Source organism: Quercus lobata, chromosome 4 (genome assembly GCF_001633185.2).
Source record: "Quercus lobata isolate SW786 chromosome 4, ValleyOak3.0 Primary Assembly, whole genome shotgun sequence".
NCBI classification, from domain to species: domain Eukaryota; kingdom Viridiplantae; phylum Streptophyta; class Magnoliopsida; order Fagales; family Fagaceae; genus Quercus; species Quercus lobata.
In genome coordinates this window covers 84,460,442-84,532,530 of record NC_044907.1, presented here as the reverse complement: position 1 = coordinate 84,532,530, position 72,089 = coordinate 84,460,442, and the positions used below count along the sequence as shown (strand labels likewise).

The following is a 72,089-nucleotide window of genomic DNA, read 5'->3' as shown; positions in this document are numbered from 1 at the left end:
TAAATATATTTGATTGAGGGAAATGGTCAAAATCAAGCTTTGGAGCTTTTGTTTTGAGGTATCAATTTTCTTTCTCTTTCTTTTTATTTTCTTCTTTTTTTGCTTTTTAATTCTTGTTTTCTTGTGTTTGTTCATGCTATATTATGTTTGTTTAGCTTAGGTTTTCCTTTGCCTTGTATTTTAAAGCATGCTAGGTTGTTAGTTTCTTTGATTTTACGCTCTGTTTGTTTCAGCATTATCGTTTTCTGGAAAATGGTTCATTTTCTAAAGAGCATTTTCTGGAAAACTATCTCATTTTCTGGTATTTAGTAACAACCTTGAAAATGGGCTTGAGAATATTTTCTGGTGTTTGGTATCCACAATTTTTATAACATTTTTTTGTATAATTTAAAACATGTATAATATGTGTATTGTGTAAACTCACCTAATGTAATCAATATGAATAAATAATAAAATAACCAAGAATGAATTTGGTTTTCAAACTAAAATTTTGACAACGGATACAATCAAAATTAGCTGTCCAATTTTTATGATCTCAAATACTCATCTTGTTCATGTATATGAACATAGAAAAAAATCAACCAAGTACACTGGAAGTGTACTATAGTGGCACAAATCAAGAGCAAAAAAAAAAATATATATATATATATATATATATATTAACCGTACTTCTCATAATTCAAAATAATCATTATACCCATAATTTCCATTTTAAATAGTTCAAAATGCCACATAGGCCAAATAGTTTGATAAATACCAAAAATTGTTATAGAACTGTTGACGGATTTGTGAGGAGGAAAAAAAAAAAAAAACCTTATTATAGAATGGTGTTATAGAGGGGAGAAGAAATAGGGAGAAAAAAGAGAAGAAAGGCAGATACAGAGAGAAATCTATGGGAAGAGAATAGGCCAGAGGGGGTGATAGTAAAAGTGTGAAAAGAGAGAAAAAAACAAAGGGAAGAGAAGAAATGAGAGAGTTTGTTGTGAAAAAGGCTGAATGAGTGAAAGAAAATATTGTTTCCTGAGTCAGAAGAAGATAATATTTATAGGAATTATGCGCTGCATGAGAGAGAAATTGTTTTCCAATATTTTTTTTTTGGAAAACAACCTATAGAAAATAAAATTTATTTTTATAAGAGTTTTTCGTTAACCAAAGATAGTTTTCCGTTGACCATTATTTTATTTATTTTATGTTACCAAGCACTGGAAAATATGGAAAACTATCTATATAGAAGGTTTTCCAACAAAACAAACAGAGCGTTAATGTTGTTTTGTTTTTCTGCATTTTTGATTTCTAAGTTAGGGTTTTGAGGGCGTGCTTATGTAGGCTTAGGGATGGCAATTTTTCCCCGCCCCTCCCCGCTTCGTCCCGCACGGGTTTTCCCCGCCCCACAAAGGCGGTGGGGCGGGGATGGGGTAAGATTTTAGCCCCGCACCACGGGGCGGGGCGGGGATGGGTTTAGGATTTTTAGACCCACCCCGCCCCGCTCCTCCCCGTCCCTACCCCGCTCCGCGTTACTAAAGGTTATAATTGTAAATTTTTCATACCCTAAAACCTTATTATTTAAACAAACATATTAATATTAGCATATTTTATTCCACCCAATGTGATTCTCTGCCTTTATTTTGTTATGTGTTATACTATGAGATTTTTATTTATTTATTTATTTTAATGATTGTCTTGTTAAACACTTGGATATATTATTCAATTTTTTCTAAAAATTGATTTGATTTGATGGGATAAATTTAGTTGTAATTTCAAGTATATTTTTATTAATGAAATAGGTTTCATTAAAAAAAATTGTACTAGTTGTAGGGTAAATTAACAAAAACTAAAGTTTTACGGGGTGGGGCGGGGCTTTGTGGGGCCTCAAGGGGTGGGGATGGGGTGAGAAAATATTCCCCGTCATGTGGGGCGGGACGGGGATGGTGCAAGACAAAATCATGTAGGACGGAGACGAAGACCTCATCCTTTGGCCCCGTCCCACCCCATTACCATCCCTATGTAGGCATGCTTTATATAGCAAAATATTTAGAGAAAAATCATCTAATCTTTTCAATAATAATTTAGTAAATGTACTTTGCTATGTGCTGCTTTTACGCTGCAGTGTTACTGTGTTAGGAAATCATCATACACGGTACACCTTATTGTCCTGTGTAATTTTTGTGCAGAAGCATTTATTAGACCTTAATAATATTTGAATCCCATTTAAAAGTGACATCTTTTTCCTCTTCCTTCTGTTAGTTAGATATTTAGCTCTTTATGTCTTTTTCGAAATTTAGTGCTTCATAGAACGTTTGTGTGTGTAATGTTGGCCAGTTTGAATGGGAATGGGTGCTACCACATGAACTACCTTGCTAAACTGAAAATTAATTCTTTTGCCCCTTGATGTACTTGAAAATTTTGCCGCCTTATAAAAAATCCAATTTGAATCAAATTCTTGACTAAAGTTGTTCTTATCTATTTCAGACAATGACCAGGGCAAAGCTGTCCATGCCCATTTGACATGACGAAATGAAACAAAGGACCAATGTCCAGATGGTACATTAAGTAGATTATACCCTGTAAAAGAGATTTTTTTTATTAAAAAAATTAAGTCTGTCAAAGAGACTCAATCTATATCTATATAATAAAAATAAAAATATAAAAGCTAAAGCATAGCATTTAAGCTCATATCGCCACCTCATCTGTCATGTTATTAATTATATAATCATTTTTTTTTATTTAATTTTTATTCCTAAATTTTGTTGACACTATTAAATATATATATATATATATAAATAGATTGACTTTACACATTTATCTTGAGTGGTTTTAACTTTATATATAATTTTGTCTTTACACATTCATCTACTTTAATTTAAATGTTATAACTAAGCAATAAAACCAATGAAGAATCTAAAATAAAAAACAATGTCTATACATATCTATCTATACTATTATATAATAATGGAAGCTTTAAAATAAATTTTACAAAAGCTCTTTTTGTGTCATGTCATTAGTAGTCTTTTTTAATTTTTTGCAATTTTTACTTTGTTTAACCTTTAATCTTTTTCAACCATTGTCTTCTTAGTTCAGTTTTTTTTTTTTATCTTTTCTCCAATCATTGACTTCTTAAATTTTTTTCATTTGAATTCCTTTATAAATTTTTAAATTTTCTCCTTTTACGATTTCACTTTTTTGAACTTTTCATCTACTTCCACCATTCCAACCCTTCATCTTCATAAATTCTACGGTTTCACTTTTTTGAACATTTCATTTGCTTTTACTCTTCCTCTTCCAACTTGATTTTCTTATAAATTTCTTTTAATTCATTTACACTTCTCTCCCCTATTCCTTCCAAGTTGTTCATTACAAAAAGGTCAATTCTCTCTCTCTCTCTCTCTCTCTCTCTCTCTCTCTCTCTCTCTCTCTCCAATTTTGTCTCTTTTGATGCTTTTTTATTTTTTTTTATATTGTTTCAACCACTTTTCCTGCACTATTTCTTTTTTTCTTTTTTTTTTAATTTAATTATCGCTTCACATTTGTTTCTCTTTTTGGCTAATTTGTATTGACTTTTATGCATATTTAGGTATTTTGGTATTCCAATTCCTGATTAAAAAAAAATTGAATGAGTGACACTTATTTAGATAAAAGCAAAGGTTAATCAAATGGAAATAATTGAATGAGTGACATATTTTAGCTTTCGCAATTGTATTTTCATAATTATTTTTGTCATTGTTATTGTTGTTATTATTTTAATTATTATAATGATGCACATCGAAACTTAATTATGAGATTTTGCTAATAATTGTTTATTCTATCATCTTTTTGAGTGAACAAATTTGTAGTTTCTGCATAGAAAATAATCTTAATAGATTATAAATAAAAAGTTAGTTTCCTAATTGATTAAATTAATCATTTTTGAGCAATGATTGATGTGATATTTTTCAAAACGTTGATTGATGAGACATTTTGTTTTTTTGCAAAGCATCTTCAATAGGTATTTTTTGATTCGATGTATTTTGATGGATGTATTGAGATAAGTAATGTATTCAAGAAAAAAGATCATGATTATACTTTGTATACTTCAAAAGAGATAGATTGGTTTGGAATTAAAAATAACATTAAAATAGGATGCTAGAAGTTGGAATTTATTAATGGTGGGAAAAAGCTATTTTTCTCATTCTTTTCTAAATGTCATTGTATGGACTCGTGGTAAACCTCAGCCCACCAAGAACAGTGGATGATAGCCTAACAAGCCCAGAACAATATATTTGTTAGAGAATGGGTTTTACAAGAAAACGTTTTGCTAGATTAAGTATGGGCCATGGCAAATAGGATTCATACCAATAAGACTAAAAACACAAATCAAGAGAAATAACGCTCCTCAATCAAGTCTGAGGATGAGATATTCTTATATTAACTCAGACTTATCTGAATACAGTGTGTTCCTCTCTTTTTCTCCCTTCTCAGATTACATGCCCCATTTTTTACGGGGGCCTTTCCCTTATATAGTCCTTCAATCCTCCATCCCAGCCTTCCACCTATTGATCTTGTAGGTAATCTCTTAGATGTTTGTCACATCAAAACCTCTTGGAAACTTTGTGAATAGCTGTAAACTAAGATAGCACTATTCAAGTGTCATTTCCCCATAAATGCAGTCAGTTGGTTTGGTGTAGAGCATTTAATGTGGTGGTGGCAACCTTCTCCTTAGTTATTTCTTCCCTTGTTCTGTTACCTTCCCTGATGCTTATCCTTAAAAGAACAATTACCTTTTGTAAAGCATACCCAGGATGGCTGGGTTCCAACCTTCCACAATGCTTGCTCGAGGAGGCTCGACTCCTCGAAAACTATCGCCAATCCGTTATTATCTTCCCTTGTCCTCGGCCTATTGACCCCAAAACTTAACAAACCTTTTGACCATCCTCATGCTTCTATATATCCTTGGGCACGACCCATGGCCCAACACACTTACTTGGCATATTTATCCTTATAATAGCCCCTTAAAACATCACATTTTTTCTCCATTGATGAAAGTGGGATTTTGATTTTTGCTTCAGAACTTCACACACCCAGGAAACATTCCCACGTGATAACGTCTTTTCATATGCTTTGAACACACTCCTGAAGCTTCGGCATTTGTGACGCCCCATATATTGCTTCACACGACACTCTGTCCTCTACGTTCTACGACGTGATAAAGATCCTACGGTGGAGATTCTCCATGGGAATTTGAGCGAGAACTTTCCCGCTCATCTTGTCTCCCTATATAAGGGATGTGGGAGGTTCATTTTCTCCATTTCCCAAATCTTCAATCTTTCAAAGAAGCGGTTCAAGGTGCTCCTTGCATATCCCTATGTAAGTACCATGTAGTTTATATATTGCCTTTAGGATCCTTTCCTTCCTCGGCCTACGACTCTTTGATAGTTTTTCTTTTGCTTCCTAGATGGGTAGATTTGCTAGTTTGGTAGATACACCCAACGGTCTAAAGCCTTTAAAACCCGATAAAATATACCACTTGGGGTTAACATATAGCATTGACTTTTAGGGGATTGGCATGCTTTTAGGCTAGAAGGGGCTGTGATAATCTCTATGATTGCCTTTATAGAGGGTGGAATGCAAATTCCTATAGGGAGAGTGACTAGGGATTTTTTAATTGCCCACAGGCTCTGCCCGACCAAGTGCTCCCCAAATTTGTTTAGGATATTAGGTAGTGTTGATGCTCTTAACCAGAAAATGGGAGTAAACCTTTCCTACCATGATGTTAACTAGGTATATAATTGTTAGTATCTTAAGGACATTGGGTATTACCTTAAAACTAGGGTTCCCTTGGTCAGATTAATTTCGTGCCTCCCCAAATCCAACAAGGACTTAGAATAAGATTTCTTGATCATCTCAGGTGAATGACACGATGGCTTACATTGTCCAATGCGGATGGGAAGCCAGGTGGGGTGTTCTAGGCTTAAGTACCTTGTTCTTTCCCCTGCCAATAATGAAAACTTTAATTTTGTAGTCCCTATTTCTTTCTAGTTTATGAATGCTTTTTCTTACTCTTTCTCTAATCATACTTTTTTTTTTTGGGTTTATGTAGATAAGAATTTTACAACTCCTAACTTCGGCCTAGTTAATGAAGCATATCTCAAAAGAATTCTTCAGTCTGAGATCTTCCTTCACACGGACAGCCAGCTGCGTGTTGCCCACATTATCCTCGGATACAAACCCATCTCTTCCAGCTTTCAGTCACCGAAGAACGTTATCAAAGCTTAAGATCCTTGGCTACATTAGATAAATGTTGCAATTCCAGGATTCCTCATCGGACCTCCCCCTGAAGGAACTTATCACGTTGAGCTGCTCGGTCAATGCGTGGTTGTAGAGGAAGTGGTTTCTTCTGACTCGGTGCAGGAAGAAGAAACGGTCGGGGTGTTTGAGCTGACAGACTTAGAAGAGGACTACGAAGCCTTTGACCAACCAAACCCAACAAAGTCTTCAAGCATTACTTCCAGGCCTCTACCCTCTACTCAAATCAATAGTAACCAAGAGCCAAGCGATATACTAGAAGCTATGGTGCTTCGGTGCAAGAAGAATACCAGCCTCCTTGAGCTATTGGAGTAGAAAGTGGGAGGATCCACGCCTGAAGTGGCTATCCAACCTTGGCCCCAACTCCAATTACTACCTGGACTTCTTCTACTACACAACCCAAGAAGAAGAGGAAGAGGAATAAGAAGGATAAGGAGGTGCTTGAAGAGGGTGATCTTGCCCCTTCCAAAGACCTCAAGCCCCAAAGGAGGGCGAAAGTTGCTAAAGGGACCCAGAGAAAGAACACGGCGGAGGGCTCGGGTTTGGAAATGGTACCTGACCACCGCCTTAGGGTCCCGAGCTAGAATCCGAAGCTCGAGCTGTGGATTCCCCCTTTTAGTTGATTCTTCAATTAGAGACTTTCAACAAGTGAAGGTAGGCTACGTGGCCAATGCCCTAGAACAACCTCTGCTCCTTCCATAGGACATAACCGACCTCAAAACCCTAAAGAAACATGAGGTCTTTCTAACCCTAAAAAAGGATTTAGCTATGGTTAGAACTTCAACTTGTGATTTATTTTACAGAAAAAAATTTTGTTGTGTTGTTGTTGTTTTTTTTTTTTTACTTATATTGCCCTCTCCTCCTAGGCCATCCAAACGACTAAAATTGCCGAGGAGTGGGTAGACCATGCCCATTCTTAGCTTAAAGATGAGGAAGCATGTTGAGTAGCTACTATTAAGACTTTGGCTGTTATTGAAAAGAAGATCGAAGACCTTGGCACGAAGCGAACCGAGGTAGACAGAGAGAGAGAGAAAGAGTGTCGAAGCCACTCTAGCCGGCACTGAGAAGCAGGCTGAGGATCAGCGTTAGCAACTTTGCAAAGTTGAGGAGTAATTACCCATTGCTTGAGGGCAGATTGGAGCTAAAAAAAAAAGTGATAGAGAAGAAAGAAGAAGCCCTTGCTCAGGTCGAGCAGTTTGGCTACGACATTGGGGTAAAGGTGACAGAAGACGCACTGAGAGCTCAAGTCATAAGAGTTTGCTGAGGTTATTGCCTTCAGGTATGGACTGATACTTTGAACCTAGTTGGGGTGGATGCTTCTTTGGACTTGAGGAAAATAAAGAACATCTTCTATACTCTAGCACTGCGAGTAGCAGCCTGACCAACCCCCCACACGACCACTACTTCTAAAGCTCCTACTGCTACTCTACCTGTTGATGCTGACACCACCAAAGTAGCCTCAGAACCTATTAAGGGTAAAGAGGTTTCCAAGGAAAAGGAGGATGCCAAGGACAAAGAGATTGAGCACTCCAAACCCCCACCAGCAGTTAAGATCAACCCTCCACCATCTACTAGCAGTTAGGATATTATTGCTTGACATCCCTTCTGCTTTTCATTTTTTTTTTTTTTTTAAAGATGTAAATATACTCCTTTTATTAATCAATGAAGAACTTTAATGAGAAGTTTCAGTTCATTTTAAGTGTGTACTACTACCACTACTACTACTATATATATATATATATATATATATATATATCTTGATCTTTATTTATGTAAGCTTTAATTTCGTTTACCTGTTAGAGTTTTAACCCTGGATGAAATTATTTACTGAAAATTTTCATTACCCATTGCGAATCATAATCAGAGAAAAACTTTTCATGCTCATTTCGTATGGTAACACAAACCAGAAGGCCTATCTCCGTATGATAACTTAGTTTGGCTACCATGTAAAAGGAACTAAACTAAAAATAGAAAAGAAGGATAACAGTAGTTAAAACTGAAAAAGTACGACAAACTTAACCATAAAGTACTAGCTGATCCTCTGGTCATATTCGTCTTTACAGTAGTCAGACTCAACCAGGCAAGCAACTGTACAAACAATGTTGAAAAACAGAGAAGGTATCCTGCTTAGTTTGGTAGCCCTGCTCAAGTTGTTAACATGGTTTTGATGTTACTTCCAGAATTTAAGTTTTGACATATTTTCCCCTTGGTTTTGTTGTTTTAGCCTGATGTATTATATTTCATAGTGCACAAATCCTACACTTTTATAAGCGTTAAGTATGTGTTTATCAATCTTTTTCAAAATTTCAGAAAATATATTTTAGGATTCCCTTAAGGAAGTGATGAGGAGCTGCATCTATAAATGGGTATTTAAAGTTATCTTTACTCTTTGACTTTTAAAAACAAGACATGGGATATACTCTCCATAAGTGGCCGCTTAAATTTTTGCTCTCCCTATGACCCGTCTCAAGGTGTGGATTTTACTGATATGCTGGTACAGCCTCATTAAAAACATAAACAAAGTGAGTTGAACTGTGTCTTATGCGATGAGGAAGAGGAAAACTTGGATCATTAATTCTTAAATTGCCTTGGGCTGTATGGTTTTTGTCAGATTAGACACTTAGAACTGAGTTTATTTATCCTTGCTCTTTGAAGGAGTGGTTGACTCAGTTGATAAAGGATTTGGATTTTGAGGATTAGGAAAATTTGCTGAGTTTGAGGATTAGGAAAATTAGCATTAAATGTTGAATGAATCCTTTATTAAGAGCAAAAATGTGTGTCGACTATATACATATATGTGTTAATTTAAAAAATAAAATAAAAAATTGGTTTTTTCATGAGTGATTAGACTTTGCACGTTGAATTCAGGCAAGACTTTATGGTTTCTCAAGTGTTCCAAGTCCAGTGGAGAGACCTTTTATGAGTCCAAGATTGGTGCAAAATGACTCTCTTGCCCTCCAATCCACATTTATAAATCACCCCTTTGTTGGGTTTCTCCTTCTCAAATTAGGGCTTGGTACACACCACACAATAAGTTAGACATGGCAAAACGGGCGGGTCGGGTCGGGTCGGGTCAATTGGGTCACGGGTCAAACGGGTCACGGGTAAAAAACGGGTCATTTTAAGCGGGTTGAAATCAGGTTCGGGTCAATCGGGTTGCGGGTCGGGTCGGGTTGACCCGTATTTTTCACATGAAATTTTTTATTTTTTATTTTTTATTTTTTTATAAAGAAAACAATATGTATTTGCCATTTGGATAGTTATGCAACATATTACTTGATGTAAAATGCATTATTTTGAATTCACTACTTATATCTAGAATAGACTCAGTTAAACTTATTAATATTTATTCAATAATTTTAAAATTATACAAATCCTAACATTGCTATCTAAAACAAAACAACACAAAGATAAGTAAAACAAATATACAAGTTTTATTTTTACACAATATCAACATTCCCAAAAAAAAATTACAAATGGCTTATTGGATAACTCATTTGATAAAGAATAAAAACATATATGAAAATTACAATTTTAAAAATTAATTTTATAATCTATTATCAATTGTGGTTGACACTCTATTTCAATTTGAGATATACATTAAAGTTTGATTGCTTACTTATTTATACCTAGTCTCTTTTATGAAGATCATATCATTGTTAAGCAACACACACTCTAGGAAATATCATAATTTATTTTGAAAAACTGTTTATTTTGAACATAAATTGTTAAAAAATAAATCTAAGCATTCATAATTTATGCTAATTTGATACTTTGGCTTTACTATTTTCACACTTGTGAATGTGTCTTACACATATCTACAATTTTAAATATGTTTTTAACTTTACTGAACCAGATTATCTTAGCATGTACTTTGCTATTTGATATCTAAAAATCTTTACTTATTACAGAATGCTCAATCATTTATTTTTCAATTAATTTGCATGCAGTTATGTAAATGTATCAATTGTTTCCTTAAAACTCATAATAAACAATTAAACTAATATTATCTTAATTTCACTATTTTTTTTACCCAAAAAAAAAGTTTTAAAAAAATGGTTCGGGTTTGGGTCGGGTCGCGGGTTGGGTCAGGTTGACCCGCACAAAACACGGGTCGGGTCACGGGTCAACCCGTTTTTGTTTCGGGTAAAAAAAATTGGATTCGGGTCGGGTATTTTTCGGGTCGGGTCAGAAAATTCTGACCCGTTTTGCCATGTCTACAATAAGTAGGGCAAAGAGTTTTGTTTGAGCATTAGTCTAGTGTCCTTTGTTGTAACAGTGGGCCTCAAGGCCCTGATCTAGCCATTTTCGCCAGCATATTCTTGTCAACTCTAAAAGCCCAAATAGTGGGTCTTTGGGTTAGACCTTGTGGGCCTGCGTTGCTGGAAAGATTGTTAAGAGGGTTCAACACGAAAATTATTCCACTACAAAATCACTCACTTAGCTGCAATCAACAAGAAACTTATGAAATTTAAGTTAGGAGGCTTGCCCTGCATGTTTTTGAGTTATAACTTAGATCTCTAAGCTTAGTGTTCTAATAGGTCTATGACTCTTAGTACCATCTAGGTTCATAGTACTTGTACTCTATGGAGGCAAAAGGTCAAGTATTTTAGGCCTCTGTTTGGAAAACCATAGAACCGATGAATTCTAAAAAGTTTGAGCTTAAAAAATAAAAGAAACACTACAGAATGAAAATATAAATATTTGGAAAGAATATATATATATATATATATATTTTGGTCTTTTATCTTTGAGTCAAGACCTACTATTGCTACTCCATGCGTAATATTTTGGTTCAGAAGAGAAGATTCTTTTGGTCCTATTTTTTTGGATTGTACTTTCAAATATTCCAAGACTACTTTCCAATTATTCCAAGATTACTTTCCAATAATGTTTGCAAGACTACTTTCAAAGTATTCCAACACTACTTTTAAGCAAGATTTGGACAAGATATGGACAAGCTTCTTACTATAGATGTTTTAAAGACAAAAGTGAAAATTTCACTATTCATTGTATTGTTCATAGTCATTGTTCACTTTTACTGTTCACGGTACTATTCACTCTGAATTTTTGCCTATTTAAGGAGGGTTGTCCCTTAAGTTTAAAACATGTTTTTCTCAAGGTTTTCTTCAGGTTTTTCTTATAACTTCCTCTTTAGAAATAGTTTGAGCAGCCAGAGTATTTGTAGAAGTACCCTCAGTTTTAACTTTTAAATCAGAAAACATTTTCTCAACAATCTCAAGGGTTTTAGCCTGAGAGGTTTTGAAATTCACATTTTCTTTTTGACTGGGTAAATCAATCAAAGGTTTTTCAGTTTTGACAGAAACAGATTTTTCAGAAACAGGTTTTTCAACAGAAACAGTTTTTTCAATAATTTTTTCTTCAATGCGGTCAAGCTATTGACCAATAATATGCAAAGATTCATTAGTAATATTGTTTTTTTCAATAAGACTAACAATGGGAGTTTGATCATTAGCAATTTTGAAAGGGGAGGCCTTCACTTCCATCTTTTGACAAGTTATCAAAACTGTCTCAAGAGGTGGATGGCTAGACCTAACAATAGTTTTATTTTCTTTAACAAAATTTGATTTCTTTATCACATTTAGATGTTGTATTGAAATTTCATCTTTTGAAACATAATGGTTTTCAAGAAAATCAAAAAACAAAATATGTTTTTGCAATTGATTCACTCTAACCATTTTCTTTTAATACGGTCTTTTTTAGACTGAGCAAAATTATTTTGGAAATATTTTCTTTTATTTCTGTTTTTAGCAAGCATAAATTCATTATACAGGGAAACCATATCAACTTCAAAACTTTCAGGGGTTTTCACTGATATATATATATATATATGTGTGTGTGTGTGTGTGTGTGTGTGTGTGTGTGTGGTATCTCTCAATTAAGCCTAATAATCCGTTTGAATTGAGGGAGAAGGAGGAGGAGTAAAGTAGAATTAGCCCAAAATTAGCTTATTTTTAGCCAATTCTAGTCTACTCTCCTCCACTCCCTTTCTCTCATCTCTCAATCCAAATAGACCCTAAAACATTAGAAGAATGTTCTACCTCTAAATTCCCAATTTTGGCCAGATTCTAGGCCAACATCTTAGCCATGTCCTTTTTTCAAGTAATAATTCTTTTTTGTTGCCCTTCTAATTGCCATTTATTTCTTAGATATGTATCTTTATTATTTCAACATAATTTAATTATAGTAGTGTAGACACCGTGTGGTCTCTCACAAGTAGATAGGTAGAATTGAGTTTAGAGTCTCTAGATTTCCATTTTGTTTTTGTTAAATAATAAATAGAAAAATATTAGTCAAGAGCCTTGTAACTCAAGTTTTCAACTGACCTTTTAGTATTTTCAACATAAATATCTAGGGTTCAAATACCCTACCCCTCATTATAACCATTGAATTATCGGGGGGAAAAAAAAGATGAATATTAAAAAATAAAAATAAAAAGATTGAATCACTTATAATCACAAATCTCACAACTATGGTAGACCCTAAATAAATGAGAGGAAAAGTGTTACTAGGCTAAAAGGTTATTGCACCGTGTGTCATCTTTAGCACAATCTAGAGATGAAGGAAGATGACAAAAGGGGTAGGGTTCAAATACCCTACCCCTTATTGCTTTATTACATTTTTTAGGTGTATTACAAATTAAAGTTGGCTTAATTTACATTGGTTTTGGATTCCAGACAAATTATAAGATGCTGTAGTTACAAATTACTAAAATTGAGAAAAGTAATTGTCATTTTTGACTTTCATTTTGTAAACCTGAAGTCATTCAGTTTCAGGGGGTTAAACTTCGGAATTTCAACACTTCGAACCAAATTACTTTCTCAATGAGGATCTGTTCAATCACAAACCAAAGAGCCATCATTCCTGGATTTGGAGGAACATAGTCAGCATTAAAACCCCTATTCTGGCATTCTTCATCAAGAGAGATGGCTGGTTGGACAGGGCTCCTCTATCCATCTAGAACACCCAGCTTGGTTTACACCAATTCATAGTAATCCCAACATAGTTGAACATCAATCTACAATAGTAGCTAAGCTTATTGATCCTATCACTCATTCTTAAAAAGCTGATCTAGTTTGAAAACTCTAATCTACTTAGGTCTGAACAAATTCTATACACCCCCTCCCTAATCCAAAGAGGCATACCTGCTCAACCCCTTTGTCCTTTTTGCCATGAGGAAGAGGAAACTATTCACCATCTCTTTCTCAAATGTCCCTTCTTAAGGGCCATATGGTTGGGATCTGATCTTAGCCTAAGGGCCACAGAAATGACAGAATTACAGCAGCAGTCATTGCACAATTGCCTGGCCAGTTGTATCTTGAATAAGTAGCCACATATAGAGGATCATATACATTATATGCAAGCACTCTTCATCACCCTTTGGACCATCCAGATACATAGAAATCAGATCATCCATGAAGGCAAAACACCAAATCCTTTTGAAAACTACTAACATCCAAAACTATGATGGTATTGTCAAACTTTGTTGGACTATCAAGACCAGAGCAACCAAAGGAAACCATCGAACCACAACAGAACACACATCTCAGATTGGTAGCTCCTAATAAAATCTAATGGAGCTTGCCACACACATGCCAGGAGAGGGGGTGTTGCCTTTGAGGCTAAATACAGGGTAGGAAACGAAATCTTTGAATGATGCTTCAACACCAAAGCAGAGACCAACCTCAAAGCTAAGCTCATTGCCCTCAAAATAGCAGAGGTGAAGGCTAAAGAGTTAGGATACCAGAAAATCAAAATTGCCATACTAATGAACAGAAAGGGCATTCAATTTCTTGAAAGAACTAATGTAGAAAACCAATTAAAAATAAAAACATTCCTGACCAGGATAAATGAAAGAAAACTAGATCGCATAATTGCTAATAATTCAACAGTGCCAATGAGCCATTAAAACTTGCCAGTTTGACAGAAATTATTACAAAGAGATGAAAAGGAACATAAGACAAGAAATACAAAATGGAACCAGTCTACCAGATATCAGATGACTTTGTGCCAGTAACGAAGTCTACCATTTTATTTGGATATAATACAATATTCATAGAACACCTATTAACCAAGAAACAAATAGATAAGCAACACCTGAAAAGAAAAAACAAGCAATCCCAAGCCCAAGATGAGCGCAATAGAATTTCAAGATGTCATCTATAAGAAACTTGTCAGATTTTCTTCCAACACCACTCAGTTATCTGGTACGGGCAAGTGATAGAACCAGGCACCTGTTACAAGGTGCAGCTCCAAGTTCTCACAATTTATTTTTTAAAAATGCAAAAATATGAGAAGGAACGGAGAAGGGGAAGGAAGACCAACCATACACGTGAATAAGTTTTGAGTTTCATTCACCATGGCCGCCTAATAAGTAAGGCAAGATTGGCCCATGTTCGAACTTTGGTTTCCTCAATTGTTGCTATGAATTTTTTTGACATATCAGTTAACTTCAATTGTTGGAGAGTCTTTAAATTCTCTAACCCAGTGAGGACCTTTAAACTACGACTGTCTACAATCTCTAAAACTCCACAAGCTTTTGCAAGACTTGTTCTTCCAGAATCAGTTCTTCCAAATTGAACAGAAACGACATTTTCAAAACTTGAAGCTGGGGAAAGCCTCCCTTGGAGCAAACCATGCTACTCCCCATGTAAGATCTATCATTGAGATACAGTGATCTGAGGTTGTGAAGCTTCTGTAATACTGGCATTGGATCATCTCTAAGTGCAGAGTCAACCAATGTAAGTATAGTCAAATTTTGTGGGAGTCCATTTGTGTTTACAATAATGGATGGATTATCTATATCTCCTGACAACTTTAGTCGAGAAAGATTTTCAAGGCCTGACAAAGGCTCCAACTTTAGATGCCCCCATGATTCCTTTATAGGATATGATGTCAACTGCAAAGATTGAAGGTGATTCAGTTTCATAACATGCTTTACCATGTTTACTTGCTCTGACAGGAAAAGCTGACGTTCAAGTTTCAATTCTCTAAGGTTGATTAACTCGCCTAAGCCCTGATCCAGAACCAGGTCTTTGCTTTTTTAAAAAGTACCAAGAACTTGGCCCAGGCCCTTGCTCTTTCTTTGAATCCCAGGAACTTGGCTGTCCAGGCCATTGACTAGATACGGGTAATTATCTATAAATACCCCCGTCAACGTTTGGAGATTCTTCAAACTTTGGAGATACTGCAAGGGAATGTCAATAGTTAAGGCCGAATTGTACTTCCAGTTATGTATAGGTGCTTAAGTTTCTGCAGTCTCTGTATTGAATTAGGAAGAAACTTCATATTAGTATGCTTCAGATCCAGAGTTTGGAGGTTCAGTAATTTGCCAATTGAACTTCCCATCTCCTCCAATGTCTTACCTTTCTCATCTTCCTTTACAAAACCCTCAACTATCCACTGTTTAATAAATCTTGAACATCTTATAGAATTGTCTTCAGGATACACGCCAAAGTATTAAGAAACATGATTTAAGGTGATATGGTAGATCGTGATAACCGAAGGACAAATTTTTTTTGATAATTGCAAGTCGTGGATTAATTTCTTGCTCGTTAATGAGATTATCATAAAAACTTTTACATTCAGAGGCAATAATTTCTTTGGTTGACAGTAGACCACCTATAGCCACAATAACAAGAAGTAATCCTTGGCATCTTGCAACAACATCAACAGACAGTTGCTCTAACCCCGGGGGACAATGCCCCTCAAAGATGAACTACTTGAATGCCTTTTTGCAAAAGAGTTCCATGGCCTTTTCAGGAGGTAAAGGTTGCATTTTGTGAATAATTAAAATTGAGAACTCTCTGCACATCATAATCACATGTTGTGTCTATCATCTGGAAATAAATGCATTATAGTTCCCCAAAACTCTTTATGGTATACATCATCAAAAAAATAACGCACCTCTTATTTTGTAGACATTCCCTCAATTTGGCAATGAGTGATATCACATTGAAGGTGTTGATCTCCTTGGGTGCTGTCTGCCCCCATTGCTTTATAGTATTGTGTTATCATCTCTTTCAGAAGCCATTCCATGTTGTATGATTGAGATACTGTGATCCAAATATGACAATTAAAATGTTCTTTCACTCTATGGTTGTCAAAAGCTTTCTTAGCAAGAGTGGTCTTGCCAAGACTGCCATGCCTACAATTGAAATTGTGGAGAGTTTAGATGAGCCCTCCACCAACCAAGCTGTCATTTTATCTCTAGAGTCATCAATCCCCACAACTTCAGCTTCCCCAATGAAATGGGCTGCCAGTCGAGGGTCATGCCATGTAACGTCCTTTGTGTTGCTGCTTGATCCTTGCTCTTTGAATTCGTATCTATAATTTTTCTCCTTGATTTGGCAGAGTAATGCTTTGATATTTTGAATCTCTTTGGTAATCTCTTGCCGATGTTTGAGACTTTTGACCTGGTGAGGAACCTTTTGGAGTAAACCTTTGAATCTAATTGGTTGATCATCTTGTAGCTGTGCCACACAGAATTTGTACTCCTCTAGGACATCTTCCATGCTCTCAGCTACTTCCAGCACTTGTTTCACCCAAAGTTTTACAACGTTGCTTCTGTCTTCTTTCTCTGCCATTGCATCTCCATCCTTAATAAAAGCCTGAATATACTCAGTTCATATTTGATTTCTGCAACCTCTTTATGTACACCCAGCAACAGGTTGGCCTCTTCGGATAGCAAGGGCATTAACTTGCTGATGACCAAGTTTACTGCAATCTCCGCCATTTAATTTGCTTCCCTTCTTACCCATATGAATTGGGCATTGATTTTCTCTTTGATCACATATTTTTGGTGCCTGAGCTCTGACAATGCTGATGCTGACCAAATCAGTTTTTAGCTCTATCCAGGGAGAAGCTCATCTGGACATCCTGTCTCTTCCATTTTTTAGTCTTTTTCGCTGGGTTGCCATTGACTTTCAATCAGTTGACCCAGAAATTTTTATCGAAGCTTATTAGAATTAGTGCTTTGCTATTTGCATACCTCCATAGTGCCTGGACAGCCTGGACAGCCTGAGACTTCCATTCTCTATTCTTCTTGGTTGTGCTGCCATTGACTTCTGACCAGCTATCCTGAAAATTTAAATATATCGTCTTAGAATCAATGCATATTGCTTATATATACCTTGATTCTACCTCTTCAAATTGTGCTCTATATACAGGTAATAATTGAACTTGAATTTTAAATTACATTCCATTTTTTCCATTTAGGCTGGAAAAATGCTTCAATTGTGTTCCATGATGTCATGTTATTTGATTTAGTCTTAATTCTCAAGTGATTTAAAGTATTGATGAGAAGAAGAAGCAGCTGAAGTAGAAGAGAAGGATACAGTACCAATGGCCAAAAAATAAAACCTCACCTACTAATCCTGTGTAAAATATTCTTCAGTGTAAAAGCTTTTTTGGAAAATGTTTTTTATATGTTTGTGTTTTAGGCATATTTGTCTGAATGTTTTTTTTTTTTTAGGGAAATATTTGTCTGAATATTGGCCAAACAAAAAATGTTTTTCCGTTGACAATGAGAAATAATTTTCCCTGGCCGTAAAACGTTTTCGAGAATTGAGAGTCCCTCCCCCTGATTTGCATTTCGCAGACCCCTTGTCGTCTTTGCCCTGAAACTTTTTCCTCATTGCTTATTTGATTTTGATTAAAATGGTGCTGCCTCTTTCTATTTTTCAGACTTCTCAGTCAATTTTTACTCCTGGTTTCTTCCGATTATGTTTCCTATTTGTTTTTGTTGTTCTTTGTATTTGATTAATGAGAAAAAATGTTGAAAATGTTTCTTTGGAAAATATTAAAAAAAGAGTGAATCACCCTTATAGTCACTGCCTCACCTCTGTTAGATATATTTCAATAATTTATATTTGTGATTAAGCAAAATGAACAAAATACAAATCTAATTATAAGTAATAATACAAAATAGATCTGATACACTGATTGTGTGTTTAAACTAAAAAAATATCATAAAAAATTGTCATGGGTACACCTGCACGGCAACACAAAAAAAGGGTCTATTCACCTTTTATCAAATAAGGTCTATTTGGGACACAAAAAATGTCATACCATTTGACCAAAATATGATCATTGTTGATTTGGAATTGAGATTGATTTGGATTTGGATTTGGATTTGAGTTTAGGATTCCCCAAATTAAAGATAATATTCAATCTTGCACATGAGAAATTCTAAGGGAGTTCTGTACCAATTACTCAATCAAATTTTAAAGGAGTTCTTGACTCCACCGTCACTTGCCTCTACCAATTTAAATATTAGAGTCCTTGATTCTACCAAATTTTAGTGTTAGTCCTTTGACTCTGAAAAATGAAATACATCCAGTGAGTTCTTGACTCTAACAATTAAATAAACTAGTTAAAAGTTAAAACCACCGATTAAAGTTGATAGCCCTTGATAAACCATTAAAGGGAAATTTTGTACTGCAATTTTTCCCTGAATACAGTAAAGACAATTAATTTTATTAATCCTTAAATTTAAATAAATAAAAAAAGAGATAAGCAAAAATATATAACAAGAAAGAGAGATGGGTCATCAGATAGGAGCGAAAGACTATGCAAAGTGTTAATCACAGATTATCATCTGAACTATGCGTATTAAATCATCACATGACCCACATAAGATAGATAAACAAAAAAAAAAAAAAAAAAACCGCATACCTCAGAAGGAAGGCAGTAGGTAAATGTAATCACAAACTGTCATACTTTGCGCAAATACCATTTGTTCTCATCACTGGCAGTTTGAACTTTGAAAAGCACAAAAGTTAAAACAAACAAATTGATAAGAAAAAAATGCTTAATTCATTGCAAACCCACACAAAAATAAAAAAACCCAGAAGAAAAGGCCTCATAGAGAAGATTAGGTTGATCCACACAGAGTGATTCAGACATATGCTTGTCTTTAAAAATATATATAATCATCGGCCAATTCAAACACCCAAAAAATTGAAGAACACAAATTTAGTTATAAAAAAGGGGGACTCAGAATATGGGTGGTGATATATCAGGATGGTCGGCAAGGCCTAATTGGGCCAATTACGACGAACGAGACCTTAAATCACAAATCGTCACAGTCCCCTCTGAGTACGCATAAATCTAAACGCAGATAGACATAGATAACAGAAAACGACGAATCATAAAAATCAAGCGAAAGAGAAAGAGAAAAAAGAAAAAGAAAAAGAGGAGAGTCTAGCATATATGAGATGAGAAACGCTCACAGAGATGGCTGTGGCTTTTGAGGTTTGAGTTTCCTGTGTTGGTTGCTGCTATTTATAAAGAGGCGTGTGTGTGGCCAAGTTCTAGGGTTTGCGCTGATGCTACTAGGGTTTTATTTCGGATCTGCTACAATGCGCTAAGAAACGGTGCGTTTTATGATCCAAATCTAGAAGGCTGTTAGCTCTTATCCATTTTACTATTTAAAGAGTTTTTCCGCCTTTATCATATTTGTGGTTCAAAAATATTCTTACACCTAAACAAAATTAGAGGACAATTCAGTAAAATTACGTTTCTAACTTCCATAGTCTCTTTTATTTTATTCTTTTGGGTAAAGTTTAATAATTTGCTTCCATAACAATTTAGAGTTACCACTTCTTCTAATTACAAAAATGCATAGGGAAGTGATGAGAGTTATGTGTTTACGGGTAAAATAATTTTTTTGTATATAAATCTCATCACACTCCTAGAAATTTTTGTGATTAGAAAATATAATAATTCCAAATTATTAAGGATTAAATTATTAAGTTTTATCCCAAAAAATAGAAGAGACTCTAAGCACGCGTGAGCACATGCACATAAGCTAATAGATAATTAAATGAAGGTAAAATAAAATCATGCTCACTAAAATGGACTTCAAAATAAGGCAAAATAAGAGTTAAATGTGATGAGTAGTATACAAAATGTAACAATAGTAGCAATGGTTGAAGTAAATAATTAAAAATAAAAACAATATGAAGAGTGAAGATTTTATTTATGAAAAAAAAAAAAAAAAAAAAAAAAAAAACCTGAAAAAATTATTGTGGCATAACCTTGTTCTTCAAAATACTTCAAGGAGAAATTAAGAGAGGAAGAAAGGTGGAGATATGTATTTTGTGGCATAACCTTGATTTTTTGAATCAAAAGTTCGGATTAAAGATATGTATTTTGTGGTTTAACCTTGATTTTTTGAATCAAAATTAGGACTAGAAACAAAAGATAATTGAAAAAGTGTGGCGGTCATTATTTTAAGTTGTAACTACATGGGATGTTTAGGCCAAATAAAAAAATAAAAACTGCTCAAAATAAGAATTTCATTTTTACTGAACGTGACAAAGTTGGGACAAACTTTCTAACTTTTTTTAAAGAAATAATGAGAAATAAACTTGGGTCTATTTTTGATAGAATTGTACAAGCATAAAAAAAAAATTAAAAATTAAAAATTAAAAAAAATATATTTTATAAGTAATCTAAAATTTAAGATTTTAAAACTTAATAATTTATGTAGATAAGTGAAAAAGAGTGGTGGATAAATGGATATTATTTTAACAACATTAGATGTGATAATCTCATTAAAAAAAAAAAAAAACTACATGGGATGATGGGATAAGGATAAAGAGTTTTTTATTTTGAAAAATAACTTAACATGGTCAAATTTTTTTTTAGCTATAGAATAACATTATTTTTTTTTTTTTTTTTGTTAGAAGGTTAGGGGGGAAAAAAACAAAGAGAAAGGGAGTAACTGTGATTTTTTTTTTTTTTTTTTTAATTGAAAAAGTATTAGCAAATTTGAATTTTTGTAACTGGTAGTGGTTTAGTGGAGTAAGAAGTTATTTAACCAAAAAGGGAAGAAGAAAAAAAAGTGTGGGAAGTTATCCGAAGCGAATGCCAAAGGTTGAAACTCTAAAAAAAAAAAAAATTTAAATACCAAGTATTTGACATAAATGTCCATCATTTAAAATGAACAAAGTCATATTTAAGAATTTTAAATTTTAAACCTCAAATTTAAGAACTATGAATTGGCTTGATCCCCGCCAAGGGTACATAGGCAACCTAAATAAAATATTAAGTGCAGTCACAAATGAATAAAACACATGTCCCTTCAAACATAAAAATAAATAAACTTATGTACAAAGGCAACAGGTTGAAATCAAAGGGTCTTCCATTTAAATAAGGGATTGAAATTAGGAGATACATTATCTTGAATGGACATTACTCACATTAGTAAAATCCATATGCCCTATAGGTGTAATTATGTTTGACAAACTTCAGAGCATAACAATTTTTGTTAAACACGATTTAACATATTTGTTAAACATAATATAACAATTTTTTTAAACATAATTTTACATTTTTTTTCCAACATAATTTTTGGCATGCCCTGTGGGATACATTCTCCTTTTCATCTCCAACTATGTTTCCTACACATTAATTTTTGTGTTGTATATAGGTTTACCAATGACTCCACAAGTGACTATTTACTTCCACAAACTTCCTGCATCTATCCTTCTCAAAAAAAAAAAAAAAAAAAAAAAAAAAAAACTTGTTAGGGACATATATTATGTAATTGGCTAATCCTTTAACAAAATGCACTTTACTTATAATTGGATAGATCTAGGATGGGTTTAAGACTTCAAGAAACGTGTTGTTCAAGTCAAGTGTTAAAGCCATAAAGATCTGATCGAGAAACAAGTGAAGATGATTTGTTCATTAAAGCTCGACAGCAATCTCGACAAAAAGACTTCTATTGAGATTTAATGTTGAAGCTCGACACAAGCTGTTTCTGTTGAGACTTATGAAATAAAAAATTCCAGATTTGATTTTCAGCCCATGCTTGTATATTTGTCTAGGGTTTCTTTTCTCACAACCTTAGATATATATAAAGATTATTTTAAAGGTCGTCGAGCATATAGAAAGTTCCCTAGTTCATTATTCTCTCTGAAAAAGCTACTGCTTCTTTACGCCAAAGGTTTTGTTATTACGGAGCTTCATAATTTTCATTGTTGATGAACTGAAGAACTTTGCATCCAATTATCTTCTTCAAGTTGGTGAGTTAGTCACGTACTAGGATGAATGCATTATTGGTTAGTTACGTTCTGGGATTCGTGCATTGAACAGAAAGATTGCTACTACAATACAAGTCCAATTAGGTATTAGGGTAAGGGTTCAACTGTAGGTTGGTATTTTGGGATAGGACAAAGGGTTTGGTAAGATTGCTTATACTTATAACCGCTTGTGATTGATAATAGAGGATTCTTAGGAGTGGTGATCTTAAAATCACCTGGTGGGGTTTTGCCTCGATGGTTTTCTCCGTTCGTAAACAAATCACCCATGTCAAATTTATTTTTTGCTGCGCTTAATATAATTGGTAATTTGTTTTTGCTACCATGCCATTACATGAAATTTGATCTAATTAATTAACTTGGGTACTTAATTAATTAATTTGCAAGGGGTCAATTTATTTTAACCCAACAAGTGGTATCAGAGCAGGCACACTCTGATTAGGTTTTAATCTTTATTGTGTGATCCATTAACCCCTGTTTGTCATAAATAGAGGACAGTCTCTTATTATACCTTCTTTATTTGATGGCATTAACTATGCACATTGGAAAGTATGCATGAAAGCTTTCTTGCAGTCTTTAGATGAGAATGTCTGGCAAACTGTGGAAATTGGCTAGGTGAAGCCAAAGGAAGTGTCGGCTGATTGGGCTGAGGCCAAGATCAAAATGGCAAACTTCAATAGCAAAGCATTGAATGCCCTATTCAGTGCGGTGACCAATGAGGAGTTTAGACTAAAACTGTAAAGGGAGCATGGACCATCCTCCAAACAACCTATGAAAGGACTAAGACTGTCAAGAATTCAAAGTTCCAAAGGCTCACGACTAGCTTTGAGGAGATAAAGATGGAAGAGGGTGAGACATTCGATGAGTTCTATGCCAAGTTGAAGGACATAGTGAACTCAACATTCAATCTTGGTGATCATATTCCTAAGCCCAAGATTGTGAGAAAGGTACTCAAATCTCTCCTTGAGAGATTTCATGCCAAGATAACGGCGATTGAAGAATCAAAGGACATTGACACCATTCCTTTGACGGAGCTGATTGGCAACTTGTAAACCTATGAATTGGGCTTGACCAGACTTAGAAAAGGAACCAAAAGTAAGAATATGACATTGAAGGCCAAAAGTAATGAGACTAATGAGTTTTCAGATGATGAAAATTCCAAGATGAAGTCCTATATCACTAGGCAGTTCAAGAAGTTTATGAAGAATGCCAATGTGAAAGGTTTTGACAAGGACCGTAAGTAATCCAGTTCTTCTCAATTTAAAATTCAAGACAGAGGGAAGAAGGATGCTAAGGATGACGGTCAGTATATTATTCCCTTCGGAACAAAGTGCTTCGGATGTCAAGGTTTTAGACACATGAAACAAGAATGTCCAACATATCTCAAGTCAATTGGGAAAAGTAAGACTTTTGCTACTACCTTGAGTGATACCGAGCTTGAGACTTGGTCAGATGATAGTGATGACGAGGGAATCTTGAGTGCTTTCACTGCCACAGTGGATCTTACTGAGGGGATCGTAGAAGTAATGGATGAAGAAGAGGACTTGATGGAATCCAAGTTCGAGAAGATGGATGAACATGATGACATCCATATAGCCTATGCAAAGTTATACAAGGTATCTGAAAAGCATAAGAGGTTGTATAGGCTATCTACTAAGAAGCTTAGTGAAGTGGAGCTGGAACGAGAGGAGCTATCCACAAAGGTTGATAAAGCCAATCAAACCATTAGAGCATTGAGGTCCGAGAACAACTTCTTGGCTGAAAGAACCAAGAAGCTTGAAGCAGAATTATTCCAAGTTCGAGCTCAGTTGGAGAGGACTTCTAGTGCAAAACTGGATGAAATGCTGAACCTTCAGAAATCAGCTTCTGACATAACCGGCTTGGGTTATGAACTCTCTAACTCTTCTTATATTGCCTCCTCTAGTAAAACTATTTTTATCTTACTTGCTAATAATGAAAATATTGAGAAAAATGAAACTAAAAATAAGATAGCTAGTGAGAACAATCTAGACAAAGGCAAATCTATTCTAGGAGCACCCTTTAAGATAGAGAAGATAGAGACTCGAGACCCTAAGAGCAATAAGGCTAAAAATAAGAAGTCTCAACCAAAAAAGCCGCATTTCTGTCATCACTATGGAGCTTCGGGACACACTTGTCCAACCTGCTATAAGTGGTTAGCCACTCAACAAAGCAATAGTGTGTTATCATCTGGTGGTCAAGGTTAAATTCCACCATCTTTGGGTCCTCTTGGAGATCTTCTTAAGACTCTTATGTTTCTTTCGTACTTGAACAGTTTCAATTCTTCCCTTTCATCTCCGAAACAAAGGTTCAACTCTAAGAAAGGATCTTCCTCCAAAACCAAAGTGTGGGAGGAAAAAGGGTCCAAGTGATTTATTCACTTTATCTCTCCCCTTGCTTGCATATCTTGCTTGTTAGTTTTGCTTTCTTGTTTTTGAGTCAGTCTAGTTTTATGCTTTGTATGTTTATATGTTTTTTTTTTTTGTTTTTTTTGTTTTAGTTTTGTTTTATTTTGTTTCACATAAAAATAAAAAAAAATGAAAAAAAAAATACAAAAACAATGTGAGTTTGTATATATTGGTACTTGTGTACCCTGGATGGCAGTTGAAACAAAGTTTTCTAAACTTTGTATCACTTCTAATTTAGATGAGTATCTCAATGAACAACTAAGCAAGTGAGCTTTGTGACTCGAGTTTGTGAAGAGTACGATTAAGATTGTCTCTTATATCTCATACTCGTATCACTCTTTTTGATAGGAAGGACTAGAAAATCCTAAGAGAAATGCATAAATAACCATCTCACCACTAAAACCCGCCAATCATGAATAACATCTGTGTGCTTCGGCACAATAAAATTGGGATGTTTTAACTTACATAAATGGGTTTTTCTTCTCTCTCTTATATGCCCATGCATGTTATGCTCAAAAAGAAAAATATGCAAAGAATAAAAGCAAAAAGATCAAAATGCTTTCAATATGACTGCAAACGTGTTTTTAGGAGATGTGAGAGTTATAGGATGTACCTCGAAGGTGATAGTCCCCGTCAAACAGTTATGATTGTGTGTGAGTATATTTGATTTTCTCATATCTCAAATTTTCATAATATGAGATACTTATGCACTCTTGCTATATGTTTCACACACAACAGGCAAATCTTTACTACTTTTGATACATGTGCAGATACAATATGATTTGGCCATCACAAGGAATACATGTGTTGATATATGCTCACTAAACTATTCTAACTTGTTTTTGAAATATAAAATTGGTTAGACTTGTTTAGTGTGTGTGTGTTTTTGGATTCATGTATGCTTTGCATATATGTTGAGAGATGTTTTGAGATCTTAATATGTCGCTTGGATGTTTGGTTGATAGCTTGCTTGTTACATTCATCTTTATGTGTTTTTTCTCCCTGGAAAAACTCCTTTTCTTCAAGCTTGACAGCTTCTCGACAGATCCTCAACAGATTATCTTTCTATCGAGCCTTCTTTCTTTTTTCTCGATAGATCCTCAACAGATTCTCGATCCATTGAGGAATTTTCCTGTGCTCTTTGCCTTCTCGATAGCATCTCGACAAATTCTTGATCCATCGAGTTTTCTGGGCTTCTTATTGATAGAATCTCGACAGCTTCTTGATCCATCGAGATTTCTGGGTTCCTGCTGGACACATTCTCAACAGCTTCTTTAATCCATCGAGCCAAATTTCTTTGCTCTCTGTCTGATTGATAGATTCTCGACAGATCCTTGATCCATCGAAACCATCCTTTAGCTGTCAACAGATTCTTGACAGATCCTCAATAGATTCACTTCTGTCGAGATTTAAAGCTCGACAGATTCTCAATAGAAATCTCGATCTATCGAGCTATGTTTTCTATATATAGCTCAGGCGCGATTCAGATTTCATTTCTCTCATTTTCTCTCGATATATCTCTCTTCTCTCTTGACTTAAACCCTCTTTTCTCACTAAAATCCTTTCACCCAAGTGTTTGTCGGCCTAATCCAAGCTAAATCCACTTGGTAAGTGTTCTAAACCCTCTCTCTCTCTCTCTCTCTCTCTCTCTCTCATGCATTTCACGCATTAGACCTAGGTTTTAGGGTTTTTGTTATTTTTTTTGGGTTTTTAAGTATTTTGTGAATGTTATGGGTTGGGTTTTGTGAATCTAACATCACATGCTCATGCATTGCATTCGATTAGCATTATAACAATGTTTCATGCATTTGTTGGATACATGCTTGATTATTGTTGTTGAATGCTGTTAGGTTTGAATTGGGTGACCCCTATGATGCTCTCAAATTCTCATGTCACATGTTCATGCATACATTCTTTTCATCTTTCTTATTCTGAACTTGTGTCTTCTCTCTCTGTCTCTGTATGTCTCAGATAGACTGCGTTATGGCACCCAAATAGTGCAAATCTACTTTGGCTTGGAACCCACTTCAAGGTTCCGGGTCATCCTCTTCTAATCCTTCTGTACCCTTTCATATTCGGTTCTATGATGAGAAGGCCAAGATGGACTTCTTTGAGAACTTCTAGAAATGTGGCGTTCATTCGGAACGCGAGGTTATTCTGTCGAACTTTGCTGACACTCCTCTCCCCGAAGTCATTTGGACTTAGGATTGGGCTTCTCTACTTGAGGAACCCTCAAGATGTCTCTTCGTGTTTATACAGGAGTTTTACTCCAACATACACGGTAATGATACCTCTGTGCCTTAGTTTGTTACCACATTCCGAGGTACACGTATAGTAGTTACTTCGAATCTTATATATGAGGTACTACACGTTCCTAGGGTAGTGAATCTTGACTACCCTGGTTGTGATCGTCTCCGGACCATGTCTAGAGACAAACTTATCTTCCATTTTTGTGGGTCTCCTTCCATATGGGGTGGTAAGCTAAACACTCTATGCTTAGGTTTTGCAAAAGGCCCGAGATTCCTTAACATGGTGGTGACATTCACTCTTACACCATTGTCTCACTATAACTCCATTACTGAGCCTCGTGCTCGATTTCTTTTGTCTCTTTTGGAGGATCTTTCCATTGACTTTCTCTCTCACCTCATCTCATCTATCATTGATGTGTACTAGGACACTACTACCCATGATAAGCTTATCTTTCCTTCAGCTGTCACGGGGATTCTTCAGTACTTCTCCATTCCTATTCCTCTCTCTCCTCTTTTCACCATCGTGGGTGCCATATGCATTGGTTTTGTTTGGCGGAGCGAGGCCCAGCTTTGACCGAAGTGGCCACGAGTGGAGACGATCAATCCTGTAGCTTCTTTTGTTCCACCCTCTTCCTCGGCTCCTTCTACCTTCGCTCCTTCCTCCTTTGCAACTGGTGTCACTCTTGATGCCATCATAGAGCAGCTATAGTGGATGCATGTTGATTTTGGTGGTTGTCTTGACTATCTCACTGACGAGATATGTTAGATGAACACCAGGATTGGACGCATTGCATGCCGACAAGCTTGCATCGGCGTCTATGGACCCTCTCCTTCTCCTTCTCTAGAGGCCTCGCTTGATGATGAGGTTGATGATGATAAGGATGATGTTGACTCTTCCGGTGATGACGAGATGACGACCTCTCAGTGACTTGCCATTTGTCATTCATGACAAAAATGGTGAGTAGTTTTGGGTTTGAGAGTAGTCCTGTACTTAAGGGGAGAGTTAGTATAGGACATTTTTTTGATAGAGGGAGTGTATATAGCATTGAGGGATGTAGTGAGGACTTTATGTATTTTCTTTTCTTCTTTTCTTATATTAGCCCCTTGTATATCGGTCTTGTGACCAATTTATTACATACATTGTACTTTATTTTCATATATGATGATGATGTTTGTTTTTCTACATCTAACTCTACATGTGTTGTTTCTTTTCTATCTTTATACACGTTTCTTTATGTACACAATCCTTATTTCTATTTCACACATGATGCATTGATGAATTTTATTTAAGTGTTTCAGAAAGACAGGTTGTGAAAGTGTATCATGCCATGAACTCTTTTCTTGCAAAGTTTTTTAAGAGTTTGGAGTAGAGATAGATTAATTTGTAATACAACAAGTGGTTATGAATTTAGTGATTTATGACTTCTCTCATGATTATTTGTTTTGTTGTGGTTTTGTCATGGATTGTCAAAGGGGGAGATTGTTAGGGACGTATTTTATGTAATTAGCTAATCCTTTGACAAAATACACTTTACTTGTAATTGGGTAGATCTAGGATGAGTTTAAAACGTCAAGAAATATGTTGTTCAAGTCAAGTGTTAAAGCTATGAAGATTTGACCAAGAAAAAAGTGAAGAAGAGCTATTCATTAAAACTCGACAACAATCTCGACAGCAATCTCGACAGAAAGACTTCTATCGAGATTTAATGTTGAAGCTCGACACAGCTATTTCTGTCGAGACTTATGAAATCAGAAATTCCAAATATGATTTTCGGCCCATGCTTGTATATTTGTATAGGGTTTCTTTTCTCACAACCCTAGATATATATAAGGATTATCTTAAAGGCCGTTGGGCATGCAAAAAGTGCCCTAGTTCATTATTCTCTCAGAAGAAGCTACTGCACCTTTACGCCAAGGGTTTTGTGACCAAAGAGCTTTTTGATGTTAAAATCACCCAGTGGGGTTTTGCTTCAGTGGTTTTTCCTATTCATAAATAAATCATTTGTGTCAAATTTATTTTCTGCTGCAATTAGTATAATTGGTAATTTGTTTGTGCTACCATGTCATTGTATGAAATTTGATCTAATTAATTAACTTGGGTACTTAATTAATTAATTTGCAAGGCATCAATTCATTTTAACCTAACAAAACTTCCTGCATCTGCACAAGGAGCAAGTGGTTGTCACATGACATTCACTCTTGGTCACACTTCTGTCGAACTTGAGTTTCCAAATGATGCTTTGTTGATAAGGCAATTTGTTCAGTCTCTCAAGGGCTCTACACTTACCTAGTACACTCAATTAAAGTCAGGGTTAATTCATACTTGGGATGATCTACAAAGTGCTTTTCTTGCCCAATTTGCAAGTTCAAAAAGAAAAAGTGTCAATCATTGAGATGCTTGACAAAAACCAAATGAGAGCGTTAATGACTTTATTACGAGATGGAGAAGCCTTAATCTCCAATGCTTTGAAAAATTGATGAAGCAATTTGTGGTACAAATTTGCACAAATAGTTCCTTACCAGAGATTACTACTTTTCTAGGGTTTGTAGAACCTCAAAGTTAGGATTAGAAACAAAAGATAATTGGAAAAGTGTGGTGGTTATTATTTTAAGTTGTAATTACAATGGGATGTTTTGGCCAAATTAAAAAAAAAAAAAAAAAAAAAAAAAAAAAAAAAAAAAAAAACTTGCTAAGAATAAGAATCTCTTTTTTATTGAACATTACAAAGTAGAAAGAATAAAAAATCAACTTGGGTTTATTTTTGATAGAATTATACTTGCATAAAAAGAGAGAGAGAGAAAGAGAAAAAAACCAGAGTGAGATTTTATAAGTAATCTAAAATTTATGATTTTAAAACTTAATAATTTTATTTAGATAAATGAAAAAGAGTGGTGGATAACAAGATATTATTTTGACTATAGTAGATGAGATAATCTCATTAAAATAAATAAATAAATAAAAACTACATGGAATGATGGGATAAGGATAAAGGGGCTTTTTTTTTTTTTTTTTTTTTTTTTTTTTTTTTTTAACGTGGTCTAAATTTTTTTAACTATAGAATAACATTATTTGTACTTTTTTTGTTAGAAATTACCACCCCCGCGCCCGGGGGGGGGGGGGCGATTAATTGAAAAAGTAACCTTTGTTGATACTGTATTTTGTCTGCCCTTAATTTGCGTGCCAGACATCGAAAAATCTGAAAATATTTTTTTTCCCTCCAAGGGGCCGCGAGAACATCTAGAACGACATGGCGCAACCCGTTCAAGCATTGGAGCACCTGAAGTGCCTTTTTCAACTAAAATGACCAAAATGCCCTTAGTCAATCCAAGGTTTGACCGAAGGTCAAACGAGATCAAAACCCTCACAAAACAACATTTTTCATAGTTTTACATCAAACCCGAGTTTCTCAAAGATTTTTAACAATTTTGACTAAGTTTGACCAAGTTTGACCCGAAGTCGATCTTGGGTGGGCCCAAAAACCTTAATTTTGATCTTGCTGTCAGAACAGGTTGAAACAAATGCCATTACAAATATTATCAAATTCTAATTCCAACGACTATTCATGGGTTGAAATCAGAGTTAGGACGGCCGAGATATCACTAAAATCGAGATAACGTACCGATCAATGCATTGCTAACTTTCAAGAGCCATAACTTTTGATCCGACCGTTGGATTTTCAAGATCCATACTTTTTTAGAAACAGGAAGTCAAGATCTTTCCAAGGGTGTTAAGATCAACCCAATTGGAGGCCTTTTGAGGCTTGCGACCCTTGAAGGGTTGCTGGCAGCCTTACAAGGGTCGTTGCCTCGAAGTTTGTGTCAAGGCTATAAAAAGCCCCTAGCACCCCTCAGACCTGGGGGAGACCATTTTTGTGCTAAGTTTTGCTTTCGGCCCAGTTTTTCTACACGTTTTTCCCTTTTCCAAGCACAAAAAACACCTAAAAAACATCAAAGCTTCTTGATCCTTCTCTCTTCACCAAAAAACACAAGGTATTGTTCTTATACCCAATCTTCCTTTCCTTGGTTCTACACTTTGGATTTGGGGCTTAGGGGTGTGGATGTAGCTTTTTTAGTTATCATCCACTCCCCTAACCTTCTAAATCTTTTTCTAACTTTTTATCCTTTCTTTTTGCTTGAATAACTTGATTTATTACTTTCTTTAGCATGTTTCTTGCTTTATTTGTGTTTCTAGTTTAAATCTCTTTGCTTTTATGCCTTATGCCATGTTTCATGCTTAGATCTACATCCTTACATGTTTATATGTTTAGATCTACATGCTTAGGGTTTTATGCATGTTTTCTTATGTTTTATGCCTTTTTTAGTTCTAAGTTGATGTTAGGGTTACATGTTCACATGTTTGTATGACGTTGTTGGCTACGCTTTGCTCGGATCTACGTGTTTATGCGCTTTTTGCCATGTTTCATGCTTAGATCTACATCCGTACGTGCTTATATGTTTGGATTCATGTTCTTCCATGTTTGTATGCTAAGTTTCTACATGTTTACACACATGTTTCTATGCCTATATGTCTAGATCTATGTTTTCACATGCTTGTGCGCTTGGATCTATGTTCTCTACATGCTTTATGCTATCTTCCATGTGCTTGTGCACTCCATGCCATGTTCGTTTGCCTAGACCTAGGCTATGTTTGTCATGCCATGTGCTATTGTAGCCATTTTGTCGCTTTGTCTTTCTTTCTTGCGTTTTGGTCTATTGGTTTGGACCCGATCCTGACCCTATGGTCTTTGTCATCGTCCATACACCTCGGCCCACATCAAAGGGTTTGGATCACCCTATTTTTCATGTCTATGCTTGCTTGCTTCTATGCTTTATGCTTGTGTTAGTCTCTCTAATTCAAGGCTTTGCCACGCTTAACGCCTTAGTGGGTTTGTGGTTATGTGGTTACATTCGACGCCCATATGGCCTTGTTTGGATGTAACCATTTGGGATGCATCGCCATGATGTTGGTTGCTTCATGCACACCTTTCCCCTTTGCCACTTCGTGTGATGATATGCTTACCATGCTTATTTGTGTCACCTGTTGGCTATCTATGCATCTTTACATGCTTGCTTACATGTCCATGAGTCTTGCTTGCTACTATGTCATCCATACTTCAACACAATGAAGTTATGAACACTCGATTCAGACCTACATTTGTCTCTTGCAGACATCACCTTTTGTTTGCCTTCTTGCTTGTTTACCTTTTTGCTTGTTTGCTTGCTTTCTTGCTCCTTTGCTTGCCATGCCTATCATGCTTATCCGCTTTTTGCCTTTTCATATGCTCTTTGCATCTTTTCCTTCCGTGTCTTGTTTGTTGGTTTTTTGTCTTTGCTTTTGCATGTACACACATGGAGTAAGGACGCATAGAGTTAGGGCACGGTCTCCTAGGCGCATGCAAAAAGGGCATGGGAGCAAGCATGCAGATATAAGCCAAGTAGCTGTAGTTAGTAGGTTTAGGGGTCTAGCTTCTCCCATTTGGTTATGTACTCTTTTAAACTCCTTTCTTTCCTCTTCCCTTTCTCTCTTAGATGGGTTGTATTAGGTATTTCATGCCGTGTACCATTCATCCTCATCTTTGACCCCCGTTTACTTTTCTACACCTATATTTTGGGCTATGCTCTAGGGATGTAGGCATTTACTTTCCCGCTCTATGTGCTCGCATTGTGCATGATGTATGTATGTATGTATATATATATATATATATATATATGCCTGCTTGCCTCTTCTGGTGTGATTGAAATAGTCCGTGTCACCTAAGGCAAGCGATGCCTAATTTCTACCGCGAAAGTAAGGTGACATGTCGGCGGTTTTTCTCCGTGGAAATCTGGTACTTTGCTCGAATGGTTTAGGAAAGCATAGATTGGGACCACACCCATTCAAAAGCCAAACCTCAAAGCCCCCCATGCATGCAAAGCCCTGAAAGCCAATGCTAAAATCATGTTTTTTTACTACTAATCTTAGAAAATTAAGGTTTTATCAAAACAAAGGACTGTCCTCGAACAAGTGTTGTGAAGTGCCTAACACCTTCCCTACATGTAACCAAACTTTCGGACCTAAGAATCAAGATTTTTTGGCATCCACATTAGATTAGGAAAAATGCCATTTTTCTTAACCTAGGATTGGTAATAAAATCAACTAGAAATAGGTGACCAATCACACTTTAGAAATACCCAATGATTGGTGGTGACTTCACTTACCTTTCGTAATCCCTTACAATTTTGCCTAGGTTCTCGCCACAACACCAAAGGTAGACCTACCTTCCTCCATCGAGAGAGAGAGAGAGCACTCAAAGCCCTACTTAAACCACGCCACGCACTACACATGCACACATCACGCACCATACTGAGAGAGAGGGGCCCTCCAACGGGGCCCCCAGTGCGAGCGGGAGCATTGCCATGGCGGGTGATTGAATGAAGGCCCACGACGGCGGTTTTTCCGCCACAATTGAGGCCGAGCATTGACAATCGTGTTCTAATTGGTCGTAATATTAGCAAATTTGAAATTTTGTAATTGGTAGTGGTTTAGTGGAGTGGGGAGTTATTTAACCAAAAAAAGAAGAAGAGTGGGAGGTTATCATGAACAGATACTATAGGTTGAAACTCTCAACAAATAAATAAATAAATACCAAGTATTTGACTTAAATGCCCATCATTTAAAATGGATAAAGTCATATTTGAGGATTTTAAATTTAAAATCTCAAATTTAAGAACTATGAATTGGCTTGATCCTCGCCAAGGGTACATAGGCAACCTATAAAAATTATTAGCAACCACAAATGAATAAAAACACATATCCCTTCAAATATAAAAATAAATAAACTTATGTACAATGGCAACAAGTTGGAATCAAATGGTCTTCTCTTAAAAGAAGGAATTGTAATTAAGAGATACGTGATCTTGAATGGGCATTACTCATTTTAGTAAAATCCATATGCCCAAAGGCCTATGGGTGAAATTATGTTTGACAAATTTCAATGCATAACAATTTTTGTTAAACATAATTTAACAATTTTTGTTTTTACATTTTTTTTCTAAAATAATTTTTGGCATGCCCGATGGGACCTATTCTCCTTTTCATCTCCAATTATGTTTCTTATACATTAATTTTTGTATTGTAAATACGTTTACTAATGGCTCCACAAGTGACTACTTACTTCCACAAACTTCTTGTAGCTGCATAATTAAGGAGTAAGTGGCTGTTACATGACATTCACCCTTGGCCACACTTTCTTCGAACTTGAGGTTGCAAATGATGCCTTGTTGATAAGGCAATTTGTTCAATCTCTTAAGGGCTCTCAATTAAAGCCAGGGTCAATTCATACTTGGGATGATTTACGAAGTGCTTTTCTTGCCCAATTTGTAAGCTCCAAAAGAAAAGTGTCAATCATTGATTGAGCTAATGCTCGACAAAAACCGAATGAATGTGTCAGTGATTTTATTACAAGATGGTGCAGTCTTAATCTCCAATGCTCGGAATCACTAAGAAAGCAATTTGCGGTAGAACTGTTCTCAGATAATCTCTTACCATAGATTGCTACTTTTCTAGGATCTGTAGAAACTCAGAGTTAGGATCAGAAACAAAAGATAATTGAAAAAGTGTGGTGGTTATTATTTTCAGTTGTAATTGCATGGGATGTTTTGGCCAAATAAAAAAAAAAAAAAATACTAAGAATAAGAATATCTTTTTTACTTAATGTGACAAAGTTGGGACAAACTTTTTAACCTTTTTTTTTTTTTAGAAAGAATAAAAAATAAGCTTGGATTTATTTTTGATAGAATTGTACGTTCATAAAAAAAAAAAGAGTGAGAGAGAAAGAGAAAAAAAAGAGCTAGATTTTATAAGTAATCTAAAATTTATAATTTTAAAACTTAATAATTTTATTTAGATACTACACTTGATCTTAGTCGAAAGGCTGAGAAATGTATTAATAATTTTATTTAGATAAGTGATAAAGAGTGGTGGATAATTGGATATTATTTTACCTACATTAGATGAGATAATCTCATTAAAATTAAAATAAAAAATAAAACTACATGGGATGATGGGATAAGGATAAAAGGTATTTTATTTTAAAAAATAACTTAACGTGGTCTAAATTTTTTCAAACTATAGAATAACATTATTTGTTTTTTTTTGTTAGAAGTTAACGAAAAAAAAAAAAAAAACAAAACAAAAACAAAGAGAAGGAGAGTAATTGTGTTTTTTCTTTAATTGAAAAAGTGAACGTGTTCTAATTGGACTTAGAGTAATGTTAGCAAATTTGAATTTTTGTAATTGGTAGTGGTTTAGTGTAGTGGGAAGTTATTTAACCAAATTGGAAAAAGAAAAAAGAGCGGGAAGTTATCAGGAGTAGAGGCCATAGGTTGAAATTATCAAAAAAAAAAAAAAAATAATAATAATAATAACAAATACCAAGTATTTGACTTAAATTTACATTATTTAAAATGAACAAAGTCATATTTGAGGACTTTAAATTTAAAACCTCAAATTTAAGAACTATGAATTGGTTTAATCCCGTCAAGGGTACATAGGAAACTTAAATAAATTATTAGGTGCAGCCACAAATAAATAAAAAAAACCATATCCCTTTAAACATAAAAATAAATAAATTTATGTACAATGGTAATATGGTTGGAAACAAAGGGTCATCCCTTAAAATAAGGGATTGTAATTAAGAGATACGTTATCTTGAATGGACATTACTCACATCAATAAAACTCATATGCCCAAAGTCCTATAGGTGAAATTATGTTTGACGAATTTTATTGCATAACAATTTTTGTTAAACATAATTTAACAATGTTTATTAAGCATAATTTTACATTTTTTGTCCAACAATGTGATTGGCAAAAACAATAAATAGATACTGTATATATAAGAAGAAATCTACAAAATAATTAAAAACTCACCAACAAAATGTGTGAAAGATGAATTATACAAATCAAGTGTAGAGTCCCAAAAGGGCGGTCTTGCAATCTATGGAATTCCACATCGCCTAGGGATGCACATGAGAATGTGCTTATAAGAAATGACCTCCCTTTAATTTATAAAGGTCTTTTCCCTGTTGCCACATGCTTTGGGGGAAAATAAAATTGTGAGGGGTATAGGCCCCAAAATGGACAATATCTACACAATTAGGGCGAAGTCATAGGGACTATGAATATATATGTTCAATTCAAGAATAATTGTTGTGCAATGACTTACTATCACAAAAAATAAAAAATTATTATTTGGACAAAAGGGCCCAGTCCATGCATGTCAAAGCCTAACTCAATATCCAACCCATGAGCAAATAAACCTATAATATCTCTTTCATTTTCTATGTAGGTCTCAAGGATTTTCACTACTTTTTATAACATCTTCAAGTGAACACATTAGGTGTCAATTTCTTATTTACTCCATATTATTTTTTTAACAACCTAGGAGTCGCTTTGCCACTCTTTGCCATTATCGACAATGTAACATTCATGATTCGTTGTTTCTCTCCCTCCACCATTCACCTCCTCCCACTTCTCTTGAAACCTTACATATTAGACCTAAGGTTGAGGGTTTAACACCTTATTAGCCTAATGCTCTCCTCTTTCATGCTGATATCACTCTCATTTTACCGATTTGATTTCTCAAGTCACTAATCTAACGTTTAGATACCACTTCTCTCTCTATTAATTGACCTGACCCTTTCACAGGCCCACCCACCACATTGCACAGCCCAAACTTCTTTCTCTCTTAATCTAGTTATTGTGTGCAATTTACTGCTTTGTATGATGAGTTCGGGTTATAGTGGTTGTATTTTGGGGCCGTGTTTTTAGAATATTTTTACCTCCAACAAATCATTTGAAATATTTTCCAAATGTGTAACCAATACTATAACATAAATTGCTTTCCTAAAAATATTTTTGCTTTGTTAAAAAATATTTTACGTTGAAAGAAACCCATCTTAAATTGTAGATGGCACTTTCTATGTTTGGGGTCATTTTGATTTTGCTCTCTTTTTGGTAAAATAATTTGGATTTTCATCCCTAGAATTTTTTTTGTTTATGTTTATGTTTATGTTGAATAAAAAGGGGTCTCCGGTCAAGTGTGAACTCATCTACCACACTTAAATGTGATATCAATCGATAATACCATTTGTATCACCAAGGCATTGATTAAGCTATTACTTGAATTGCTCACCAAGTAAAGTGATTTGAGAACTCTTACAATCAAGTCACACTCTGCTGTGATTCGTTCCAAGCATCTTGAATCTTGTCTTTTTATTGACACATATTAGTGACATTACTGTTAAGTGCCACATAAGATCAAAATGTCTTTTATTTTCTTTATAAGTAGATAGCAGTGTGGGAGGGAAAGGTGGGGTACGAAACATAAACATAGTGTACCACAAAAGCTATCATTGCTATTGTGTTATTACTTGAACCCCCAAAGCCAAAAAAAGAAAAAAAAGTGAATACCAAAATGTATTCTTACGATCATAGTTTTAGATAAAGTAAAAAATGTTTTTTTTTTTTCACTATTAATCAATATATATATATATATATATATATATATCTATAAGCAAAGACTTCATACGGGAAAACATCAGGTCCTGCCAAGTGGTGCTCTAATTTTGCATTTAGCCTTTTTTTTTTTTTTACCTATTTCATTAAGTTTTTTTTTACTGTTACCTAAAAGTTCACATTAACTTATTTTATTGTTATCTTATTAATATCTTATTAATTGCCTAAGCTTACACCACACCTTTCTCTATTCTTCATGTTTTTTAGCATACCAACCATTTTAGTATTATAAAAAAAAAAAAAAAATTAAGGACTAATAGTAATAATTAACCACATAAGGCCATGAAGAGAGATAGAGATACACAAATATTGTGGATTATTAAATAAAGCCCATTGTTTCACTATATATTACCAAAATAAAAGACCTGAGACTAACAAAACATTTAAAAAAGAGAAAAAGAGGAATTTGAAGGGTCACCACCTCCGTTATACTGCCCTCTCACCACCATCAAGACACCGAAACCCCTACGGGTATTTTTTTTTCTTTTTTCTTTTTAAAATTAGGGGCTTAAATATGATTTTGGTTTGAGTGATTGAGTTGGATAGTTTTTGTTTTGGGTATATAAGTAAAAAGAATATTTGATGCACAATGTAAAGTCATATTCTACCATGGTCTAATTTTAAATCATCTATAAGACACATGAATATACACTTGCCCACATAATGTCTTAATGTTGCATTAGAGAGTTGTACATATTTTCATTTTATGGTATGAAATATGTGAACACAATACAAATTAGTTGATTTTCATGGTCCAATTACTTTTTGCATTTATCTTTAGTTTCATAATTTTAAAAAATAATAATCTTACATTGAGAATGCTACAAATATGTCGTGAACCTACTAAACTAATTTTTAATATTTTAAAATGTATATGTTTCTTTACTCTAATTTAGTTTACTTTTATTTTTTTTTTTTTTATTTTATAATATATGTACAACATCATTCAAAATCATTTTACATAAAATATTACAAAATTAGCTGTAGTTTCCTAATTTAATATTAAATATATGATCAATAAAAGGGAAATGTTGTCAGATTTGTTTCTTGAAAATAATATATATTTTTTAAGGATAATTACACTTTATCCACGTGTGGTTTGCTTCTAATTTGATTTGCCTACCCGTGGTTTCAATTTTGACACTTTACCCACCTGTGATTCTCTCCGTTAGTAATCCGTAACCCACCTCCTTTCAGACGTTACTCTAACACATTTTTTCTCAAAAACAAAATCCAAAACAGATCAAACACTTCTTTGTCTCCCAAAACACACTCCCATTCACGCTTACAAATTTTCAGCATTCTAAGCTTGTTACAAATTACTGTGCTTACTCCCAATCACGATTTATTACAGATATTATTGTGTTTGACAAATTACTGTGCTTAGATACTTTAAAGTTTCAGTAAAAAAAAAAAAATGAAAAACAAGTAAAAAAAAAAAAGGAAAAAAAAGGGGGGATAATTATAGATAATTCAAAGAAAGGGTTTATTATAGTCAAAAGGGTCATCCCAGAAGTTCAAATTGGAGTTAGGATTGGAGAGATGAACGAAGTTGGGATCGGAGAGATGAACGAAGTTGGGATCGAAGGGTCATCACAAAACTCTCTCTTTCTGTTTCATTGCTCTCTCTGTTTCTCACTGACCAAGGAGAATGCGCCGCCGTTTGATCTGACCTCCATCCCCTCTGAATCCAAGCCATCGCAGTTCGATTTGACCAAGGAGAATGCACCGCCGTTTGATCTGACCTCCATCCTCTCCGAATCCAAGCCATCGCCATTCGATCTGACCTCCATCGCCGTTTGATCAAGGAGAATGCGTTGCTGTTCGATCTGTTTCACTTCACTTTACAATGTTGTGATTTTTTCTGGTGGGTTTATTGTTTGGCTTTGAAACCTTCCTCTCTCATATCTCTATTCCCTTAGTCAAGCTTTGCCGATCCTCCCCTTGGGTGCTGCCAATGTATATACAATGGCTTTGTGTGAGTGAGATCTTGGATGTTGAAAATCAAAACTTTAGAAATTAAGTGCTGGAAATTGTTGATCCTCCCTGTTGTCAAGTTGTAAATTGTGTTATGCTTTGATTTTAATAAATTTCTTAGTTCAGGGACAAAAAATAAGTATAAGGAAGAAGATGAAGAACTCTCTCTCTCATGGTTTGCTTCATTTGATTTGTATTAATTTTCTAGGTTTATTTTCTTCATTGTTGTGTATGTTCTTCATGTTTGTGAATGATGAGGAACCAATATCATATTTTAATCTTGTTTTTCTCTTGTTTTTTTTGTTTTTTTTTGTTTTTCTTGTTTTGGGAGGAGAGAGACATAAAATGGGTGTAAAAAGACTTATTTATCCATCTTTTTTAATAGAGGTGAGTTACAGATTACTAACAGATAAAATCACAAGTGGGTAAAATGTCAAAATTAAAACCAAGAGTAAACAGATCAAATTAGAGGTAAATTACAGTTAGGTAAAGTGTAATTATCCTAATTTTTTATTTAATAAGAAAAATGAGCTTTTGTAAGTTTGTTTTCCTTATTATTTGAGAAACATCTTTCCCTTCTATATTCTCTCTCTCAAAAAAAAAAAAAAAAAAAAAAAAAATCCCCTTTCTATAACATAAGCCGAACCCCTCGGAAACGAATTTTCCAAATCTGCTGCTTCAGATTAATATGAAACGACACCAATGGCTCCACGGACATCAAGGTCCAAGCAGTCTCTCCCGGACGACATCTTGATCGACAACATCCTAAGTCAGCTGCCTGTGAAATCCAGAATCCGATTCAGGTGTGTTTCCAAATCATGGTATTCCAACATCACCAACCCCATTTTCATTACCAAACACTTCAACCTCAGCAAAAAATCACTATCATTATCATCACCCAACAACAAAGGTTATATACTACGCCATGCCCAGTCACTTCTTCACCCTAGGCAAGAATACTTGTGTACTATCGTTTGCAAATAGCGACCCCACATTAATAACAGAGATTTCTAGATTCAGAATCCCATTTCCTAATGCTAGCATAATTGGCTTCTGCAATGGTATATTCTGCCTTTTGGAGTACAGAATCATTAGAAATGTTTGTTCCTTTCCTAGTAATCCTACTTATTATTTGTGGCCTTATCTTATAATATATTTGTGGAACTCAAGCATTAGAAAGTTTAAGAGGCTTCCATATGCTCGCTTGAATGACCGTTTTGATAATGCTGTCGCGTATGGACTTGGATATCAATCTCAAAACAATGATTTCAAGGTTTACTTAGATGGTTTGTCTCTAATTTTTGAACAACTTGTGGTATTCAAGGGATTGCTGGCTCTGATTGCTTTTGGCAAAGCTGAAGATGAAATTGGGTTGATCAAGGAGTGCCACATATGGGTGATGAGGGATTATGGTGTTGTGGAGTCTTGTAGTCAAATAGTTGTTGGACCATTCCAGGATGTTGGGAAATTCTTTGGCTGCACGGGCAGCGGTGAACTTGTCTTTTCATGTGACCTTAAGATTCTAAATAAGAACAATCTTGGAATTGAAGATCTCGAACCAAAGTTTTATACAGCTGATCTCATGGATCTCATGGAGAGCTTAGTTTTGCTCAAAGAGTAAACTGCGAGGTGTTCATCTTTTGAAATTATTATTGACAGGTCAGTTGTTGTATCAAGTGAAGCTGTTGGGAAGTTTATGTGTCCATGGTATTGCTGTGTTTTCTTTTCTTTTGTTTTAGACATGAAAGTGTTGCTTTTATGTAGAAGGACAAAATCAGTTTAGAGGTTATGACTGTTATTTATCAACTCAATTTTGTGACTAAAAATTGTGCTCATTCTACACATGGCAATGTCATAGTAAAGACAAGTCTAGCCAACATATACTTCATTGATCATAACATAATGATTAGTGGGTTTAGAATCAAGTTAGCCATTGAAATTTTATCCCTAGGAAACAGAAGAAAGTTTTTGAGATCCATGCTTGTTAATCTTAAAAAAGAAATTAAAGTTGGCGTTCCTAATGTTAAGAAGTCAGCTCTAACTAATTCAATCCATTAAATTGTATCATCTTCTTTCCTGGTAAGATTTTATTATGGATTTTTAGATTATAGTTAGATGTTGTTGTCTTGAATTGGACCTGTTGAAAGTTTTTAAATTTTTAGTCCTTTTGGTCTTGAAGGCTATTGAATTGTAACACCATTATTGCCTGTTATTACACAAAGTATTGCTGGATACAAGGTCAAGTGATTTATTAAATATGATGCACTTTTGACTGTGTTTTCTTGTGTATATGCCTAGATTGTTGTTAGAATTTCTACAAATAAAGTGAACTTGAAATTTAAACTCGCCCAGATACTTCTTGTGTTTCTACTGCTAATAATACCAAAGAGTCATGATTAATTCAAAAATATCATCAAAGGAAATCAGCGTTAAGAAAGTGGTTGCTGAACCTGACATTACGTCCTTTACCCAAACACCAAATAAAGTATATACCCTAAGAAAGGTCCAAAAGGTATCTCTATTAGCGAGTAAATGTAATGTTCTACCCTCAGAAAGTATCATATGCAGAAACTACCCTTAAAAAGATCCTGCCACAGGAACTTTGCTTGCCTCAGAGATTTTCATCAGTTGAGCTCTTCTGATGAAAAATCAGGTAAAAGGGACTTCTTTAGAACTCAAGTCTGGCTTTGGAGGAAAATTGCATGTTTCACACACAGAATACTACTATTAATTCCAAAAGTTTAAAAACAATATGGCTCCTGCCATGTCAGAAAATAATGCATTGGCTTTTGCCTTTGATGACAAAGATACTTGAACAAAGTTTCTTTCTAAACTAGTTTGGAGAAAAACCCTACAAACTCATCATATATATCTATATTGAGTGTGAATTTTGAAAATCTAATCATTAGATTGCATATTCTTATTACATCCTTAATGCTTACAAAATTTTAAGAAAATCAATTATCAATTGCTATGTCATCAAATAAATGTTATAATTTCAAGTTTTTGTAATCTAAAGTTGTATATAAAAAATAAGTTAATTGATCAAATAGTAAATAATATCTGATTTGAACTAAATTTGATATGCATGTTAAGAACATAAGGAACATGAAATTTAACGGTTAAATTTTCAAAATTCACACTTAAAAAGGAAATATATGAAAAGTTTGAAGTGTTTCTCTCCAAACTAGTTTGGAGAGAAACTTTGTTCAGGATACTTCAGATGTTTTTCAATTATCTGGTTCACATTTAGAAAAATCTCCAGTTCATTTTGACAACAAGCTGGTTGGGAATCAGAATCAAGTGGATTCAAAATCAGATACCAGCTTCTGTGAAAATATGGGAGTGTCAAAGGAGTTTTAACTAGTTTAGACATTAAAATTCACAGGAATGTGGAGCTTTATAATGAGCTAAATGGCATTGTTGACCTTGTTGGATGCTATGTCCACCCCATGCCTGTTTCTTCAGTATTGTTGAGCACCAAGGAGAATGAAATCTACATTGTGTTTTATGTGGCCTTCTAGCGGATAGAAAGAATAGGATGCCCTTCTTTTGTTGGTCACACATCCATAACATTGCTGATTCTTAGAGATTATTTTGGTAGAGAAGTAAGTTCTTATATGCATAGTTTCCAGGAATTACTATTAAGTTTTGATAAATTCCTTTGGCTGGTCACCTATTACCTTTCCTGCTCATTGTTGACTTTGCACGTTTGTGTTACTCTGCTAATTGAACCAGAAAGATCTGGTTTGTGATTTACTCTAGATGGCCAGCTTCTTGTTTTACTTGACAGGTTGTATTACTGTGGATTTTAATAATACAGAATAAACACATGAAACAAAGTGGCAATTTCCCATATTTATTCTCAGGGAAGGGAGAATCCAATGCTTGCGTTCAATATGTAAATTAGATTGCTTCAATGACAATGGAGTAAAGATTGTGAGTAAAATTTGGTTATGTTTCAATTGTTCTAAAATTGACCATAGTTGAGAATTTGCAGTGTATATTGGTTTGTGAACCTACCATCCTGTCATTGTTAGAGAGAGTAGCAGACGGCCTTTGTTTGTCATGAATTCCGCATGGAGGTGAATTCATGGTATGCAGATGCGAGGAAGTTATTTCTGAATTGTATCATATTATTTGACCTTAGTTAAATTTGCCGCTCAATTATCAAAATTTTCCTGTATTTTGTTAGGGTTTGGTTTTTTTTTAAAAAAAAAAAAAAAAAATTTATCTATCTTTATGCTTCTATCTGTTTTTAAGCTGTCAAGTGTCTGTATATCAGAGTAATGGCAAGAAGAAGGATCATCTAGCTAAAGAGGCAGACAGCAAGTTAAACTGCAGAATAAAAGAAGAAGAAATACTGCAAGTAAAAGAAGCTGATAAACTACCTGTAGTTTTGTATATGTCTTAATAAACGACTTGTAGTTTAGTGTAGTCATAAATAGTTTGTTAGTTGTACATGTTTGACACGTGAGAGAGTTAGTTAGAGTGATTAGTTAGTTTGTTAACTCCGTTTATTCTGTTTCTTAGTCTCAGCTGTGTATATAAAGCTGGTGTAATTGTTTGTTAATTAATTAAGTTCATTTTTACCAAAAACAATCTCTGATACTGGAGGTTTATATGAATAGGGGATTAGGTCTCTGGTTTAATTATCAAAAGTTTGTAATAACTAATTGAGTTGCATAAGCCTTATGGGTAAAAAATTCATATCTTGGACATCAGGTTGAATCGTTAAGCGCTTGGCTCCAGGTGTATAGCTAACTCTTGCATATAATTTCTCTTTAGTTTCTTGTGAGATTTCTTTATAATTTATATAGCAAATGTGAGTGTGCACATTCATAACTGAAAAATAGGTCAAATTTGGATAAACCCCAAGTATGAATGTTCAATGGTTGCCAAGGTGGTTTGTCTTGAATAAACAACTATACACAAAAATTCCAAAGATAATCAAACAACCTAGAGTTCTACAACAATCATGTATACCGTGAGGGAAGGGTGTGGTTGTGGGTATGCACCATTTCCAACTAGTTAAGCTTTTGAAGTGTTACCCAATCCGTTCGGATTCCATTCCACATTTTAAGCTGCCATAGTTCAAGATTCTTTGGACCTACATTTCTTTTGATGATCGAATTGATAGACAAGAAGAAATGAGATTGTCATTAATTAATCATTATGTTTCTTAAAAGATCTTATATATGAAATAAAATAACTAGTAGTACCCTTACAAAAGAATAAAAACTAGAACACATGCTTGCCAATTATTCAAAGGATCCAATGATCCATCAGAGTTGCCCGTCTGGCAGAAACATCAATGCAGGAAAACGAAACAGAGGGTAAGATAAGATAACAATAAGAACACAGATATGTAATCACATTGTTATTTACAAACTAAACCATTTTATTCTAATCCTTTGCGTAGCAAGGAAATGATTTGGTATTGACAGTGAGACAGTCTAAAAACACTGACATGGATAAGCAACACATGAAAGGGAATAAAAAAAACTATCTTCAAGGTGAGCGAAATAGCATTTTGAGATGCTATATACTACACCCTTGTCATCGAAGCCATTCAGTTTCTTGAAAGAACTTAAATAATAATAATAATAACTAGAACACAGTTGCTGATTATTCAAAAGAGCCAACCAGCAATCCAAGTTGCCAGTTTGACAGAAACATTAATTGGAAAGATGGAAGGAGCATAAGACAAGAAAAAGAAGGAACCCAGATATGGAATGGAATGACTTTGCTAGTTACAGAGCCTACCATTTTATTCTAGTTATCTGCTTGAGAAGCATTTGATTTAGCACACTATGAAACACCCTTGAACCAAGGGACACACATTAGTAAGTAACACATGAAGAGAAAAGAAGTGACCTCGAGGTGAGCAAAATTGAATTAGAAGACGTCATCTACCAAAGACTTGTCTGGTTTTTATTCAACGCCACTTTCAAACTATCTTGGCGATTGAAAACCTGTTACATTGTGCGGTGTCAAACTCGGTTTGTTTAAAAAGAAATCACAAAATTAAGGAATAAAGAATGGAAAGAAAGACAACCTCAAAGTCCCGTGGGTAAACCATTGGTTCTGGCTCTCCATTAACAATTATGGCAGGAGATTCGGCAAGATTGTTCCAAATTTTCCCTTTGGTTTCCTTAATCGTTTTTGTGAACGTATTTGGCATTTTTGTTAACTTCCATTGATGGAGAGTCTTCAATTGCTTTAAACTACCGGGGATCTTCAAACTCCGGCAAGTGTCAATCTCAAAACCCACAAGCTTTTGCATTGCTTGTTCATTCACATAAAAATCTTCCAGTTCACCTAGTTTCTCGAATTTCAAGACTAGAAGCTGGGGAAAGCCTCCCCTATCGCATTCCATGGTTTTCCCTGTATAAGAATTTAGTAACCAGAGATATCTAAGGTTGCGAAGCTTCTGTAACACATGCATTGGATCTTCTGAAAGACAAGACCTCACCAACTTAAGGTAAGTTAGGCTTTGTGGGAGTCCATTAGTATTTATGATGAAAAATGGATTATCAATTCTTCCATGCAAACATAGTCGGGATAGATTTTCAAGGCCTGACAAACGTTTCAACCTTAGATCCCTAGGCTCTTCAAAATCATTAGTTGTGTCCAATTGCAAAGATTGAAGGTGTCTTAGTTTCATGACATGCTCTGTCATCTTCACTTGCTGTGACGGATTCAACCGGAGTACCAGTCACAATTCTCTGAGGTTGATCAACATGTCCAGGCTATCCTTTAGAGGACTGTTCTCATTGACAAAGGCCCCCTTCAGCGTTTGGAGATTCTTCAGGGAATCGCCACTAATAAATTGATCCACAATGTTCATTTCACTTATGTATAGGTGCTTAAGATTTTGCAGTTTTTGTACTGGTCTAGGTCGATTCAATACACAGGTATGCTTTAGATCAAGAGTTTGGAGGTTCAGTAGGTTACCAATTGATGATGGGATGGTCTCTAGGTAACTCCGCCTTAAGTCCAGATACATCAGATGAATTAACTCTCCAATGTTGTTGGGCAATTGAACTTTGTATATACGTTCAAGATTTAGAATCTGTAACCTTAAAAAGGTGTCCACTAGCAATGCCTTTGTGAAAAAATTTCCCTACAACTTCTCCGGTTTGATCTCCCAGTCTAGTGTCAAAAAAAAAGAATGGACGGGATATCTATATCTTCGCATTTTTGTGCTGTTTCCATGACTGAACATCCAAAACTTGTGACTTCTCAGCCTTTAGGAACTCATCACCATAGTTGTTAATGGACAAGCGCCGACTTTTCCCATGAAAACTTGAGCCCTCTTTCTCTAGAACTTGACAGAAATTGAACTCCGTAGTTATTGAAAGGATAACCTCACGCATCAGATCATGGTTATGGCAATGTTTAGCTTTCCCATCAATGCTAACAATTGAAACTTGAACCAAACTTCTACAGATGTGCTCAGATAAGTATTTATCCGCAACCTCCTCCAATGTCTTGCCTTTCTCTTCCATCACGGTAAAGTTGTGATTTTCAATTATGTTGTGTTGGCTTTAATTCCATGTCAAATTTGATTGTAATTTTTTCAATCATCTTCCCTGTATGTATGTGGGTTTATTTGTAAGGAATGAGTGTGAGAGATCGGTGAAAAATCAAGTTTCAAAAGTTGAATCAGTGGATTTCACTACTGGCTCGCAAGTAGCTCACGAGAAGCAACTTGCGAAAAGGCCACATATGAAGCACATGACTAGAAGACAAAGAGTCGTGCTAAGTTGTCATTTTTGTGACTATCTCGAGGGAAGGGCCAATCCGCGAAGGACTTGCGAAAGTCTTTGTTTGGAAAAAAGTTGTGTTTTGCTTTATTTTTTTTTTTACCCATACTATATATACCCTCATTACTCATAAATTATAAGGAGTGCTTTCAGAGAGAAAACCCTAGAAAATACACTTGAGAGTTAGAGATTATTATACCCACAATTATTTATATATTTCCATGTGGTTTTCCTTTACTTCTACCTCTCCATCTCTAGATCTTTGAGAGATTGCTAGCCCAAACACTTAACATACCCATTCTGAGTGTAAAGTGAGATTTTGGTATTGCTGGGAAGCATTAGAAGGAGTCATTCATTGGTAGATGCAATTGGGCTGAATTGCGGGATTCAGAAAGCTAGAGAAGACTAGGCTTCAAGAAGTCAGTTGGTAGCAAGAGTTTAGAGGGCTTAAGTACATGGGATAGACTAGATTTGGAGGGTTTTTGTTATTCGTATACTCCAACTTTATTCTCTAGTGGATCAATTTCGACTTGAAGGGTCACGAAGAGGTTTTTCGCCGAATTCTTCGGTTTTCTCTTTGATAACACGTCTTGTTGTTATCTTGTGTTTGCATCTCTCCTCCCTATTCCTTAAGCTTTCTTTTTATTGTTGATAATGGATCAATATGACTTAAAATAGTGTTATTGGTTCATTACACTTATTTACTCTTGTTTTGCACTTATTCTAAATTAGAGTAAAAATAATTTAGTCATAATTTTTATTTAGGGGTCTGAATAAGCTCTTGTATTTTAGCACACGTTTGAGCTTTCAATTACAAACTCTCAATTATCCACTATATTGTCAATCTTGAACATTTTATGGAATAGTCCTCAAAGATACATGTCAATGTATAAGAAACAGGATTTGAGGCAGTGAGGCAGATCATGATAGCTGAAGGACAAAATTTTTCTAATGCTTGTGGGATGTGGATTGCTTTCTAACTCAGAACTATGATTATCATGAAAGCATTTCCAATCAGAGAATCATTTCTTTGGTTGACAGAAGACCACCTATAAGCACAATTGCTAGTGGTAGCCCTTTGCATCTTGTAACAATTTAGGCAGATAGTTGCTCCAACTTTGGTTGACATCCCTCAATGATGGAGTACTTGAATGCCCTTTTGCAAAAGAGTTCCATGGCCTTTTCAGGAGTTAAAGTTTGTATTTCATGAATATGAACAATTGAAAACTCTTTGCAGGAAGAAGCAACATTATAATTACGTGTTGTGGCTATAATCCTACTGCCTTCGTTATTATCTGTAAAAGCATGCTTTATAGTTCCCCAAAAATCATTGAAAATGACAACGCACCTCTTATTTTGTAGACATTCCCTCAGTTTTCCAACGAGTGAAATCAAATTGAAGTTGTTGATCTCCTCAGGTGCAGTCTTCCCCATTACTTTATAGTATTGCTTTTTTATCTCTTTCAGAAGCTCCTCCATGTTGTATGATTCAGATACTGTGACCCAAATGCAGCAATGGAAGTGTTCCTTTGTGCCATGGTTGTCAAAAACTTTCCTGGCAAGAGTAGTCTTGCCAAGAACACCCATGCCTACGATTGAAATTGCTGTGAGTTGAGATGCTCCGTTAACCAACCAGGGACGGAATTAGGATTTGAACTTAGGGGGCCAAAGCTTAAATCAATTATTTATTTATTTATTTTTATTTATGCAAATAAAAACTAACACCTATTTCATATTCAACAAAACACTACATATAAAATAAGTGTTTCTTAAACATTTGATATTATAAAAATGTCAACAAAGTATAATGTTAGGTTTTAAAGTTTAGGATTTTATGTATTTAGAACTCTAATGTGTATTGTTGGCAAACCATGATCAAAACAATGTGTTTAGAAGTGTTTAAAGCTAGCTCAAAGTTATATGTCAATGTAAAGTTGGAATCGAGTTTAAAGCAGGAAGCACTGTGGCTTTTGGCCTGGCTTGATCGATCGAAGCTTAGGCTCGACCGATTAAAGCTCGGGCAGATTGCTTTTCTACAGATTCGTCCAACTCAGCCCTATTTGTTTTACAACGTTTTTAGGGTTTCTTATTTGTCCTAAGTATAAAAGGCAAACTCTAGCCACGTTTTAGTGTTACTCATATTTGCGGTTTGTGTAAATCTCTTGTGAGATCTAGAGGAGCTTTCCTTTATACAAACTTAGGGTTTTCAAGGAGGAGATATTTTCTACACCTTGATGCTCAATTCAGTTGCTGCCATTAAAGCTTAAAGACTACACAAGCGGGTGTGCTTGTAGCTGGTGGGAATCCAAGAAAGAAGGTGTCCGTGGATTCAGAGCTTGCACGTGGTCGTGTCAGTAAGTTCTACTGGTGGGTAGCAATAAGAAGTCGAGCGTGGGGGCTTGTAAGTCTTATTGTATGAACTTCGATTCTTTCTAGTGGATTTGCTTTTTACCTTGAGGATAGCTAGGTTAAATCCAACCTAGGTTTTTACCAGTTTGGTTTCCTAGGTGATCATATCTTGTATTATTTATTTTCCGCTGCTTTACTTGATTTGATCTTTGTTATTGTGATAACCTAGACTTGTGAAATTGGACTAAGTAATAACTTGGCTAAACTACCTAGGTTAAATCAATTGTTTTAAGGGGTCTAAAAACTGTCAAGTAGTATCCGAGCGGGTTGCTCTTTTGTTTTAGATCTTTTGATCTAAGAGCTGATCCTTGACCCCTATTGTCATGGAAAATTTGAAGTGTCTTTTTGATCATGTTTCTGCTCATGCTTCTGTTGATTTTGTTGATGCCTATGAAACTTTTCGTAAGGAATTACTGAAATCTATGAAAATTGCTAAGAAATTCAAGGAAGAGTTAAAATTGGCTAATCTTGAAAAAGAGGAATTGATTGTTAGATTAGATGAATCAAATAAAAAGAATCAATTTTTGAGAAATCAAATTTCCTCTCAAGATGAGAAGATGAAAAGCTTGGAACAAGAGTTAGTTGAATCTAAAGCTAAAATTGAAAATTTGACTTGTACCAAGTCTGCTGTTGATAACAGAAGTGTTTCTGTTTCTCTTAAGCCTAAAACTGAGAAAGTTTATATCCCTCCTTTCAAGATGAATAATAAAGAAAAGGCTTATTTTGCTAGGTTAGACAAAGGTAAAAGTTCTGATGTAAACGCTGAAATTTCTAAACCTATGTCTAAACCTACTGTTAGAGAGCATAATAAATCTGTTTTTGTGCCTACCTGTCACCTTTGTGGTGTTGTTGGTCATATTAGACCAAATTGTTCTTTGTTGAGGCAAAAATCAAAATCTGAGACTAGATTTGTTGTTAGGAATACTGATGTTCCTAAATTTGTTCCTGTTTGTCACTTTTGTAGTGTTTGTGGTCACATTCGTCCTAATTGTCATAAACTGAAATTTAAGCATTCTGTGTTTCAATCTAGGATTTGTGATGATATTTCTCCTGCCATAAGTCCATATAAATTGTTTCATATTCTTTTGAAAAATTTGAGCTTGTTGGCTTGTGAAAGGAATTTGCAGGATTTTAGTATTTCTCAGAAGATTGGTGTAATTCCTCAAATATACTCTGCTTCTCATGGATCTTCACCTACAAAGCCGAAGACTCGTGCTATATGGGTGAGAAAAAATTCTCTAAGGTGAGTGTTGCTGACTTGTCCCTGATTTAATTCTTTCAATTGTTTGTGGACATGTTTTGTTATTTAGTTTTTTTTTAATAAAAAAAATCCAAAAACATTGAAAAATTTCAAAAAGATAAAAATATTTTATTTTGTGTCTAGTTTTATTTTTCTTGAGGATTACATGAGTTATGATATCTCTCTCTTGATTTAGAACATGCTTGACATTGTGGAGAAATTTGAATAGTATGTGTTATATAAGTGCTAAGTTATTTCTGATTTTGTGTGAGTATGTACTAGTTTGTACATGTACTCAAGGGTTAATTAAGAAATTAATATTTCTTATTTGTGTACCCTCTATAGCTTAGTTAAGCACTGTCATGCATTGCATTTGCATTGTTCATTTAGCATAATATGTGCTTTTTTTTTTGTTTTTGATCATAAATTTTTTAAAACCAAAAAGATTTTTGTGTTTTGTATTTCACATCTTGGATTTATAATCAAGGATTGACCATTTTATTTTTACATAATAAGTTTATGTACCTTATTTAGCTTTGACGAGCTTACTTATTGCACTTTACTAGTTAAAACTTTGTAGTGCATGTTGTGTGGGAAAGATATTTATGGTTTTGATCACTTTGTCTTGATCTTGAAGTCACATGTCTTTGACTGTCGGACTTAAACCTTTAGAGAAAGGCATAAATAATCATCTCACCACTGTTTACTAGCCAATCATGAACACCTTAGTGCATATCATAAGATTTTGTGCTCGAGAAAGTGTAGCACTGCACAAAAAGAACATAAGGTGTAGCCTCGGTTAAAGTGCTTAATTCTTAAAATCAAAATTGGTGTGTACTATTAGGCTTGATGCCAAACTCACATAACTTAAAATTGGAATGTATATTATGAGGCACAAATACAAGAAACTTACATGATTGCAAGCTTGTTTTCTAGGAGATGTGGGAGTTATATGATGTAACTCTTTAGGTGATAGTCTCTTTCAAATTCTATGTGATGAATTTTGTAGACTTTGTGTTTGATTTCTATTCACATATCACCTCACATGTATCTCAAGTTTTTGCTAGTTGCACACACTACACAAGTTACTCTTTGCTAAACTTGGTACATTATATTGTGTGTGATCTTGTTGTGGCCATCCAAGATTAAAGTTCCTTGATTTTGATGCAAAATGTGATTAATATTTGAGATTTGAGGACAAATTGATTAAAAAAAAAAAACTTTTTTTTGGAAAATTTGGGATGAATTCAAGTGTTTTTGAAAAAATTTTAATCTCATACTCATGCATTTCATTCTTGAAATACTGTGCTTTGAGGAGTGAAAAATTTTCAGTTTTTTTTTAAGTATTTGACAATTTTTTTTCATGCATCATTTGTTTTTAGGATTCACATGCATTGCATTGTTTTTGTATCCATCTTGCAGTTTTGCAGTCATATCTCTCATTGTTTTCACACATAACATGCATACACTTTGCTAAATTGGGTACTCAACTTGATTTAAAAATTGATTGATTAATTTTTGAGTTATGTACTTTCTAGTATATGCTATTTTTGTGTGAATTGTAGAAAATTATTTTCTTAAGAGATATGATGGATAATCAATGTGCAAATATTTTCTCTACTCATGCAACTGTTTATGGGTCATATAGTGCCATGTTTGCATTTTATTGAAAGAGAGAATATTTTTTCTTCATGTGTATCCTCAACATAGTTTTTCTTTTTTAAAAACTTGGTTTGAGTCTTTTTATTTATCCCCAACCCCTTTATTTTTCCTCAAAACTGTTTTTCCCAAAACTTGTATTGTTTTTCCTATTTTTATAGGGGGAGAAATTTTTTTTAACCTTTGTGGTTCATAGGGGGAGTTGTTGCTCTTCATAGGGGGAGTTGTCTCTATTTTCTCTTACTCTGTTGCGTATGTTTTCTGTCTACCTTCTGATTAGGTAGTCTTTGTCAATATGTGACAAAAAGGGGGAGACATAGATGAACTGTTTGTTCTGTTTAGGGGAAGTTAACATTGTTTTTGATGTATCTAACTTAGGGGGAGAGTTAGATTGCATATTTGTTGATTTACTGTTTTTGTTTTTCTGTCACACATGTGGTTATGCATTTTGTTTAGTGTTTCAGAAAATATATAGGTTGATTCAATTGAGCTGCTATCTACACTTGCAACTGATGGATAGTAGTTAGGATTGAATTTGGTTTATGAGCATTATTTTGTAAAGGGCTTTTCATTTTGTAAACTTTGAGTTTCTAAGTTGTGTTTTGTCACGGATTGCCAAAGGGGGAGTTTGTTAGGTTCTAAAATTTAGGATTTTATGTATTTAGAACTCTAATGTGTATTGTTGGCAAACCATGATCAAAACAATGTGTTTAGAAGTGTTTAAAACTAACTCAAAGTTGTATGTCAATGTAAAGTTGGAATCGAGTTTAAAGCAGGAAGCACTGTGGCTTTCGGCCTGGCTCGATCGATCGATCGAAGCTTAGGCTCGACCGATCGAAGCTCGGGCAGATTGCTTTTTTGCAGATTCGTCCAACTCAGCCCTATTTGTTTTAAAACGTTTTTAGAGTTTCTTATTTGTCCTAAGTATAAAAGGCAAACCCTAGCCACGTTTTAGTGTTGCTCATATTTGCGGTTTGTGTAAATCTCTTGTGAGATTTAGAAGAGCTTTCCTTTACACAAACTTAGGGTTTTCAAGGAGGAGATATTTTCTACACCTTGATGATCAATTCAGTTGCTGCCATTGAAGTTTAAAGACTACACAAGTGGATGTGCTTGTAGCTGGTAGGAATCCAAGAAAGAAGGAGTCCGTGGATTCGGAGCTTGCACGTGGTCGTGTCAGTAAGTTCTACTGGTGGGTAGCAATAAGAAGTCGAGCGTGGGGGCTTGTAAGTCTTATTGTAGGAACTTCGATTCTTTCTAGTGGATTTGCTTTTTACCTTGAGGATAGCTAGGTGAAATCCTCCCCAGGTTTTTACCGGTTTGGTTTCTTGGGTGATCATATCTCGTGTTATTTATTTTCCACTGCTTTACTTGATTTGATCTTTGTTATTGTGATAACCTAGACTTGTGAAATTGGACTAAGTAACAACTTGGCTAAACTACCTAGGTTAAATCAATTGTTTTAAGGGGTCTAAAAACTGTCATATAACACATAAAATAAGTGTTTTTTAAACATTTCAACACATTTCGTAGTTCTACAAATTAAAAAAAAAAAAGTTTCATTTTTTCCATATTTCGTAGTTCTATACACCAACTAAAAAAAAGGGACTTCTCAACCAAAAAAAGGGAAAATCTAAAACCAAAATAATCACAAACAAACAAGCACAAGTTTATATATATTACTAATATTAGCCACATCACACAAAGTGACAAAGACAAAGTTCACAAGTTCATATATATATATATATATATATATTACTAATATTAGCCATGTCACTTGACAAAATTTTTGATAAAACCAAGACAATCAGACCAAAGACTTGGTCAATTGGTCACAAAAAAAGTCACTTATGACTTCCCAAAGACTAGTCTTTACAGTTAATAGTACTCACAAGTGACAAAACAATGACTACCAAAGACTACTCTCACAAATAACAAATTCACTATCACAATTCAGTACTCACATCCTACTGTCTTGGTCCCACTTTATTTCTTTATAGTTAAAAGCAAAAAAAAAAAAAAAAAAAGTAACAAACACAAGTCTGAAACTGGTCCACACCATCACAAAAAGGAAAAAGCCACAAACAATTACACAGTAGTCAATACTCAATAGTCAATACAGAGCCACAAACAGAAACTAAGTCTACGGTCCACATATTGACACAAGCACAGTGAACACACCAGTCCAATAAAAGCCATGACTCATAAATACAGTCAACACAGTCACCACAGTCCATAAAAAAACACAAAGGGCAGAGGGCAAACGGCTAAGGCACTAGGCAGAGCAATATAGCAAAGACAAAAAAAAAAAAAAAAAATATGAACTTAAGAGAGGAGAGAAATTTCTTAGATTTACCATGTGTGACTGTGATCAAGGATCTGAGGAGGAGCAGCAGCAGCAACAGTCCGGATTTGATCTGAGTAAAAGAACGGCTGCAGCAATAGTGATGGTTTGAGGAGGCATTGATGCTTGATGAGGTTTAGTGGAGGAAGAGTGAGGTTAGGGTAAAAATTTGAGAATTATAATTTAGGTTTTCAGATTTTAGTCCATATTTATTTTTTTATTTTGTAGTTTTTAGTTTGTCGGGTTTTTTTTAATTTTTTAATTTGGGGGGGGGGGGGGGCAATGGCCCCCTCTACCCTACTGTAGGTCCGCCCCTGTTTGAAATAATGACACATGAATTAGATCATGAGTTTTTCAACAAATTTAGCTTCCCATCCATTATTATTGATGGTATTGAGGAGGCTGAAGGTGAAGCTGACGAAGATGATGAAGTTGTTCCGAAGGCTATTGATTAGGTAATTTAATATACTCAACTTTACGTTTTTATTGGGTTTCCTATTTTTGTTTTATGCATGACATTTAATCAATGATAATTCCTTTTTGCTACTAATATTATCTCTATATATTATGAGGATTCAGAAGGTTAGTTATGTCTTCAGAAAATATTAAAAATACACCTAGGGTACGTTTAGTACATTGAATGTAGATTATAACAGGAATGATAATCTTTATTACCAGGAATAAAATGTGTTGTAATGGAATAACTAAATCTATTTATTCGTTTGGTTGTAAGTTGTAACATTAGAATAAAACTTATGATCTATTTTAGGAAATATCTCATCCATACAAATATATTTCCTGGAAAATAATATATTTTAAATTTTAGAGAGATGAGTTATTTTTTAATGATTTTTTATTTCCATAATTGTTAGGTGGATATGGAAAGTTTATTTATTTGAAAATATATTAATGTTAGAAGTTATTACATTTACTAAGGAATAACTATTACAACCACTTTAGAGAGGAATAGTTATTCCTCATTTTAAAGAATAGCTATTTATAAGGAATGACTATTCCTTGTAATAAAAACATAACCAAACTATTAAATAGCTAAATTATAGGAATAACTATTACATTACAATGCCTATTACAATTTACCAATCGTTAATCTAATTAAATAATCTTTAATCTTAAAAAATTAAAAACTAGGGTTAAAATTGTAATTTAACAAAATTCAAAAACATAAAAACTACTAAAGAAACTTTTTTCCTAAAAATTAGCACACTTTCTATTTAGATATATTTCACACATTTATATATATATATATATATATTTTAAAAAAAACTAGCACACATTAAACCTAGAAGTTTACTCTATTTCAAATCCTAAATTTTAGTTTTTTAAAAATTCATTCACGTGTAACCTCACTAATAATAGATAATTTCAAATTGAAAAATTATATTAAACTCAAAATAAATAAAATGGCTTCATCGCACGTGCAGAGCGCGTGTGATGAGACTAGTTATTATTATTAAAATACTAAATAAAAAATAAAGCATTATCTCTCTCAAATAATAATTATATTTCAATGATAATCTCATAATAGTTAATGATGTGGCATTTTTAATAAAAAATTACAAAATTATTTACAACTGGAATGTCTTTTACAGCTTACTGCAAGTGCTTTTACAAACTGATGAGTGGCGTGTGAGTCATTATATTTTATTATTTTGTTAAAAAATCTGACTTTCTAATGTCTTTCTGTGACCCAAGCACTTTATTTTCCTTTCCTACCATTCTCTCAACAATTGTGGTTGTAGCTGCGGTCACTATCATCACTGCTCTTCTTCTACTACTGCGACTCCTCCAAATGGCCTTCGTTGTCACTGCAACAGCCGACACAAGCTCTGTCCTTCGCTGATCTCCATGAATGTCTGTCGACTGCTAATCTCTTAAAGATCTTTATGTTTCTTTGTTCAGATTTGTTTCCAATATCCATAACTAGCATGAAATAATGTTAAAATATGTTTCATTATAAATCTTCAAATATTTGAAGTATTATATTCAAGGTTTTTATTTTTTTTTTATTTTTTTTTCCAAAAAAAAAAAAATTGAAAAAAAATTGGTCCTTTTATCTTTCGTCGCCATGAACCAATGGTAGTAACTGTGGGAATCTTTGTTGCCTATCACTTTTGTTGCAGTCAAAATATTCGTTGGTTTCTTGCTCTTGACATTAGATTACTCTCATTAACAAGAGAGGATTTATGGCCAATCAATATAGATTAGAGAGAGAGTTACGTAAAAGACTTAGTATGCTTAAAGGTGGTTCTCTTCAACTCATATTTGGATTTTTGTTAAGAGAGTTCACAGTAAATTACTGTTGGCTTTGAGATGGTATGGCCACTTGATTAGAAAAATTGGAAAACGGTGAAGCAAGGAAAGGGAAAATAGGGGAGGAGGGAGTGAGGGGTTGAAGCCAATCCTATCCTTTTTATTTTGGCATAAGAATAAATAAAATCCAATTAAAGATTACATGGCAACTTTATGATTAAATAGCTGATATGGCATAGGACACTTAAAACATATTATATATATATATATATATATGAGAAATAAATTGCTAAACACACACACATCATTTAATTACACTCCTTACCAAGTTCAAACACATTATTTAACTTAAAGTACCAAGAGCCTCCTTTTGTATATTAATTATCAATTTGTCACACATATATATTTGATTTTAGTTTGAAACATTTTTCCCTTTTAGTACTTATCATCCCTCCGGCAATAGACATGGCTTTACACAAAAAGAACTCAACCAAGGTTAAAAAAAAATTCTAAAAAAGATTTTGCCGAATATTTTTAAATAGTAAAAGTCTCCCCTTTTTTTATTTATTTATTTATTTTTTATTTGATAAAAAAATAACAATATTTAGCAAAACCCCTGCCCCATGCAAAAATTTCAACATCTAAGTACCAAAAATCCAACCAAATGATTACAATTGGCCAAAATTATACATGTGACGAAGCAAAGATAAGTTGTCTCATTGGACAATTTTATTTATTTTTAAGCATATTACATTGCACAATTTCGTACATAAACATAGGAAACCATAACAGTCTAGGCATTAACAAAAGGGTAAAGTTCATATCTAACGTTACAACTGCCACCAACAACTCGCCCACCTCGTTTTCCATCGCAACAGTTGGGAAGTTCACTAATCGCAGTATCAAGACACTTCTTACAATCAAGACTTGAAAGGTCTCTGGTGCATTGAGCCAAACCATATAGTTTGCTTGATGAATCAAGCTTTAGGTCCCCGGTAGCATAGAATTTTGGATTGGCATAAGCTTTATTAGATAACCTGCTTAACAAATCCTTAACTTTTGGATTGAATGAAGTGGGATTTTCTACGTCTTCGACGTTCCACATGTAAAACTTGTTTTTGTTATCGATTTCTCCAAAGAAATGTATGTTCGAGTACTTTAAAAGGCAGTTATCATACCAAATTATCGCTCCTTTTTTATAAGGACAACGATCACCAAGCTCTTTGCCCGCATCAATGACACAGGTCTTACAGTTTGTTTTTGAGACATCACCTCGGCATAGGGCTAAACCATTTACTTGAGCTCGGCCTTGCCCAGTCGAGCTGAGCCCAAACCCTTTTGAAGGAACTTTGGTGGACAAAAGTTTAAGCAAGCCATTCAAGTTTGTACCATAAGGGCTATTGGCAGTGAAGTTTTCCTGGCTAAAACAAAAATGGTATAATGGGTCAGCACAATTGACTGCATGGAGGAAGAGGCTGAATAGTAGAAAGCTGAAGGAAATATATTTTGAGCACAACATGATGAATGAAATTGAAGGTTGGTTTTGTGGGTGTGTAATATTATCTACAAGAACTCTATAAATAGACGAGACTTGTCAAGTTTTGGCCAAGTTTGGAGTTGGAAATGCTGACTTTATTCTTAGTGGCAACCTCATCTCAGTCCAAATCCTTTTGATTAATAAACCTCTCGTACAAAATCGCACTCAGACTTTGAACGTGCTGGAGCGTAGAGTCAATAATCTGGCACAAAATCTTTTGGTGGCGCTTTTATATTAATTAACTCATGGGAGTTCTAAGGAAACTAGAAACCAACTGAAATTCGTGTGGGATCAATGCAGGGGCGGCTGCACTTGTAATTCAGGGGTTCAAAAAAAACCCACTGACTTGAAAAAAAAAATATTTATATATATAAAAAATATTTTTTATTAATTTAATTGCCCTTAAAAATATTTTTGCACAACTTGACTTAAATCTTGCACACCCTGATTACAAATTAATGCCCAAATTCAAATAACATAGATCAACTCATACCAAAGCTAATTAACAACACAAATCAATCTCCCTTTCTCTCATCAATCTCATCTCATCTCTATTCTCTATTTGTCTTTCTATGTATCTCTGACTCTAAAAATAAAATGTAAGTGTCTGTGAGTTCTGAATATTTTTTTTATTATAGATTTATATTGTATGTATGAGAGAGAGAGAGAGAGAGAGAGAGAGAGAGTGTGTTTGATACTAATTGTGTGCATTATTTTTTTCTTTTTTGATATAATGTTATTTGTGTGAATTGTAAAGCATGTGAATGTGTACATGTTATAAATATAATATAACTTTATATAATTTAACAACCAAGAAATATAGAGGATTTGTTATATGTGTATATTGTTATCATGTTATAATAATTTTTTATTATAAAACTAGTGATTCGAAGAAAAAAATAGTAAAATTAGTGATTGTTAAATGTATTATTTATGTATGGATGTGTGTGGTTATGTGAGGCAATAATTAATATAATGTTAATAATTTATAGAAACAATAACAAATAAATAATGACAATTACATAAAACTGAAAATGTTATACAAACATAATAAAATAAGATGGTTACATCTACGTTAACAATAGATAATAAATTATTATGGGAAGATTTCAAAATATGAAAACTCGTGAAAAGATATTGTAAAATTTCATGTATTTATGTTTATTTTTTTTGTCAATAACACACTATATTCAAGTTCTCTTTTTATTAAAGTTTGTTTAATTTAAGTTTCTTAACAACCCCAAAAGAAATTTCCTGGAGCCGTTATTGGATCAATGGAATTAAAGAAATATGTTGAAAGATGTCACTTGCTCGTGGTTTTGCATGTGCTCAAAATTAATTTTGAAAACCATGAGCAGTGAATAACCTTATTGACTCCACTGCTCAGTGTTTTGAAAATTGGTTTGATAAAAAATATAAATTATTACCTAAAAAATGAAATTAGGCAAGAAAGTGTCAAATAGAAGTGGAATATGGATATGGGTGAAAACATGGACAGTCATGGTGCTACCTACAAACATTAAATCCAAATCTAAAAGACAACCAAATACAAAATTAGTTGCCATACAGGTTAATATCATGGTTTTTAGACTCGGACCGTTCATTGAACCATAAAAGAGAGAGATTCAAGGTTTTTAAGGTTTAACCGAGGTTGAACCGGAGTTGAACCGTAATAAAGTCATAGTTAATTTAATAATTATTTAAATATAAATAAATATATTAAATTTGTAAATATTAGCAAAATTTACTAAACATATCTTAAAAATTGAAACAAAATTTCAATGAAATTTTCATGATATTATAAGGTTAAAATAAAATAGTACATTATAAGGTTAATAAAAAATAGTACAACATAAATAACCATAAAAAGAAATTTTATAATAGTCTTTCAAGAGAAATCATTTTAATTAACTAAAAAAGACTTTAAAAATAAATTCATAAATTGCATAGGTATTATTCTTAAATAAAAAGTTAATTTAGCAATGAAAAAAAAAAATTAAATATGTTGAGAAAGATGACACAAAAGGTTAGAAACTATAAATCATGTAAATTTAATATAAATTTAATAATACTGTATATTAGTTCACAAAAAGGCCACTTGGTCAATCTTGTTGCTTACATGGTGAGAGGTCAGGTTTGGAGCCTGCCAAGCGCATTTGTCTTTAATTTTTTCAAATAAAATATGCTTTTAAAACAGTAAAAGTCTCCCCTTTTTTTATTTTTTAGTTATTAAAAAAATAACAATATTTAGCAAAACTTCTGCCCCATGCAAAATTTCAACATCTAAGTACTAAAAATCCAACCAAATGATTACAATTGGCCAAAATTATACATGTGACGAAGCAAAGATAAGTTGTCTCATTGGACAATTTTATTTATTTTTAAGCATATTACATTGCACAGTTTCGTACATAAACATAGGAAACCATAACATTCTAGGCATTAACAAAGGGGTAAAGTTCATATCTAACGTTACAACTGCCACCAACAACTCGCCCACCTCGTTTTCCATCGCAACAGTTGGGAAGTTCACTAATCGCAGTATCAAGACACTTCTTACAATCAAGACCTGAAAGGTCTCTGGTGCATTGAGCCAAACCATATAGTTTGCTTGATGAATCAAGCTTTAGGTCCCCGGTAGCATAGAATTTTGGATTGGCATAAGCTTTATTAGATAACCTGCTTAACAAATCCTTAACTTTTGGATTGAATGAAGTGGGATTTTCTACATCTTGGACGTTCCACAAGTAGAACTTGTTTTTGTTATCGATTTCTCCAAAGAAATGTATATTCGAGTACTTTAAAAGGCAGTTATCATACCAAATTATCGCTCCTTTTTTATAAGGACAACGATCACCAAGCTCTTTGCCCGCATCAATGACACAGGTCTTACAGTTTGTTTTTGAGACATCACCTCGGCATAGGGCTAAACCATTTACTTGAGCTCGGCCTTGCCCAGTCGAGCTGAGCCCAAACCCTTTTGAAGGAACTTTGGTGGACAAAAGTTTAAGCAAGCCATTCAAGTTTGTACCATAAGGGCTATTGGCAGTGAAGTTTTCCTGGCTAAAACAAAAATGGTATAATGGGTCAGCACAATTGACTGCATGGAGGAAGAGGCTGAATAGTAGAAAGCTGAAGGAAATATATTTTGAGCACAACATGATGAATGAAATTGAAGGTTGGTTTTGTGGGTGTGTAATATTATCTACAAGAACTCTATAAATAGACGAGACTTGTCAAGTTTTGGCCAAGTTTGGAGTTGGAAATGCTGACTTTATTCTTAGTGGCAACCTCATCTCAGTCCAAATCCTTTTGATTAATAAACCTCTCGTACAAAATCGCACTCAGACTTTGAACGTGCTGGAGCGTAGAGTCAATAATCTGGCACAAAATCTTTTGGTGGCGCTTTTATATTAATTAACTCATGGGAGTTCTAAGGAAACTAGAAACCAACTGAAATTCGTGTGGGATCAATGCAGGGGCGGCTGCACTTGTAATTCAGGGGTTCAAAAAAAACCCACTGACTTGAAAAAAAAAATATTTATATATATAAAAAATATTTTTTATTAATTTAATTGCCCTTAAAAATATTTTTGCACAACTTGACTTAAATCTTGCACACCCTGATTACAAATTAATGCCCAAATTCAAATAACATAGATCAACTCATACCAAAGCTAATTAACAACACAAATCAATCTCCCTTTCTCTCATCAATCTCATCTCATCTCTATTCTCTATTTGTCTTTCTATGTATCTCTGACTCTAAAAATAAAATGTAAGTGTCTGTGAGTTCTGAATATTTTTTTTATTATAGATTTATATTGTATGTATGAGAGAGAGAGAGAGAGAGAGAGAGAGAGAGTGTGTTTGATACTAATTGTGTGCATTATTTTTTTCTTTTTTGATATAATGTTATTTGTGTGAATTGTAAAGCATGTGAATGTGTACATGTTATAAATATAATATAACTTTATATAATTTAACAACCAAGAAATATAGAGGATTTGTTATATGTGTATATTGTTATCATGTTATAATAATTTTTTATTATAAAACTAGTGATTCGAAGAAAAAAATAGTAAAATTAGTGATTGTTAAATGTATTATTTATGTATGGATGTGTGTGGTTATGTGAGGCAATAATTAATATAATGTTAATAATTTATAGAAACAATAACAAATAAATAATGACAATTACATAAAACTGAAAATGTTATACAAACATAATAAAATAAGATGGTTACATCTACGTTAACAATAGATAATAAATTATTATGGGAAGATTTCAAAATATGAAAACTCGTGAAAAGATATTGTAAAATTTCATGTATTTATGTTTATTTTTTTTGTCAATAACACACTATATTCAAGTTCTCTTTTTATTAAAGTTTGTTTAATTTAAGTTTCTTAACAACCCCAAAAGAAATTTCCTGGAGCCGTTATTGGATCAATGGAATTAAAGAAATATGTTGAAAGATGTCACTTGCTCGTGGTTTTGCATGTGCTCAAAATTAATTTTGAAAACCATGAGCAGTGAATAACCTTATTGACTCCACTGCTCAGTGTTTTGAAAATTGGTTTGATAAAAAATATAAATTATTACCTAAAAAATGAAATTAGGCAAGAAAGTGTCAAATAGAAGTGGAATATGGATATGGGTGAAAACATGGACAGTCATGGTGCTACCTACAAACATTAAATCCAAATCTAAAAGACAACCAAATACAAAATTAGTTGCCATACAGGTTAATATCATGGTTTTTAGACTCGGACCGTTCATTGAACCATAAAAGAGAGAGATTCAAGGTTTTTAAGGTTTAACCGAGGTTGAACCGGAGTTGAACCGTAATAAAGTCATAGTTAATTTAATAATTATTTAAATATAAATAAATATATTAAATTTGTAAATATTAGCAAAATTTACTAAACATATCTTAAAAATTGAAACAAAATTTCAATGAAATTTTCATGATATTATAAGGTTAAAATAAAATAGTACATTATAAGGTTAATAAAAAATAGTACAACATAAATAACCATAAAAAGAAATTTTATAATAGTCTTTCAAGAGAAATCATTTTAATTAACTAAAAAAGACTTTAAAAATAAATTCATAAATTGCATAGGTATTATTCTTAAATAAAAAGTTAATTTAGCAATGAAAAAAAAAAATTAAATATGTTGAGAAAGATGACACAAAAGGTTAGAAACTATAAATCATGTAAATTTAATATAAATTTAATAATACTGTATATTAGTTCACAAAAAGGCCACTTGGTCAATCTTGTTGCTTACATGGTGAGAGGTCAGGTTTGGAGCCTGCCAAGCGCATTTGTCTTTAATTTTTTCAAATAAAATATGCTTTTAAAACAGTAAAAGTCTCCCCTTTTTTTATTTTTTAGTTATTAAAAAAATAACAATATTTAGCAAAACTTCTGCCCCATGCAAAATTTCAACATCTAAGTACTAAAAATCCAACCAAATGATTACAATTGGCCAAAATTATACATGTGACGAAGCAAAGATAAGTTGTCTCATTGGACAATTTTATTTATTTTTAAGCATATTACATTGCACAGTTTCGTACATAAACATAGGAAACCATAACATTCTAGGCATTAACAAAGGGGTAAAGTTCATATCTAACGTTACAACTGCCACCAACAACTCGCCCACCTCGTTTTCCATCGCAACAGTTGGGAAGTTCACTAATCGCAGTATCAAGACACTTCTTACAATCAAGACCTGAAAGGTCTCTGGTGCATTGAGCCAAACCATATAGTTTGCTTGATGAATCAAGCTTTAGGTCCCCGGTAGCATAGAATTTTGGATTGGCATAAGCTTTATTAGATAACCTGCTTAACAAATCCTTAACTTTTGGATTGAATGAAGTGGGATTTTCTACATCTTGGACGTTCCACAAGTAGAACTTGTTTTTGTTATCGATTTCTCCAAAGAAATGTATATTCGAGTACTTTAAAAGGCAGTTATCATACCAAATTATCGCTCCTTTTTTATAAGGACAACGATCACCAAGCTCTTTGCTTGCATCAATGACACAGGTCTTACAGTTTGTTTTTGAGACATCACCTCGGCATAGGGCTAAACCATTTGCTTGAGCTCGGCCTTGCCCAGTCGAGCTGAGCCCAAACCCTTTTGAAGGAACTTTGGTGGACAAAATTTTTAGCAAGCCATTCAAGTTTGTACCATAAGGGCTATTGGCAGTGAAGTTTTCCTGGCTAAAACAAAAATGGTATAATGGGTCAGCACAATTGACTGCATGGAGGAAGAGGCTGAATAATAGAAAGCTGAAGGAAATATATTTTGAGCACAACATGTTGAACGAAATTGAAGGTTGGTTTTGTGAGTGTGTAATATTATCTACAAGAACTCTATAAATAGACGAGACTTTTCAAGTTTTGGCCAAGTTTGGAGTAGAAAATGCTGACTTTATTCTTAGTGGCAACCTCATCTCAGTCCAAATCCTTTTGATTAATAAACCTCTCGTACAAAATCGCACTCAGACTTTGAACGTGCTGGAGAGCGGAGCCAATAATATCGTATAAAATCTTTTTGTGGCGCTTTTATATTAATTAACTCATGAAAGTTCTAAGGAAACTAGAAACAAGCCATTCAAATTCGTGAGGGATCAATGCAAGGGCGGCTGCACTTGTAATTCAGGGGGTTCAAATGAACCCCCTGACTTGGGAAAAAATATATGTATATATATATATATATATAATATTTTTTTATTAATTTAATTACCCATAAATTAATGGGATTAAAGTTTGAAAGATGTCACTTGCTCATGATTCTGCACGTGCTCAAAATTAATTTTGAAAACCATGAGCAGTGGATAACGTTATTGACTCCACTGCTCAGTGTTTTGAAAATTGGTTTGTTGAAAAATATAAATTATTACCTAAAATTTGAAATTAGACAAGAAATAGAAGTGGAATATGGATAAGGGTGAAAACATGGACAGTCATGGTGCTATTTGATAAAAATAATGAAATGAAATATATATATATCTGAGCTTTAGCCGAAGGAATTATGGGATGAATTGGGCCTGGTCTTCCTTCTAGCCCGTCTACCCGTAAACATTAAATCCAAATCGACAAGACAACCAAATGCAAGTTAGTTACCATATAGGTTAATATATCTGTCTACATGAAGAAATATGCTTTTAAGTGAGTAAATTGAGCACGAGGTTGTACACCCTCACTCTCATAGCCTTGCATTTCAACCGAAAGGTCTACAGAACTATGAGGTTTAGAACTCCAATAAATCTTATCAAAAAAAAAAAAAAAAAAAAACTCCAATAAAAAAGTACCTTTGCTTGAACCAATCTTAGTACCCGTTTGTTTCAGCGTTTATAACCCAAAAGCTGCGTTTTCAAAAAAGTCAGCTCCAAATTAGTGTTTGGTAAGTATAAAACGTAACTTTTTGGAAAAAATTGCGTTTTATATTTGTGAAGGAATGCGTGTTTGAGTTATGGAGGTATATCGGTCCATTTTGTTAAAAGTTGGTGCGCGTTTAATGTATCTGTCGGGGGTTGAGTTGGCAATTACGTAATTGCCCTTCAATAAAGGGCAAGGTGTCTTCAGTCTTCAGGTACTCATTCCTCTCATCTCATCTCTCTGCTCTGCGCAAGCCAGCTCCACGCCTCTCATCTCTTCTCTCAGCTCTGCCTCTCCGTGCTGCTACAAGCCTCTCCTTGCGCGTAAGTCTCTCTTTTCTTTTGTCACCTGTTGAAAATCTTCTTCCTCTTCTTCTTCTTTCTTCGTCTTCTTCAACGAGCCTTCCTCTGTAATTTTTTTTTTAATAATTTTATTTGTCTAATCTGATCTGAGAAATACATTTTGAAGGTAGAGTTTTGATTAACAAAACACCGATTTGCTACCAAAAACCACCAGGTACCAACATTGATCTAAATTTTTTTTTTTACCTATCAAATTTTTTTTTTTTTTTTTTTTTTTTTCAGATCTTGCATGCTTTGTTCTTGCTAAAGATCTATTTGTTCTCTTGCCGGGTACTGAAAAAAATTTTGTTCTGTACATGCTTCATAATTTCTTTTTTATTTTGTGGATGCTCTGTCTTAAGTTATGCGATATCTAATTTGGGTATTTTAGCATGATTTGGGTATTTTAGAAATATAAAGAATGAGAAAGAAAGAAGAATTTTCAGAAGAAATATAAATATTTTTCGTGCTAGTTGTCACAAAAGAATAGAAGAATTTTTCTAGTTGACTTTAACTTGATTATGGCAGAGCTTGTTTAGGTCATACATAACGTTTTCATTCTCATTTCCCACTCATCAATTATGCTCTTTTGTTGTTGTTTCAACAGAAAATGTTTTCCAACAAATCGGCCTATTTTGTTTTGGGTGTTTGGTTGTGACCTTGAAAATAGGCATAATTTATTTGTCGTGGTTCGTTGAGTATGTGACATTCTGGAATATTGGGCTTGTTTTCTGTTGAATTACGTTTTCCAGTGTACCAAACACCAAAAAAAATACCATGTGATTGTAATGCAGCCCAAATATAGTCACCAGTGATTGAATAGTTTACATATGATATAATTTTGTTCTACACAGATGAAATTTAATTACTGAGATTAAGAAATGAGAAGTGTGTGTGGTGCTAATGAGAAGTGCGTGTGTTGCTGCATGGTGAGGTGCTGTAGGGTGTGCATGGGCTGCTGATGTGGGGTGCGTCTGCTGCTGATGGGGCATGCATGTGCAACTACACACGCATGCCCTATTAGTAGCAGACGCACCCCACATCAGCAGCCCACGCACACCCCATCATCACCCTACACATCAGCACCCCACACAAGTTTTTGTGTTTTAATGTTGATTATTAGTTATTTAATTATCTGGGTTTTTAAGGTTGTGGTTGAAAGTCTTTTGCTTGATATGAATTTTCAAGTTTTAGTTATGTTATGGGGTTATATTTATTTTTATGTTTTCTAGTACTGATTGGTAGCTTGAGTTTTTTGGGTTGGTTTTTGTTGATTATTAGTTATGTGACTTTTTGGGTTTTGAATGCTTTGGTGTAAGAATTTATTGCGTAGTTTAAGAATTGAGGTTTAAGCTATACAATGGTTTTTTTTTTTTTTTTTTTTTTTTTTTTTTGGTATTGAATGGTAGATTTTTTTGCAAATTTTATTGTTTATGTGATTTCTTTGGTCTTTAGTAATGAGGAGTGGAAGTGTTTTACTTCATTTAGAATTGGAATTTAATGTAAAGTTGAATCTAGTTGACTCGTAAATTGTTATTTTGGTATTTTTATGATTTGTTCTCAAGGTTAATAACCTTGGATACTGCAGTTGATTTGGATTACGGTTAATAACCTTGTATGACCATTTATAAAACCATTATAAGACCATCTATGCTTTATGGGATTGAATGTTGAGTTATTAAGAGTAGTCTATTGCAATGAACTTGATTGCTTTTGAGGCCAGTGTCCTCAATTATGGCAGCAATTTTCTGGCTGTGTCTACTGACTAGTGAATGTACAAACGGTGCTCTTGTGAGTTGTGACATGATGAGATTCCTCTCTAGCCCTTTCTATTTTAATGCTCAGACTAGGCTGTAATTTTTTTTTTTTTTTTTTTTGTGGATTTATTAGATCATGTTTGTAACTAGTTCACTAGATTGGAATATTATAAATTCTATTTTTTGCATTTCTTATGGTTGCTTAACTCTATAGATGGGTAAAAACACCACTTCCAACTCCGAGGCAAACAAGTTGTATGGAAGAGATTGAAGTTGGGAATAAAGGAATCTTTGCTGCCTTAAGTGCCAAAGGTTGGAGCAATTTGGTAATCAAATTTTGTGATGAGACCGGTCTAAACTATGATAAGGAACAATCAAAATGTAGGTGGGATGTATTAAAAGTAGATTGGAGAGTGGGGAAAAATTGAAGGATCTTGACACAAATTTAGGTTGGGATGCAGTGAAGGGAACAATTGATGCTAGTGATGATTGGTGGGACATGAAGTTGAAGGTGAGTTGAGTATTTTATTAATATGTAGCTAGTTTGAAATAGTTATGTATATTATTGTAATATGAGTGAAATGACAATTACATTTTGTAGGAAGTACCCAAAGCTTCAAAATTTCAACATAAAGGTCTACAGAATCTACAACAACTTGATAAAATGTTTAGGGATGTTGCAGCAACTTGAGCAGAACTCATGTAGTACAATTTTTTTATATTTTTATGTAGTACAGTTTAAACTTGGATTATTGGTATGTATTTTATTATCTTTTTACATTTTTATGTAGTACAATTCAAACTTGGATTATTGGTGTATATTTTATCATCTTTTTACATTTTCATTTTGTGCTTCATGATGATGAAAATTATTTAGATTTAATTAATATTGATAAGAAGTCATTAATGGTAATAACAAATAATTATGACACTAAAAAAGAAAAATTGCCCAAACATTATTAAAATAATACCAATAATATATTATTATTATTTTTTAGTAAGTATATAAAGTAGTTGATTTAAGTATGAAATAAACTCCTTATATATACATTGTCATTTTTGGTAATTTATCCCTCAAACTCTAACTTTTATAAGTGTTAGCCAAACACTTAGCTTTTTCAAAAAGAACTTCTTAACAGTTTTGACCAAACACTTAGCTTTTTGAAACTTCACTTTTTCATTATGCACTTTTTGAAACTCCACTTTTTCATTATGCACTTTTACAAAAAGCTGAACTAAACTCATCCTTAATATGAAGATTTAGGTAAGGAAGGCTTTAAGGCAGAGAAGAAAACTTCTTAATGATGCATGTGGTTACCATGTCCACAGAAAGGTGGCCCTGATACTATATTAGAAATATTGGATGAATAACATTGTATTTCTCAAGTAATGAAATAAATAGTAGTACCTTTATATAGGAGGCAGTAATGTGTAATTCAAATATGTGAGATATATAATTATGTGTGATGTGCAAGACAATGTAAAGTGGACCTAAAACCCACTGCCTATTATGCTATGTGCCATGGTCGTTTGGAAATAGGAGAAAAAAGAGAAATAAAAGTAGCAACAAAACAAATCCTAGGCTTCACCACCTAGAACTTGCTTGCAAACCCACATCATCACATAAGTGTTAGGATATGTGCCCTTTAAATCCTATTGTATGATACTATATATGACATTATGTACGACATTATGTTGTGATTAATAAAGTTGTTTTATTATTATATAAAATAATGGTAATATGAATATTTGGACATTATCATATAGTCCATGAGATGCATAGTATGTGATTTATGTGATTTCGTCACTAAAAATATAAATCACAAATTTTTTGTAAACTCAGAATTTTAATTTGAAGTCGGTGATAAAATTGGGTATTTCATTTGCGAAGACTATAACATACCAACTAAGATGATTTGTCTTGATCATGGAAGTGGAGGCTTTTAGTTGATATGTTGATATGTTTTAAGTGTTAAGACATATTAAACTGGACTGCTGTGAGATTTATTATTCTACTAATGACCATAAAAAGAATAATAAATCTCACGACTTCTATTTACATTAACTTTGAATCTTGAGAGAATAATGAACTTGATTATGAAGTATAGGTTGCATATTTTCATCACCGCAAGTTCATTTTGTCCTTTGATGTCAATGATGAGAAATTCTCGGAGATAATACTACTGCTGAATTACTTAGATGGTTTGTCTCTAATTTTTGAACAACTTGTGGTATTCAAGGGATTGCTGGCTCTGATTGCTTTTGGCAAAGCTGAAGATGAAATTGGGTTGATCAAGGAGTGCCACATATGGGTGATGAGGGATTATGGTGTTGTGGAGTCTTGTAGTCAAATAGTTGTTGGACCATTCCAGGATGTTGGGAAATTCTTTGGCTGCACGGGCAGCGGTGAACTTGTCTTTTCATGTGACCTTAAGATTCTAAATAAGAACAATCTTGGAATTGAAGATCTCGAACCAAAGTTTTATACAGCTGATCTCATGGATCTCATGGAGAGCTTAGTTTTGCTCAAAGAGTAAACTGCGAGGTGTTCATCTTTTGAAATTATTATTGACAGGTCAGTTGTTGTATCAAGTGAAGCTGTTGGGAAGTTTATGTGTCCATGGTATTGCTGTGTTTTCTTTTCTTTTGTTTTAGACATGAAAGTGTTGCTTTTATGTAGAAGGACAAAATCAGTTTAGAGGTTATGACTGTTATTTATCAACTCAATTTTGTGACTAAAAATTGTGCTCATTCTACACATGGCAATGTCATAGTAAAGACAAGTCTAGCCAACATATACTTCATTGATCATAACATAATGATTAGTGGGTTTAGAATCAAGTTAGCCATTGAAATTTTATCCCTAGGAAACAGAAGAAAGTTTTTGAGATCCATGCTTGTTAATCTTAAAAAAGAAATTAAAGTTGGCGTTCCTAATGTTAAGAAGTCAGCTCTAACTAATTCAATCCATTAAATTGTATCATCTTCTTTCCTGGTAAGATTTTATTATGGATTTTTAGATTATAGTTAGATGTTGTTGTCTTGAATTGGACCTGTTGAAAGTTTTTAAATTTTTAGTCCTTTTGGTCTTGAAGGCTATTGAATTGTAACACCATTATTGCCTGTTATTACACAAAGTATTGCTGGATACAAGGTCAAGTGATTTATTAAATATGATGCACTTTTGACTGTGTTTTCTTGTGTATATGCCTAGATTGTTGTTAGAATTTCTACAAATAAAGTGAACTTGAAATTTAAACTCGCCCAGATACTTCTTGTGTTTCTACTGCTAATAATACCAAAGAGTCATGATTAATTCAAAAATATCATCAAAGGAAATCAGCGTTAAGAAAGTGGTTGCTGAACCTGACATTACGTCCTTTACCCAAACACCAAATAAAGTATATACCCTAAGAAAGGTCCAAAAGGTATCTCTATTAGCGAGTAAATGTAATGTTCTACCCTCAGAAAGTATCATATGCAGAAACTACCCTTAAAAAGATCCTGCCACAGGAACTTTGCTTGCCTCAGAGATTTTCATCAGTTGAGCTCTTCTGATGAAAAATCAGGTAAAAGGGACTTCTTTAGAACTCAAGTCTGGCTTTGGAGGAAAATTGCATGTTTCACACACAGAATACTACTATTAATTCCAAAAGTTTAAAAACAATATGGCTCCTGCCATGTCAGAAAATAATGCATTGGCTTTTGCCTTTGATGACAAAGATACTTGAACAAAGTTTCTTTCTAAACTAGTTTGGAGAAAAACCCTACAAACTCATCATATATATCTATATTGAGTGT

The 72,089-nt window shown here is 34.0% G+C and overlaps 6 protein-coding genes and 3 non-coding genes across 9 annotated transcripts; 1 reads left to right on the top strand and 8 right to left on the bottom strand.

Moving 5' to 3' along the window:
• Window positions 1–15,507: 15,507 nt before the first annotated feature.
• On the bottom strand, window positions 15,508–16,886 carry LOC115986003. The gene is made up of 2 exons (XM_031108874.1): window positions 16,434–16,886; window positions 15,508–15,702 (listed from the first exon to the last, which is right to left on the bottom strand). Exons 1-2 carry the CDS (start codon window positions 16,884–16,886, stop codon window positions 15,508–15,510), a joined length of 648 nt encoding a protein of 215 aa, XP_030964734.1.
• Window positions 16,887–18,842: 1,956 nt separating this feature from the next.
• LOC115988268 lies at window positions 18,843–18,933 on the bottom strand. The gene has a single exon (XR_004091437.1). It is a non-coding gene; the product is annotated as a small nucleolar RNA snR60/Z15/Z230/Z193/J17 (small nucleolar RNA).
• A 39-nt stretch (window positions 18,934–18,972) lies between these two features.
• LOC115988195 lies at window positions 18,973–19,054 on the bottom strand. Its single transcript, XR_004091371.1, has one exon. It is a non-coding gene; the product is annotated as a small nucleolar RNA U83 (small nucleolar RNA).
• A 238-nt stretch (window positions 19,055–19,292) lies between these two features.
• On the bottom strand, window positions 19,293–19,391 carry LOC115988271. The gene has a single exon (XR_004091440.1). It is a non-coding gene; the product is annotated as a small nucleolar RNA Z43 (small nucleolar RNA).
• Window positions 19,392–48,422: 29,031 nt separating this feature from the next.
• On the bottom strand, window positions 48,423–48,914 carry LOC115986002 (disease resistance protein RPM1-like). Its single transcript, XM_031108873.1, has one exon. The coding sequence runs from the start codon at window positions 48,912–48,914 to the stop codon at window positions 48,423–48,425; it is 492 nt and encodes a 163-aa protein (XP_030964733.1).
• Window positions 48,915–57,975: 9,061 nt separating this feature from the next.
• Window positions 57,976–58,797, bottom strand: LOC115987872 (cysteine-rich repeat secretory protein 38-like). Its single transcript, XM_031111479.1, has one exon. The coding sequence runs from the start codon at window positions 58,767–58,769 to the stop codon at window positions 58,044–58,046; it is 726 nt and encodes a 241-aa protein (XP_030967339.1). The 5' UTR covers window positions 58,770–58,797; the 3' UTR covers window positions 57,976–58,043.
• A 2,332-nt stretch (window positions 58,798–61,129) lies between these two features.
• Window positions 61,130–61,948, bottom strand: LOC115987873 (cysteine-rich repeat secretory protein 38-like). The gene has a single exon (XM_031111480.1). It carries the CDS (start codon window positions 61,946–61,948, stop codon window positions 61,223–61,225), a length of 726 nt encoding a protein of 241 aa, XP_030967340.1. The 3' UTR covers window positions 61,130–61,222.
• Window positions 61,949–64,401: 2,453 nt separating this feature from the next.
• On the bottom strand, window positions 64,402–65,127 carry LOC115984236 (cysteine-rich repeat secretory protein 38-like). The gene has a single exon (XM_031107205.1). It carries the CDS (start codon window positions 65,125–65,127, stop codon window positions 64,402–64,404), a length of 726 nt encoding a protein of 241 aa, XP_030963065.1.
• Window positions 65,128–68,710: 3,583 nt separating this feature from the next.
• LOC115984238 lies at window positions 68,711–70,993 on the top strand. The gene is made up of 2 exons (XM_031107207.1): window positions 68,711–68,799; window positions 70,529–70,993. Exons 1-2 carry the CDS (start codon window positions 68,788–68,790, stop codon window positions 70,823–70,825), a joined length of 309 nt encoding a protein of 102 aa, XP_030963067.1. The 5' UTR covers window positions 68,711–68,787; the 3' UTR covers window positions 70,826–70,993.
• Window positions 70,994–72,089: the final 1,096 nt, after the last annotated feature.

Coding starts and splice junctions, on each gene's coding strand:
- LOC115986003 (XM_031108874.1), bottom strand. CDS start 16,886: ATGGCAGAGAAAGAAGACAGAAGCAACGTTGTAAAACTTTGGGTGAAA. Junction 15,703..16,433: donor TTGTAGGCATGGCAGTCTTG/GCAAGACCACTC, acceptor TTTATTAAACAG/TGGATAGTTGAGGGTTTTGT.
- LOC115986002 (XM_031108873.1), bottom strand. CDS start 48,914: ATGGGTGTTCTTGGCAAGACTACTCTTGCCAGGAAAGTTTTTGACAAC.
- LOC115987872 (XM_031111479.1), bottom strand. CDS start 58,769: ATGTTGTGCTCAAAATATATTTCCTTCAGCTTTCTACTATTCAGCCTC.
- LOC115987873 (XM_031111480.1), bottom strand. CDS start 61,948: ATGTTGTGCTCAAAATATATTTCCTTCAGCTTTCTACTATTCAGCCTC.
- LOC115984236 (XM_031107205.1), bottom strand. CDS start 65,127: ATGTTGTGCTCAAAATATATTTCCTTCAGCTTTCTATTATTCAGCCTC.